General features: G+C 49.0%; 1 protein-coding gene across 4 annotated transcripts; it reads left to right on the top strand.

Annotated features, from left to right (window-relative positions):
* Positions 1-27,758: 27,758 nt before the first annotated feature.
* GALNT15 (polypeptide N-acetylgalactosaminyltransferase 15) lies at positions 27,759-53,785 on the top strand. Of its 4 annotated transcripts, XM_004603937.2 has the most exons (10): positions 27,788-29,224; positions 34,619-34,785; positions 37,404-37,608; positions 38,257-38,424; positions 39,575-39,692; positions 41,524-41,718; positions 42,505-42,636; positions 43,434-43,538; positions 47,287-47,430; positions 51,973-53,785. In XM_004603937.2, the coding sequence occupies exons 1-10, from the start codon at positions 28,584-28,586 to the stop codon at positions 52,117-52,119; spliced, it is 2,022 nt and encodes a 673-aa protein (XP_004603994.2). In that variant the 5' UTR covers positions 27,788-28,583; the 3' UTR covers positions 52,120-53,785. The 4 variants fall into 4 exon arrangements, 3 of the variants coding, with proteins under 3 accessions (XP_054992828.1, XP_054992829.1, XP_004603994.2); XR_008629840.1 differs by lacking the exon at positions 51,973-53,785 and having other exon boundaries at positions 27,759-29,224; positions 42,446-42,641; positions 47,287-47,423; XM_055136853.1 differs by lacking the exon at positions 51,973-53,785 and having other exon boundaries at positions 27,765-29,224; positions 42,446-42,636; positions 47,287-47,423.
* The last annotated feature ends 11,550 nt before the right edge of the window (positions 53,786-65,335 follow it).

Consider the following 65,335-nt stretch of genomic DNA (forward strand, 5'->3'; position numbering starts at 1 on the left):
CCACTCCCACAGTGCTGCTGCCCAGTTAGAAAATTTAACTCCAGCCAGACTGCCTGTTAATAATTCTGGATTTTCTGGAGCACCAGCTGTATTTATAGTGGCACGACATCTCCAATATCTACAACGCTGACATCCCAGTGGTAAATAGATGGGATGTATCAATCAACCACTCTCAACTAATTAAAACACTAGCACAGAAGGTTAACTTGCAACAATAGCTTAGTAAAACTTCAGACAAGGAGTTAATGTCTCCATGGTGAGACACAACAATTTTCACAAATTTACCTCTACGGAAACCTTTTTTTCTTTTTAAAAACCATTCTATTAGCCCTTTAGTGGTATCACTGTATCACTGTCATCCCATTGCTCATTGATTTGCTTGAGTGGGCAAGTAACGTCTCCATTGTGAGACTTGTTGTTACTGTTTTTGGCATATCGAATACACCACGGGTAGCTTGCCAGGCTCTGCCATGCGGGTGGGATACTCCTGGTAGCTTGCCAGGCTCTCCGAGAGACATTTAGTGGTAAAACAAGCAATATAAAGTAAATTATTGTCACCCTGCTTTGGGGGCAGGCTTAAAAGGTGGTTGGAGAAATGGAGACAAGGGTGGAGGGAAGGTGACCGTGGCTGTGGGAGTGTGTTGGAGTATTCAACGCCTTTAACAAATCATCATGAACAGTTTTTGTAAGCCATGGTTTCTAAATAAAGTGGGAAAAATTAAATTAATTTTCACAGGGAAAGAGAAGAGGCAAAGTCGCAAGAAGTTTTGACATAGAATATTTTCAATTAAAAACCAAAACAAAAGCTGTTTGCATAAATTCACTGATGTTCTAGAAAAGGTAAACATGTGGCATGCATATGCCTATCTTCTCTTCTGTGTCCTTAGCAGACGTCGTTAATCAATCTGCACTGCTTTTCCCTGAGTCCCGTTCTGGAGTCAGTGATATGCTGGAACCATCTGGTACTAGCTCATAAGATCCAATCATTAAATTTCACTATTAAAGAATGGATTACTCCTTATTAAAAATGGGATGGGATAGAAGGTTACACTTAAAGGAATCATATTAAAAGAAACCATAATTGACACTCAATATTTATTTCTTCCTATTTTACAATATTTTATTATTATGCTACTGAGCTTATTTACATATTTGGTATCTGCAATTATCATATACTTTTGCATGTGATGGGGAGTTGAGCCAGACCCAGCAATGCTCAGGGGCTATTTCTGGCTTTGTGCTCAGGAGTGACTCCCAGCAGTGCTCAGAGGATCATATACCGTGTTGGGGATATGACTGGTCAACCACGTGCCAGGCAAATGCCTTAACTCCTGAACTATCGCTCCACCTCTGTAATTACTACATAATGGTGAGTGACAGCATAGTTCTTCTCAACTCTTTGTTGACTGAGAAGATCTAGGAAGACAGTGACAGTATTTCCATCACAGAAATGGGCAAGTGTTCAAGTCAATCCTCCCTGCTCTCCTGGAAAAGACAGTTATTAAACACCTACCTGCACACCATCAGCAAATGTCAACCTCAGATGTTATGTAACCCCAGAGAGGAGCAGACTGTGCCCACCAAATTCCAGCTGCCTCCAATAAGGGGAAGCAGTATTGGATACCATGCCTTTCTTTGGTCATGAAAAGATGCAGCTCTGGGCACTCACAAGGTGAATCAAAACAAAGAGATGGAGAGAAAGTCTCTGAACCCAGCCATGCTTGGAGGTAGCCTCCTATACTCGCTCCTAAAATGAGACTTAGCTAAGGGAACAATTTTCTCTCACACACAAAGACTCTTGGTTCAGAAAGGGAGAGGTAATGTTTGCCCTGGAGTTCTCTATGAAGGTCCCTGAAGGAATCAATCAAGAACCTTGGGGTCAAGGTCAGTCAAAATCAGAAGCAAGCATGGTGTAATGCTGAAGGCCCAAATAAATATATGAGAATTTGAGCATAACGTTGACCAATTCCAAAGAAAGCATTCAAAGGAGCAGTGACCAAAGACATAGATTTGATATTGTTTGAAGAAAGATTGGTTTGGTGAATGGAACCAGCTGAGCAGGCTGAACCCTTCAAGCAAACGGAACCAGCAGTGGGGCTAATTCTGGCACCAGGGACAGTGCTAGTTCTGGTACAGTAATAGCACCAGGACCTTGTCAGAAGAACACACACACACACACACACACACACACACACCATACAGAGCAAGGGCATAACTAAGAACCTTGAGAAGGATTGGGGGAGGGGAGATGCCATACAGGGCATGCAGACAGGAAGAGCGAATCCACTAATGTCCCCACTTTTTTTTCTTTCTGGGTCACACCTGGCAATGCACAGGGGTTATTCCTGGCTTTGCACTCAGGAATTACTCCTGGCGATGCTCGGGACCATATGGGATGCTGGGAATCAAACCCAGATCGGTCGCATGCAAGGCAAACACCCTACCTGCTGTGCTATTGCTCCAGCCCCAATGTCCCCACTTTCTTCTTGGGAGTTGTCTGGTCATCACAGCTCGAAGGACTAGGATGGTCTTTTCTAAAAGGCAGGCAGAAAGTGTGTGTGTGTGTGTGTGTGTGTGTGTGTGTGTATGTGTGTGGTGGTGGTGGTGGTGGTAGTGATGGTTGTGGTGGCGGGGGGAGGGAGATAATCAGTGTCCTTCATACTCCTCACACATGGAGTGTTGAAGCTGGAGGATCTGGGCCAAGAGACTTGAGAAGGAGACAGACAGGCAGGGGACATGAGACTCCAGAGCTGGTTGTGTTGGGGGGAGGGGAGGGAGGGCACAGGGGGATATAACAAGGAGGCATTTGACTTGTCTAGGCAACGTGACCTGGCTGCAGAGGAGAACAGTGGCTGAAAGATGGGCAGAGATCAGGCCAGGACTCAAGAACTTGTTCATTTACAGGAATTGTGGAGAACTTTTCTCTTCATTTTAGACTTGCAGAGGTGAAAAGTTCCCACAGTAGGAGACCATCCAGGAACTGCAGCCTGAGCCAGGTGACCTAAGTTCAGAAGCCTGGGCCAGGCTCCAAGTGGTTCCCACAGTGCCTAGTTTCTTGCCTTTCTACTGCTTTGTTTGGACTTTAAAAGCAATTTCTGCTCTAAAATACTGGGTTTTAAATCATCTACGTTCATCTGCGCCAGGCCTCAGGATCGCCCAGGCCCCTCTCCTGCAGTTCAGTGTGCCCACTGGACACTTGATTGAGAGGTTCTGGTCAGAGGCCCAGGAATCGGTCAAGTTGTGAGTCCTAGATCTAACAAATATCTCCATTTAAATATTGCCTTTCTTCTCATCATGGCTCCGCTGGCAAAGAGCAGAAGTCAATTTGTTGAGGGTAGCAGGAAGGGGAGAGAGTCAACCTCAGGCTGGGGGTGTGAGGAGGCAGTATTGGCTGCTTAACTCGAAGGGCTTGGTATAAACTGAAAGTGCAGTGCTTCCTGTTCAAACGTGAAGAAGGAGGTTGGGCAACAGTTCAAGTGGGAGAGTGCATGCTTGAGATGGGCAGGGCCCCGAGTTTGCTCATGGGTACCACATAACTCTCTGAGCACTTCTGAGTGAAGCCTGAGTACTACTGGCTAGACCCCCCACACTGCCAGGCCCAGGCCCACACTGAGGCTGGGCTGTGATGGGAGTACCCTGGGACTTCAGGCTCTGGGGTTGGCCCCTGTAAAAATTATGATGGGTGTAAGAATTGGGGTATTTCCAGACCCTGAGCACAGAACCTTAAACTATGAACAGGCTCTACTGATCGTGAGACTCCCTGTGAGTATCCAGTAGTCTCTGAGGATCCTGAGGTGAGGTATGAAGGCCTGTATCCTCACTCTGGAGGCAAGTCATGGTCTTCATGGATTGTTAGGGTTCGGGTGAAGCTACTTCCAATGTCCTGTGTCTCCAGAGCCTTAATGCCTTAGTAGAATCTCTAATGAACATGAAATGTCTCAAAGAGAAGAACTGAGGTAGACAGGGAGGATCCTGCTCTTCGCAGCCGTGGCTGACCAGATGAACGTCTCCTGGGAGCTCTATCCTGCTCTGCTTCAGAGCCAGCGCCATGTGTCAGGTCACTTTGTCCTCTCACTGATCCTGTCTTGGGAAGAAGCCATCATCCTAGTTTGCTGGGACTTCACTCATTTTTAGCAATGGAATTTCTATAACCTTGGGTAAACATAGGTAGACCAGAAGCATTGTTTGGCTGACATAAACCAAAACTGACAAGTGAATTCTGGGTACCCCTTCTGAAGGGACACATTTCTAGGGGCAGGTGTCCTCTCATCAGCTGAGGCCAGAGGATAACACCTTCCATATCCCCAACCCCTTGTTCACTCAACACTACAAGGAGCCACTGTGGGTGAGGAGAACAGTTGCTGTGGGTATTCCCCCACCTGTGTTGTGGGGCCACAATCCCAGTGTTGGTGACCCATTAAAGTTCCCTGGAGAACCAGACTTGTAATCACTTATAATCCCGTTAATCTTCTATTTGTGGGCGCCAGTAATGTCTCCATTCATCCCTGTCACGTGCTAGTGTAGCCCAGTGATATCTGCTCGCTCCAGAAACACAAAGAGCCTCAAACAATTCATTCAGGGTTTTGATGAAGAAGTCTGACCATCTCATTGGTGGGCGACTACGCGGTCTTTTGACATCCCATGGTATCCAGTTGGTAACAGCTCTAGTCCAGCGGTCATCTCTGAATCGCATTACGTGTCCGGCCCATCTGATTTTTGACGACTTGGCAAACGAGACAGCATCCCTGATTCTTGACTGTCGATGGAGGTTGGTACTCTGGATTCCTTCTCTCACGTAAGTGAAACGTGATACTCCTAGCATAGCTCTTTTGATTCCTCTTTGGGATACCTGAATAGCATTCTCATTCTGTTTCATCGGGCCCAGGTCTCTGAGGCATATGTTAGTGCAGGAAGAATGGTGGAATCGAAAAGATGTGCCCGGAGTCAGAGGTTCTTGGTCCTCTTAAGCACTTCTTTAATGCTCGCGTGGCTCTCTGCGCAGTTCTGGCACCAAGTTGTTCCTCATGTTGAGTTCCCGACCCAGGTACACATAGCTGCTGCATTCAGAGATGCTCATCCTATTGAGAGCAAATGGAATGTCAGGGACTAGTTCATTTTTCATGAACATCGTTTTGCTGAGATTCAGCTGCAGTCCAACCTTTCCACACTAGCAGTCGAAGTCGACCAGCATTTGTGCCACTTGGCTAATGTTTGGTGTTATGAGAACAATATCATCAGCGAAGCAAAGGTGGTATAGTTGCCGACCATCTATCTTCACTCCCATACCTTCCCATTCCAGTCATCGCATGACATTCTCGAGGGTGGTACTGAAGAGTTTCGGTGAAATGGTAACACCCTGCCAAACCCTTCTCTTTACGTCAATGATCACTTCCTTGTAGAATGGTGAGATCCTGGTGGTGAATACATAATACAGCTTGTGGAGGATCTTGATGTACTGAGTTTTTTTTTTTTTTTGCTTTTTGGGTCACACCTGGCGGTGCACAGGGGTTACTCCTGGCTCTGCACTCAGGAATTACCCCTGGCTGTGCTCAGGGGACCATATGGGATGCTGGGATTTGAACCCGGGTCGGCTGCGTGCAAGGCAAACGCCCTACCCGCTGTGCTATCTCTCCAGCCCCGATGTACTGAGTTTTAATGCCCTGTTTGGCTAGAGCTTTGATGACCGCTTCAGTCTCAACAGAATCGAAGGCCTTCTTTAAGTCGATGAACGTTAGACAGAGTGGCATCTTGAACTCTCACGAAACTTCAATGAGCTTGGTCACTGTGTGGATATGGTTGATTGTGCTGAATCCTTTTCGTAACCCAGCTTGCTTGCATGGTTGTCCATCGTCTAGTGTTCTGCCTATTCTATTCAGGATGACTCGAGTGAACAACTTGTAGACGACGGACAACAGGAAGATTGGGCAATAGTTGCTGATGTCTTGGATGTCTCCTTTCTTGTACAACAGAATGGTCCTGCTGGTTTCCATTGGGATGGAACCTTGCATATAGACAGGTAGCGTGTGAAGAGCTAAGCCAGCGTATTGATGAGTACTGGCAGCAGATTCTTCAGGTGTTCAGGTCTGACCTTTTCTGGACCGGGTGTTGTATGTGTCTTTACCGAAGAAATGGCATGTCAGATTTCGGAAGGGAGAACGTTAGGAACGACATACCCATCCTGCGGAATTTGGTATGTGGGCAGGTGGACTTGGCTGTCGAAGAGATCGGAGTAGAAGTTGTGGGTGACCTTTTCCATTGCCCTTCTAGAAGATGTGATAGATCCATCAGGACATCAGAGGACAGTCATCTTGGTCTTGTAGTTGGCAAAGAACAGGCGAGCATTGTGAATACTTTTCCTGGCTTCTGCCGCATCGGCCAACACTGCCGCTCTTCTCTCTATGAGGCCTTCCTTCCTTGCTTCTCTGCACAGCCTCGAGAGCTCGGATGTTAGCTTGTGGTTGCCTGAGGCTCATGAGAGTTTCCAAAGACAGGTGTCTGTGTAGGTCAAAGAACCCAGGTCATTCTGAGACATGGCTAAGGTCAAGGGCCACAGCATAAAGGCCTAAAACATTGAGCTCTTGATTGTGTCTTTGTCCACAATCATTTTCTAAGGAAAATCTGCTCGCTTCTCAGGGTCTTCAGCCGTGCGCCTCAGCACAGGCATAAAGCTGCGTGAGGCACTGAGGTGTTGATTTTCTTCCACACCAAATATAGTAGAAGTCTTACATTTCTTCATTGTCAAAGCAGGAGGTACTGCCCTGACAAATCAGTTCACACATGTTCTCTCCTGGTACTTGTTATTTAAAGATGAAAGCCCTAGATTCCAAGAAGGTCTGTTGAGGGTCTAATTGGAATGTTCTTGTTCTACAGGTGCTATGAATCTGATAACTAATCTTGTTCCCTTCTTTATCTAGGCTTCTAAGAAGCTCAGAGTAACTCTATATGGCTTCTGGCAGCTATGTAGACTTTCTTACATGGTTTATGAGCCAACTTGACCACTGGCTGCATCTTATTCCTTAAGTTATTTGGTCTTTCATCCAGTGTCCTCAACTATCTATTATACCCATTGCATGGAAAGGGCATGCAAGCTGTCACAAATGCACAAATTCAGAAAGAAGAAAGGCGTAATACATAAACAAATGGAATGCAAAGGGTAATGGTGGTAATGGCTATGTTTAGAGAGAAGCAGAACCCAGACAATAATGGACAGACTGACAAAACAGATGCTGCGGCTTCTCATTATGCAAGGGTTTCTCGTCTTTGATGCCAAGTTCCCTCCTCAGAGTGCAGCGCTCTGACCCTGGACTCAGGCAGAAGACTCAGGGCCCAAACACCCAGCTAGGTAGAGCCCTTCTGCCTCGCTGAACCTGTCACTACTTTCTTTAAAGAAGGAGACAGTTGCTTTCAACAGCCTACTGATTCTTCCCAATCAAGGACACAATTATCTTGATTGGCTGCCCAGTTTAACTCTGTGCTCAACAGTGATTGCATTGCTGGCTCCGGGGTCTACCACTGCCAGTTGGTCTAATGAATTTGCTTGAGTTACTTAGACTTGCTGAAAGGGCCTTTTGAAATCTATATGCAAATGTCATTTAAAACAAATCAATATTTTGATTCAAGAGCCAGGGCACTTTTAATGGGACTTCGGGGTAATGTTAAACACCTGGAATTATAGCTGATGGTTGGAGTTCCTGCTGACAAAGTTCCAAAACCAACTGGACTGGTTAAACTGCAAGAACGCTCCCAGGATCCGGTCAGGGTTGATGGAGTGGTGCCAGGGGGACTGACATTTCCCACAAATTAGTATATATTAATGATTGGCAGTTACCGGTGGCCAGATCTGGAATGTGAGATGTTGACACCTATAGAATCTAGAGAAATAATTGATTGGTAATAATGGAATCTAGATAAATAACTGATTGCCCAAGTATGCAGGAACCCGTGGCTGAGATCTCCAAACCCACTCGGATCAGGACTGGGCCTCCTCCCCCCAACTCCCCAGTTTTCCAGGAGCTTGGCAGTCACACCCACTCACTGCCGCCTGGCACCATGTAATCTCATCAATGTCCAAGACCCAGAGACTATAAACTAAAGCTCCCGGAAGAGAGCACCACAGAATGTCTTGACCCCACGCCAGGTTGTCTTCACTAGAGTACCTCGGAAGGGGGTGGGTTGAGTTTCCCTCCCCACCCCAAGCAGAACCCCAGCAGTCAAAAACTTCCAGAACCCAACCACTGCCATGCTCAAGGCCACTCTCCACATGCTTGATGATCCTCACCCAAGAAGGGATGAGCCTCACCCAAGAGGGGATGAACCTCACTCAAGAGCAGATCAGCAGAAAAACCCAGGTATGCGGGAACCCGTGACTGAGATCTCCAAGCCCACTCAGATTGGGACTGGGCTTTCTCCTCCCAGCTCTCCAGTTTTCCAGTAGCTTGGCAGTCACACCCACAAACTGCCCCCAGCACCATGTAATCTCATCAACGGCCAAGAAACAGAGACTATAAACTAACGCTCCCAGAAGAGACTGACGCAGAATTTCCTGGAGTGCGCAGCCACATTCGCGGCCGTGTGACCTCTTATATTCTGTCTCACTTACTTAGCAAAAGTAGCACACATTTGTTTGGTTTTAGCACACTTGCTTGCATTCTCTTATATTTGGGCTTAAATGGTTCCAGAATTAAATATAACAACTTTCACAAACTTCCTCTTATTGTGGTGGGAAGGTGCTCGGTGGTGGGATTGGTGTTTTAATATTATCTGCAATGAACCATTGTGAGCTACTTTTATAAAAATAAAATATATATAAAAACAAAATTCAAAATAATGGTGGTGGGAAGGTGTGATGGTGGTGGGACTGGTGTTGAAATATTGGATATAATCCATTATGTAGACAACTTTGTGGAAATAAATTTCAAAAATAAATAAATAAACAGAAAGAATAACTGATTGGCAATGGTGCAATGTGAAATGCTGATAATCTTGGAACCTAGACAAATAATTTTATTTCTGCTTATACCAATATTTTCCCCATGTAATTATTAATCTAACCTTTCAACTCCCATTTACCACCTGCCCTCACCCCCCATGTTGCATTGTTTGCCCCTATATAATCACTATCTGTTCATCCAAAATAAAATTGTCTACTGTGTCATCAGCCTGTAGTTTATGTCTATTGACCATCAGTCATAGACTGCATTGGAATCAGCTCCATCATGTACCTAGGTCACCAGATACTGCCAGACAGTATCAGCTGATGACTCGGTCCTCCACAGAGTGCTATTCAGAGATGCACTTGGCTGTTTTGAGAGCCGCAAGAGCTCTCTTCTTCAGAAAGCAGGGAGATCTTCTGGCCTGTCCAAGATTTCCTCACTTCCCCCAGCCACCTGCCCTTTCGACGAGTACCCATAATCACTTTTAGAATGCATGTCCAGCTTCAAGCATAGATCCTTGCTTCTGAGAAATCTCCAGGGAGCATCTCATCCAGTTTCTTTCCTTTTGCAAATAGACAAAATCAGCTAGACTACGGGTTTCAAAGTTTGGACAGGGGTGGGGCTGGTCAGGTGAGGGTTCTAATCTTCTCCACACCTCTAAGACATATAAAGTCATGCATATAAACCTCAATTCTCCCTCCTATCGGCTTTCAAAGATTTTCCTCCAAACTCTACCTCCAACAGACTCTGCCCATTTCTGGTCTATGCATTTCTGACATCCTTCTTCCAAGTGGAGGGGAGTTGCCTGGGGCAGAGAGGAGGGGTGTCTATGTTCCAACTGTCTGAATCTACAGCCTCTAGAACAACAGCCCTACAAGGAGACCCCCACAGGTCACCACAGTTCTCTGTCTGGAACCCAGCCCTGCTTTCTGCCCTAAGGCCAGCCTGCCATACTCTTTCTTATTAATAACAACCACTTTTCTCAAGAAACATTTCCAGAGCAGCACACAAGCGAAACTCGGAACCCAGCAGCTTTTGGCAGAAATGCGTCCAGACTTTGCATTAGGCGCCAGGCCACCCCAGGTGGGAAAAGGTGCTGTCCCTCGCCCATTTCCCTGGTGGCTCGGTGGCCGCCATCTTCCAGAGGCCATTGGACAGTCAGGTATGGGCCAACAGTGCCGAGACATGCGGGGCCTCACGGGATGGGGGTGGAGCCGGCTCTTGTCCTCCCCTGCCCCAACAAGACCCCAAATCACGGCCCACGAATGGTCCTTCCGGCTACTCATCAAGTTGCTTAACAGCCATGACACCAGAGACACACAAGCAAAACTCAGAACCCAGCGGCTTTGGGCAGAAATCACTCCAGATTTAATTATTAAAATTTCAGAATTCCAAAATCGTGTGGCTGCTATTGCGGCTGTGTGACATCATATGCTATTCATAATCAGCAATAGAAACAAGCTGTCTAATTTTGCCTTTTCAGCAGGTCTGAGTGTTGGGGGAAAATCCCAAATAATTATGGTGGGTCTGGTGTCAAAATATTGGATATAATCAAAGTAGAGAGAGAATAATGTGGAAATCATCTGTCACACAGGTGGGGGGAGGGTGTGGGATGGGGGTATACTGGAGTTTTTGGTGGTGGAAAATGTGCACTGGTGAAGGGATGGGTGTTTTATTATTGTATGACCGAGACTTAAACCCAAAAGCTTTGTAACTGTTCACACGGTGATTCAATAGATAAATAATTTTATTTAAAAAAAGAGAGAGAGAGAGACATCTCCAGCCTGGACTCTCTATCTCCAGGACCACTCCATCTTTCAAAAGAGATTACACAAGGGTTTCAAACATGCCACTGTAGATAAAGTTAGAGCCTTGCAAATGGGACAATACAAAGCAAATCCAAGGAGTAAAGAAAGCTTAACCACAACCCTCAGCTCCTCATCACCCTGCATCTTGGGGATAGTTGTTTTTGTCCTCCTGTCCCTGAATGTCCTACAGTATCCCTTACCTCCCATGTGTTGTGATTTGTTTAGGGGGAGTTGGTGTTGAACTGATAGCGTTTGGGTCCTATCAGATCTGTAAATGTCAGGCTAAACATATTGTCTAGTCTTTGCCTGAAGCCTAAGCTCATAAATTCACTTCCCCCAAGTCCACTTGGATTTTATACTGTAAGTGTTCAGCGATGAGCTTATCCCAATACCTTCCCATCTTGAATAGCAGATAAGAGCAGAAAGCTCTCACACTCAGCCAAGCAGCCCAGAAGTCACGAGCTGTGGCGTGTGACCCATTGTTTGGGTCTTTGAGATTATAGTAACACAGGCTGGAGTTTATTTCACACATCCACCCCGCAGTCTCCGGCTCTGATCCAGCCTACAGAAGGGAGAGAGCAGCTCTAAAAAAGAAATGATGATAAACAATGAGGTCACAGCCCAGAACAGTCAGTCCTCCAGGTTCCAGCCAAGAAAAAACCCATCTCGGTGGCTCCAGAAGTCCTCTGGCTGACAATGAGTCAAGGAATCACAGCTGGTGGGACCCACCAGGAAGATTCCTATGGGGAAGATCCCAAGTTAAGAGCATTAACTTGGATTTGAAGAACCTAACCAGTACCAAATTGTCTTCTATCCTAGGACCTAATCCCTGGCAATTAACAGAGTTGGATCCTGGCCAATGATAGTTGCCTTCCCCAAATGGTTGTTATCTCAGAGTCCAATACAGCACCTGGCATATAACAAATAGTCAATAAATTTTGGCTAAATAATAATAGCATTTGTTATGAATAATCAAATGGATAGCCATATAGAAGTAAATAAGAAAATAAGTAAATAAGAAGGACAGATAGATCAGAAGATGGATGTTATTAAATTTTTGCCTTCAATTGACAAGTTGAGGAACCAGAGAGGTAATACAGTGGGTAAGGCTCTTATCTTGCATGCAGCTGACCCTTGTTAGATTCCTGGCGATTTAGCTGAGCATCACCAGGAGTGGTTCCTGAGTGCAGAGCCAGGAGTTAACCCCTCAGCATTGCCAGGTGTGGCCCAATAATTAAAAACAAATTCACAAGTCTGTTGGAATATTTCCCCTTTTCCAGCTGCCTTCTGGAGTTTTGTCACAGAAACCTTTTGTCACAGAAATCTAGCTGATCTTTGACCCCCGCAGATCTAAGGTGCTAGCCAGGCTTGATTTGACATTGTAGATTCCAGGCTGCAGCCCAGCCTGGTCTTTGGGATGTAAATCCGAGTGCTTTCAGCCCAAAGAAGGCTTCGGTTTTGGTTTTGTATCTTCTTTCCGGGGGGGGGGGGGGGGGGCCTAGATTAATGGCCTGCAGATACAAGAGAATTATGTTGCCTCAACATTCTTCCTGTAAGATCTTTTGGTGCCTTTGGTGACGTCAATGTATTGCGCCCTTTGGAAGGGCCATGATCAATAAAAGGGGTTCGGAGAGAAGGTGAGGGGGCGGAAAGTGTATGGGGGGTGGAAAGTGGATAGAGTCGGAAAGTGTATAGAGGGCGGAAAGGTGTAGAGAGGTCAGGGAGAGTATGTATAGAGAGAAGATTGGAATAAACTGCAAGTGAGACCAACCATCATGGCTCCGTTCCTTCCTTCGCCTGCCACATCTTCGCCATCAACCTCCCCGGGGTGGGGGAAGTGGCCGGAGGCTACCGAACTCGGGTGGCGGGAGAGACAGCTGCTGCCCTAGGCCCTGTGCCTGGCTCGGTGCAGTGAGGCGTCCCTTCCCTCGCCCGCGCCTTTTCTTTTTATTTTTATACACAAGTCAAGAGAGATAGTGCAAGAGTTAAGGTATTTGTTGTCCATGTGGCTAACCCAGGTTCAATCCCTGACATCACATATGGTTCCCCCAAGCACCACTGAGTACAGGGGATATAGGGCTCTTGCCTCGCATGTGGCTGACCCCAATTTGATTCTCAGCTTGGCATATGTCCCTGCCCCACCCAATCCACCAGCACTGCCAGATATGGCCCTAAAGCAAAACCTTGATAAGTCAGAGGTGGAGACCTCGGTAGCTCAACGGCTCAGCCCATGCTTTCACTGTGGATGGTTTCCTGCGCACAGCCTGGAGTGCCGTCTGAGCACAGAGCTAGGAGTAGCTCTGAATATTGCTGGGTGTGGCCCCCAATAAAAAACACAAATAGATGAGTAAAAAAAATTAAGCTTAGCCCTACAAAACAGAATTCCTTTGGTTGTTGAACCTCACCCAATTGATTGGGGTTTTGCTTTTTAAAAAAATATTGGAGAGTTATCTCTGGTAATGCTCAGGGGTCACTCCTGGCTCTGTGCTCAGAATAATTCCTGGTGGTGTGTGGGGAGACCCTATGGAGTGCTAGGGACAAAACCCAGACCAGCTGCGTGCAAGGCAGACGCCCTACCTGCTGTACTATCTGTCCAGCTCCCTAATTGTTAGGGACCTTTAAAACCTTTAAAAGCCATAATCCAGGGTTCTGGGACTGGAGTAGCCAGGTACAAAAGTCCAGTGAGAAGAGACTAAGTTTTAGACATAGCTAGCGAACTGTGCACATCACTGCCCTTATCATGGTCGTCCATCAAATCCCCAACATCCGGGAATTCCCAGAAGGAAAGCTAGAGCTTTCCCACTATTGTCATGGCAGCAGACAAAACCCCAGGGGAGCCCTGGAAAGCTGAGGGAAGCTGCAGACACACTCACACATGTTAGTGCTGGCCTCGCTTGCCGGCTCATGGGTAGGAAGGGGTCACTGACCCCGTAACTGTACTCCCTTTTCCTGAACCCATCCTTGGCTTCTCCCTCCTATTTTCGACCCAAATATTTGTCTCTGTGTCAGAGGGCCCTGAGTTCTTCAGCCCAGCCCCCACCCCCACTACCACCACCCATGTCAGAGGCAACACATATGGATGTGGGTTTTTTTTTCTTTATTCCTTTTTTGGGTCACACCCGGCGATACACAGGGGTTACTCCTGGCTGATGCACTCAGGAATTACTCCTGGCGATGCTCAGGGGACCATATGGGACGCTGGGAATCGAACCCAGGTCGTTGTGCTATCATTCCAGCCCCTGGAGGTGGGTCTTGATTCATCCTTGTGGGGCCCCAGCTTGTCCTTAATCTCTTCTCTTTGATTCTCTCTTTTCTTCCTACTGGCCTGGGCTGTGTATGTCAAGTACCAATATCAGGTGTGAAGGGAACAGCTTTACCGAGACCTCTATGGCCACAATCATCTAAGGCCACAATTTCCTAATAAAGCCCTTAACAATGTAGCTCATGTGCTTGTGTGTCTAGAGATGGACACACCCCTTGCCTCAAGAGTCTCCTTCTTCCGCTGCCCCTGACCAATGATGACGAGGTGTCCTGACGTTCCCTGACTTCACAGCCGCTGATCTCTGCCTCTCTCTGTGTCGCAGAAACACCCAGCTGGTGACCAATTGATTCTCTAGGTGCCACTTCCGCAAGGGCTGCCACTCAACTGGCAAGCTCTTCTGACAGCCTTTATTCTGCGTGCAGGTGGAGGGCTGGCCAGGCAGCCCCGTTCTGAGCCAGGGAGTGGGCCGACCAACTGTGCAACGCCACATACCAGATGAACAGCACAGCAGGCTAAGTTGTTTGTCTCTCCCCACACCCCCCACCCTTCCCGACACCCGCCACAGGAGGAAAAATGCCAGCACAGTATCAAGAAATCCCCGGAGATCAGCACTGGCCAGAGTGAGCAGTGGTCCTTAGTCACGGAAGAAGTGTCAAGGCCGGACACAAACAGGAGAGGAGTTTAAGGGATGACTTGCCACATGCTACCAGGGCAGATGTTGTCGCATCCATCCCTGAGCACCCCTACAATGCCTGTGGGGTGCACACAAGGCAAAAGTACATTTTCTCGGAACTCACCCCCAACAGGTAGGGTTCTGTGTATCTTCGACCAGAGAGGCTGCAAACTGGCAGTGTGTGGGCTGAAGCTGGCCTGCTAGCTTGTTGTGTTTGGCATCACTGGTGTTTTTCAAAACATTTCTGACTCTTTGCCAGCTTTTGACAAATTGGGGGTTTCACGGTTTGGGTTGTTGCTGTTGTTGCTTTTCAATCTGAATTTTCCACTTTTGTGAACAGGCAGAAGATTGGGCAAGAACAGGCCTGTTTTCTTGCACGGCCAAACATCGGTCATGGTCGAGCGGGAGCAGCTCCTGGTAGAACGTCAAGTCGAACAGGACGCGCATGCGCACCCTGTTCCTCCCAGCCCACTATTAGGGGGTGTTACCCTCCCTGCGCCCTGCTTCTGATTTCCGGGGGCCTCGACCTGTTCGTCCCACCTGTCGTGATTCACTTTCTGTCCCGCCATGGAAGAAAACAGGCTGACCTTTAACTACCAGCATCCCGCCTCCGTCAGCTCTTTCTCCTGCATCCAGGACTCCTGTCTGTCTGCTCCCCAGCATGCCCCACTGTCTCCTCCCAGCAGTTCCTAACAGAAGCGATGCACAAATCCCCAGCTTCCTCCCGTCAGGAAGTCCTCTGAGAATACGTGCTCTGCTCTACCTACCCCTCCCCCCAGGTATGTGGGGGCTACATGATGAAACCCCCTTTTGAGCAGTGTTTCTCAACGGCGCAGTATGGCTCCCTAGGGGCCCCAGCCTATTCCAAGGGGGGAGAGTAGATGAAAACCATGTAAATGGGGGGCACGGTATGAAACTGAAGAGTCACCCAGTGGGATAGGGGGTCCAAGTATGGAAGGGGACCATAATTGGGAAAGATTGGGAAACACCCGCTAGAGGATGCCTTTCTCCCGCACAGTTCCTCCCTTCCAGGGTCCTCTTAACTCCTTGAATGATCTGTTTGTCTAGTATCAAGAAGTCATAGGATTTCTGATCTATAGAGTTGCCGTGAACACTGAGTTAGTGAGCATAGAGCCACAGGTCCAGGGGAAATGGAGCATTAGGTTCCTGGTCTTCTGGTCTTCTATCCACTAAAGGAAGGGCTTTTTTTTTTTTAATCCACTACTCAAGATACTACTTCCTTATATGAGTCTTTATTCAAAGAAACCTTATTGAATAGGGACTGTTGAGTCACAACTTGGTGAGTTTTGGGTTTTGTTTTAGGTAGTACCAGGGATCAAACCAAAGGCCTCATTCAGGCAAGGCATGAACTTGACACTGAGCTACATCTCTGGCCTGATTCATAATGTCAAACATCACTCTTACACAGATCTGGGTGAAGCCTCTCTCCCTAAGGCGCACCACAGCCTTCTAAGACCTAGGACCAATACACAGCCCTTTAGACACAGAAAAACCACCTTCAGAAAGCATCAAAGTACAGGGATGCACTTCAGTACAAGAAAGAAATTGCAGGTTTCTAACATAAGTGAAGATAATAATATACAGAAAGTGAGTCAGGGGGAGCACTCTGCCGGCTGGAGCACATGCTGGCGTGCACAGCGTCCTGGGTTTAATCCTTGGCACCCCATAATCTCCTGAGCACTGTTGGGTATGGCCTGTTGCCCTGCAGTACCTCTGGGGAGGGGACACACCCCAAAGAAAAGAACATCCTGGCTCAGTAGTAAAATGCTTGCTCTCCATTTGTAAGGACCCAGTTCAATTCCCAACACTGTAAAATATATATATATATATATTTATTTTATATTATGATACATATAGCACTGTCTTCCCATTGTTCATTGATTTGCTCGAGCGGGCACCAGTAACGTCTCCATTGTGAGTCTTGTTGTTACTGTTTTTGGCATATCGAACATGCCCCGGGTAGCTTGCCAGACTCTGCCATGTGGGCGGGATACTCTTGGTAGCTTGCCAGGCTCTCCAAGAGGGGCGGAGGAATTAAAACTGGGTCGACTGCATGCAAGGCAAACAGCCTACCTGCCGTGTTATATCTCAGTAGTTACTTTGTGATATAATACATATATATGTCCAAAATCTAAGAAACAAAATCTAAGAAGACTGAGAGCCATCACCTTGTTTGACTTCAGCTGGGACTCTGTCTGTGTCAGGAGGTCACCCTGTTCAAGTCCACCAGTGACTGATGTGCCATGAAACTGGATGGTCAGTAACACGGAAATTGTAGTGGAGAGGTGAGCTGACAGATACACGTACCACAGGACTTCCCTAGACTTCAAATAAGATCATCAACCTAGAAATGTTTTCTTCCTCCCATAATTTAAGGGTGTCTAAGAACCTGGGTAAGACACAAACGTGTGAACTTTAGACATTGGCCAACCGGTAGCACAGGTCTCCTGAGAGATGGGGAGCCCAATGAGGCGGGTCCTCTGATTCCCCAGTATGTTACCTGGAAACCGTTTCCAGGCTGCGGTGCAGGAAGGAAGCATCCAGAATCCCAGGAGGGAGGCACTGTGAGGTGAAGAGTTGGAGCCAGGAAACACGAGGCCATGGTGGTGCTTAAAGCCCTGCAGAATTGAGAACTAAGAGTTCCAGAGACGTGCAAGGATCTCCTGAGACATCATACAAGTTCTGGTCAGAACATTTGCCTGAGGAAGCAGCCCAAGGCCAGGAAAAGTCTCTGTTTGAGGACCAGAAGTTCATCCCATCAAGGCTAAGAGCAGTTAGATTTCCTGACTGCCGAGTGGAATGCTTTATCCCTCTCAGCATCACCAGACAGAAGTGGAGGGAATATGACCCTCAGCAAAAGACTGTTCCAGTATTCAAGCTGTTTCCAAGTAAGCATACAATCTTCCGGGGGGGGCATGGTGGGGGAGAAGGTTCAACAAGATTGATGGAGATACAAAAATTATCTGGGGCTAGAGCATAACTCAATGGGCTAAGTGCAGGCTTTGCATGCAGAAGGCCCTGGGTGGATTCCCCAGCATCACACGAATCCCTGGTCACTGGGAGTGATCCTCAAGCACCATCAGGTGTGGCCCTCCAATCAGAAAAAAAAAGAAATACAAAAATACTCAACACCACACGTGACAAAATTAACCACACTATATGGTAAATGAAAAATGAGAAATGGAAAATGAGTAGACTTACAAAGAACCAGGAATTTTTTTTTTCTTTTTGGGTCACACCCAGTGATGCACAGGGGTTACTCCTGGCTCTGCACTCAGGAATTATTTCTGGTGGTGCTCGGGGGACCATATGGGATGCAGGGAACCGAACCTGGGTCGGTCGCGTGCAAGGCAAATGCCCTACCCGCTATGCTATCGCTCCAGCCCAGAACCAGGAAAATTTTACCTAAAATATTGGGAAGAAAAAAAGTAGCAGCAGACGAGGGGATGGCAGTGTGGGAAGATAAGATCATGGAACCAGGAGCGTAACTATTTTGGAGGTGGAAAGGTCTGGCATATTCTGAAGAGAGAAGGAAGGTGAAAAAGGGTCCAAACAGAACTCTCAAAGATAAAAATGAGAATGTCTGGAATGAGAAACCAAAAGGAGACGGGAGGGGACTAGATTGGATGCTATGATTAGATTAGATGTTGTGAAGGAGATGACTAAACTGAAGACAGAGCTATAGATACTAGAAATGGAAAAATGTAATAAAAACACAAAGAATAGGGTGAGTCAGAGATGAGATTGAGCCTGATTTGTATTTGCAGATCATTTGAGGTCTGACTCTGGAGTCGGGCTGGCCTATGGGGCCTCGTAGCACTTGGGAGGACCCAGACGGGGAGTCTGAACTTGAGGTCAAGTTCCTCAACAGACTGTCGGGAGGGAGTGCTTGTGTCTACTTGTCTGTTCTCCCGTGAGCCCTCTCTGCCCACTCACAGGGGCTTCCTTCCAACATCCCAGCTTTCTCCTTGCAGGCTTAGCGCTTTGGTGGGTAAATGCCTCTTCCTTCTCTACCTTTCAGGCATTAATTTTTTCTCCTCAGGAAAAGTGACAGTTTTTCTGTCACTTTTGGAGTTCCCTGAAGCTAAACCTGCTTTTTTACAGGCATTTTCTGTTTGAAGACTTGCTTCATGACAACTGGGCCGAGGACCAGAATCCCCAAACGAAAATTAAAAAATAAGCCTCCAGAAATCAGATCAAGTTTCCATCAATTTTCTTTCTTAGGGTCATTAATGATAAAACTGGAAATGAGCTTTTTGTTTTTTTAAGTCACATCCGGTGATGCTCAGGGGTTGCTTCTGGCTCTCAGTAACTGAGTAATTACTTAGAGCCAGAAGTAATGGCTCTAACTCCTGAGGAATTACTCTAGGTGGTGCTCGGGGGACCATCTAGGATGCTAGGATGGAACCTGGGTCCAATGCATGTAAGGCAGACGCCCTACCCACTGTACTGTCACTCCGGCCCCTGTTTTGTTTTGTTTTGGTTTTTAATCTTTCAGCAGGCATCTCTGACCTCTTTTTAAACTTGTCCCTGACAGATGTTGGGGTGCTGCAGAGATCAAAACTCCAGTCTTGACAAGGCAGCAGGGAGACGCTCTGAGTTAGGACCCATCTCTAAAGTCATCGAGGACAATGTCATCGATACCTATGTATTTACATCCCGATTTCTAAATTCGAGATCTGTCTAATTGACATCCTTTTCAACCTTAACTATTTTCATTAATATTTTCAGTTATAGATGAGCAGACATCCTTCCCCTCTCTCTTTCCCTTCGCTGCAATATTCCTCTCCATGGGTTTTAATTTTTCTTTTGAGTGTTGTTGGTGTTTTGCCATATATACTTTTTGTCTAATAGCATTTTGGACAATTTGAAAGACTTTGTATAAGCATCACACTATCCTTTTACAATGATTTTTTTTTGCTTTTTTTGGGTCACACCCGGCAATGCACAGGGGTTACTCCTGGCTCATGCACTCAGGAATTACTCCTGGTGGTGCTTGGGGGACCATATGGGATGCTGGGAATCAAACCCGGGTCGGCTGCATGCAAGGCAAACGCCCTATTCACTGTGCTATTGCTCCAGCCCCTACAATGCATTTTTAAACTGAATTTATGTTTTAGACATTTGTGTCAATTTAAGTAGTTTTAGTTCACTCATTCTGACTGCTTGTATTTATGGTTATGTGATATTTAAGCCATTTATCGAATTTTTAAGTTTTTTTTTTTATCAAACACAAGTTGTATCATTTTATTTTTTTTTAGTATTGGGGGCCATACCTGAGCAGTGCTCAGGACCTACTCCTGGCTCTGGATTCAGGAGTGACCTCTGCCTGTGCTCAAGGACCATATGTGACATTGGTTATTCAAATAAGGGTCAGCCACATGCAAGGCAAGTGCCTTATCTCCTTTACTGTCTCTCCAGCCTGGTTAAGTTATTGCTTATATTTTGCTCTTATAGAATTAGTGAATTTTCTTGTAAAGTTGGTGAACATATACCAAGGTTTTCCCCAGCAGGGCATGCTAGAGTATGGCAGTCACCGGAAACTGTGAGCCATCTACCTCACAGCCCGCCGGAAAGGAGCTGATCAGATGTTTTTTATTCCCTCTCTTTAGCTCCATTGATTATCTCCCTTCTTGCATCAACAGCACAGTATTCTAATTATTATGGTTTGTATAAATCCAAGCCTTTGGAGAGCAGGATTTCCCTCCTGATGCTTCCTAACTCCATTCTCTCTGCTTGGCTCTTTCCTGTTCGCTAACACTTGCTCACTTGGATTTTGAATTGCATGAATTTAGAGACAGATGTGGAGAGGGCTGACAGCTATATGATACTGAGTCTTTTCTCCCAATATCATGCTCTAGCCCTCCAGGTTTACTTTTATACCTTCGATAAAGTTTAGTTTTCCCCCATAAAATTTGTGAGATTTATTACTAGGTACCTTGGCATTTTTGTGGCTATGATACTACTTTTCATTTATCAAAAAGGCAAAGACCAAAAAAGGTTAATAATACGCTATACTTGTAAAATTATGGGGAACATGAATTTCTGTATTTTTTTGGTGCCTCAATAAATTAGTACAACCGTTTTGGAGTGCAATTTTCCCTTGCCTACATTATTTTTTGTCCATTTATTTGCCCATGAATTCTTCTTCCATAAGTTCACATATGTACATATGTGTGTGTATATATGTGAGATTGTGTGTAAACATATTTAAATCAGCATTTTTTTTTGCTTTTTGGGTCACACCCAGCGATGCACAGGGGTTACTCCTGGTTCTACACTCAGGATTCACTCCTGGCGGTGCTCAGGGGACCATATGGGATGCTGGGATTCGAACTCGGGTCGGCCGCGTGCAAGGCAAACGCCCTACCAGCTGTGCTATCGCTCCAGCCCCATAAATCAGCATTTTTATAAGAACAAAAGTTGGGAACAACTTATATAGCTTCGAAAATTAGAGAAGTCAACCACCGAAAAGCTCACCCATTTCATGAACTGCTTTATGATAATTAAGTGGAAAGAGACAGTTTTAAAAATTCTTACCTGGAAAAATGTCCAAGATTTTTGTCCTGTTTGCTTTAGGTTTTATTTATCTTTCTCTTCTCTGTGTTTTGGGGCAGAAAGTTAGGCCATCAATTTGAAATTTTAATTCTTTTTATAATACAGTGATTGGCTGCTATAAATCACCTCACAATTGCTTTAGCCATACCCTACATATTTGTTATCTTGAAGCATGATAGCTATACAGCAATTTAAAAGTATTTTCTAAGTTCTCTTACAATTTCTTTTTTAAGAGATGTACTGTTTAATTTTTAAATCTTAATGAATTTCTCAAATACTTTTTTTCTCAATGATTTCTATTTTTATTCAATTTTGGTTGAAGAACATACTTTGTAATGTTTCAACCCTTTTAATTAGTGGAGGCTTTCCTTATGGTTTAGCATATGGTCGACCATGTAGTAATTCCATGTGCCTTTGAGAAAAGCATGTATTTCACTCTTCATGGGTAAAAGACAACTCTTCCTCTTAAAAAAATCTTTTTTTCCTGCAGTTATTTCAAGCACTTAACCTACCTCAAACTTAAGCTCTTTCATTCGTGTGCCCAGTCCAAAGAGCTTTCCTTCATTTCCTCTTCTTTCTCTGTTCTCGTTTCCTTGTTATTGATCAACTTTGCTTCTCTGAGAGTGACTTTCTCTTCCTGCTGCTCCTTCTCCTCCATTCCCATTTCCCCCTTTTTATTCTCCACTTTCCCCATCATTCAGTTCTCCCAGAACAAAAGAGAACCAAGAAGTGACCCAAGTACAGGATTTCGCTCCCTATTCCTGTGCCCCTTCAGTTCTGTCTCTATTCAATTTTCCTGAATTCTCGTTGCAGAAATCCCAGGAACCAGATACACCAGGCTAAAACTCCCCACGATGTCAGAACATTGGGGTTAGAAGGAGCTGGTGAAAACAGTCAATTTTAAATTTTTTTTTAAATTTTATTGAATCACCGTGAGATAGTTACAAGCTCTCATGTTTGGGTTACAATCTCACAATGATCAAACACCCATCCCTCCACCAGTGCACATTCCCCACCACCAATATCCCGGGTATACCCCCCTTTCCCACCCTCCCTCTGCCTCTAAGGCAGACAATATTCCCCATACTCTCTCTTTACTTTTGGGCATTATGGCTTGCAACACAGACACTAAGACGTCATCGTGTTTGGTCCATTATCTACTTTCGGCATGCATTTCCCATCCCAACTGGTTCCTCCAGCCATCATTTTCTTAGTGATCCCTTCTCTATTCTATCTGCTTTCTCCCCTCTGCTCAGGAAGCAGTCTTCCAGCTATGGGGAAATCCCCCTGGCCATTGTATCTACCGTCCTTGGGTGTCAGCCTCATGTGATGCTACCCCACATTCCACAAATGAGTGCAGTCCCTCTATGGAAAACAGACAATTTTCTGTTGGCGTGGATGTGGGGAAAAAGGGACACTCCTTCACTGTTGGTGGGAATGCCTACTGGTCCAGCCTTTCTGAAAAACAATATGGACAGTCCTTCAAAAACTAGAAATTGAGCTACCATATGACCCTGTAATACCACTTCTGAGAATATATCCTGAGGCTGCAAAAAAGCATAGTAGAAATGACATCTATATCTATATATTCATTGCAGCACTGTTCACAATAGCCAAAATATGGAAACAACCTGAGTGCCCTAAAACAGATGACTGGTTAAAGAAACTTTGGTACATCTACACAATGGAATACTATGCAGCTGTTAGGAGAGATGAAGTCATGAAATTTGCTTATAAATAAATAAACATGGAGAGTATTATGCTAAGTGAAATGAGCCAGAAAGAGAGGGACAGACATAGAGGGACTGCACTCATTTGTGGAGTATAAAATAATATCACATGAGGCTGACACCCAAGGACAGTAGATATAAAGGGCCAGAGGGATTGCCACATAGCTGGAAGACTGCTTCATGAGCAGAGGGGAGAAGGCAGATGGAATAGAGAAGGGATCACTATGAAATTATGGCTGGAGGAACCAGTTGGGATGGGAGATGCATGCCGAAAGTAGATAATGGACCAAACACGATGACCTCTCAGTGTCTGTGTTGCAAGCCATAATGCCCAAAAGTAGAGAGAGAGAGTATGGGGAATATTGTCTGCCTTAGAGGCAGAGGGAGGGTGGGAAAGGGGGGTATGCCGGGGATCTTGGTGGTGGGGAATGTGCACTGGTGGAGGGATGGGTGTTTGATCATTGTGAGATTGTAACCCAAACATGAGAGCTTGTAACTATCTCACGGTGATTCAATAAAATTTAAATATTTTTAATAAGAAAAGAAAACAGACAGTTTTCCTCCTGGATGCATGCACCAGAGACCCAGCAGGGAAATCTCTGTAAATAGAGACTGTATTAGCCATGGCAGAGTTATCTTCCTCCCCAGAGTCACTGAAACGTCCTTCTTAGCTCTCTCAATGTGCAGCAAAATCAAATGGAAAGTGGCCTCCAAGTTGGAATCGAGCGTACTTTAACTTACTATCAACACATAACTAAAAATCACTTTTGAAATTTCAACACAGATACCAAGAAAGCAAGTTTTCCTGAGCTACATTAGCTCTTCCAGACTGGGGGCGGGGGGAGAAAGGAAATGGCCTTTTTGCAGCTCCTTTCCAGGCTGGGAGAGACAGACTGGGTTCTGCTTTCTTCATACTTTCTCCAGTATTAACTTGTCTTTACTTCTATCATCATTCTCCGAACATAGTTTTGATTATTTATAGACCCATCTTACCGGCCACATCTTATTCATCATTTTGACCTCCAAGCCCAGTCCCATGCCTGGCACATAGAGAGTCAATAATATTTTAAGATTACATGCAGATAGCACAATATTAATACCCTCATCTGGGCTTCAGTATTCTTTTCCTAAGGGGTATTTATTAGATATTGCAAACCTAATATATTGGTCACATAATTCATTTCTGTCCTCAAACCTCCTCCAAGCCTTGGGTAATTCATCTTCCAGATACTAGCTATAGTGTTTGCTAGCCTCCTCAACACCTTCCGCGCCATAGCCAGTCAATGCAATTATCTGCAAGGTCAGTTTCAACTGTATACTTGCCAACATTCATGCACACGTGCATGTGCACAAGCACACACACACACACACACACATACATACATGGGGGTGGGGTGGAGAGAGAGAGAGAAAGAGGAGAGAGAGAATGGTGTATTCACTTTGCTTTCTTTACCAGGGCAGAAATGGACCGCTGTTCTCAGAAGTTGAGGAATAAAGAAAAGGAGAAACTTTCAAAGCCCCCTGAGTTCCAAGGGCAGGCTAAGATGTTTGAGGTTCTAACTGATGTGTCTGGTTCTGCCTGAGGTCTTCTGTGCCCTGGCACAGAAGCAAGGGCATGCATTCCCATTGCTCAGAGAAAGGATGGCATGACCCGATGCCCATTCTATGGACTCAACAGCTTGGCTTAGGGGGTTCAAGAGACTGAAATGCTACAAAACCCAAGACCTGAGCAGAACAGCTGGAGAGGGTGTGCAAAGGCCCTGTTGCACAAAGGAGCCAAGGGTTCCCAGGAGGGCAAAGTTGATTGAGAATGTGATGTCGTGCAGTGCTCAGGATGCCCCCTCTCCTCACTCCCCTTCCCTTCCTGCCCCCCAGGCACGCGCACCTGGCCAGCGCAATATTGCTGAAAGAATTCTGGTTGAACTTCAGGACAGGAGAAACTCGGGACTAAAACAGTGGAAGAAGCCAAGCTAGACCTGCTGGTGTGACCTCCACATGTAGTGGAAATGCATACCCCACCCCCCAGGTATTTTTTGGGACAGGAGTGATCAAACAACTTTGTGCAACACCAGGGCCTGCCCTCCAGGACCCCTGTCTGGATGTAACCACAGGAGACGAGTTTGTCCCTGCAGCCTTCTGAGCCTGTCACTGTCACTGTCATCCCGTTTATCATCGATTTGATCGAGCAGGCCCAGTAACGTCTCCATTCATCTTAGCCCTGAGACTTTAGCAGCCTCTCTTTGTATACAGCAGCAATGATGGGTCTCTCCTGAACCTAAAGGCCGTTATCTGAAAATGTTTGTCCTTAGAAGAAAAGGCTACCCTGTGAAAGAACAGGCAGCTGGAAAGCTGAATGAAGCCCCTGCAAGAAAGTCCCAGGGCCACTTGACTCAGCTCCTCTCCGACATCCTGCTCCCAGGTTCAGTGAATGACGCCAGTGTCTTTGGGGATGCTAGTTGGGGTCCTCCCCACTAACTGGAGCTGCCACCAGAGATGGAACCCCACGCCAGAGCCAGGCCAGATCCTTCAAAGAGTCCCTGACACGGACGGTCAGCTCATGACCCCGGACTAAACGGCTCATATATTTGTAGCTGTGGTGCTTGTCGGGGGTTGCACAGTCAGCCGCTGTGCTCCCCAGGGTTTGCACCCAGTTTGTTGTGGTGCTTGCAAACACCTCGAAGGTGTGAGCCCAAAAACTCAGCACCGGGAGTCACACAGCAGAGCTGCCAAGCTCACTTGGCACATACAGGACATGGAGGATAAGAACTCGTGACCAGAGTCTTGCATTCTGGCCGTTGGCTGCAGATGTATGAGCACCACAGCCAGGCATGTGTGTGTGGCGCCTGGTCATCACCGCAAAGGTCTCACCATGGCAACGCGAAGGAGAGAGAATGTTTGAACTAACCCAGACTGGAGAGTCAGGGAGATTCAGGGAAGGGGAGTGAGGGAGATGGAAGGACAAGGGGAAGGAGAGCTGAGGGCAAGAAAGAGGAGGGAGGAGGAAGACTGGAAAAGGAACTGTTTCCTTTCCTGAGGTCTAGTAATAAAGACCCACATTAAGTTGGCTCCCTGGGGGTCTGGGAAGGAGGGACTGCACGAAGTCCCTGCTTCTGCTGGGCTGCTGACAACCCCCACCCCCACCATCGTGTGTGTGTGTGTGTGTGTGTGTGTGTGTGTGTGTCTGTTTGAGCCCAGATGCCTCCTTTTTCTAAGGATAAGGGAATTACTGAATTAGGCTCGCCCAAGTGACCTCATCTCATCTTGATCAGCTACAAAGACGGCTTTGCCAAGAAAGGTCACATTCACAGGGACGGGGGTTAGGATGTGAACAGTTTCAGTGGGGGCCACAACTTACCCCATAACAGATGAGAAGAGGGGGGAGCCAGAGATGGGGAAAGGACCTTAAACAGGTGTCCTGTCCTGCTGGGTAGAGGTTTGGGGTGTCCCTAAGGGACATCCCATGGCCGAGGCTGAGGGGACCAGGATGGGAGGGAAAGGACTCGAGTGCTGGATGTGGGGGCCCACAGGTTGTCTTGGTTTTGTTTCTGAGAAGACAGAGAGGAGATGTTGGAGAGAAGGTCACATGGCTGATGCCTGGGACATCAGGTTTATGCACGTCAGAGTCACAGCTGCCAGCCAGAGGTGGGGACAGGCCAGAGCAGCATGTGGTGGTGTCCCCTGGAGCCCCAGAATGGGTGCCTCTGAACAGCCTGAGTATGGGTGAGAGAGACTAGTCTTAAGATCTGCGAGCAGTTCAGGCAGCTTAGCAGATGGGAGCTCATGCTTCACAGGTGAGAGGCCTGAGTTCCATCCTCAGTACTGCACAGTCCTGAGCACTGAGCTGAGAGTACCCCTGCGTTCCCCAGGTGTGGTCCCCAAACAGAGAAATAAATTCATTTGATGGAACAATCAAACCCAAGGGTTTGCTGCGATAGCACAGCAGGTATGGTGTTTGCCTTGCATGCACCAGAATAGGGTTCGATCCCAGGCACTCCATATAGTCCCCTGATCCTACCAGGAGAGATCCCTGGGCTCAGAGCCAGGAGGAAGCCCTGAGCACGGCCCAAAAACTGAAAGGAAAGAAACAAGTCAAACTCCAGGGTCTCTCCTCTGGCCCTGACCTCAGTAGAACCTGATCTTGCTCAGGCAAAGCTGCAGCCTGCAGCCTGCAAGACCTCCCTCCACTGACCACCCCCCCTCCCCCGCTCTCCCCTCCCCCACCTCAGCCCTCTGCCCTCTTAGCCCTGTTGTCCCATAGCGGTTGGTCTTCACGGGGCAGGCTCTGTGCCAGCCACAGTCAACCTCTCTGTTCCTCACCTCCAACGTCCTTAGACCAATGCCTCCCTTCTGGGAAACCCTCCCCCGTGTTCAGGGTCCAGGTCAACCTCAGAGCTGGGACCCTGTCCTTTTTCCTGCTGACCCTATCTCCTCAGCCACCTTCTGACTCTGGTGATTAAAAGAGATCTGCCTCTTCGCCAGGAACGAGTGCTCCGAGGTCTGGATTTGGCTCTGTGGGTTGGTTCCTGAACCGTTCTCTGTCACATGCTTGGCTCCTGATTAATTGTTGCGGAAGCAAATTGGAACAATCAGAGCGACAGAGAGAGTCGCTTTCCCCTGGACGGGCCAAGGTGCGCGCACAGTAGATGTTGGATGCTCTCGTGCGCTGGTGGGGTTTTCAGGAACACCCCGCTCTGCCGGACCTCTGCAGGACCAGCGCCGCTGCTGTTCTCAGGAGGGAGCGGCCAGGCTAGTGCTCAGAGTCCCCGGGGTGGACGGGGAGGCAGGGCGCGCATCAGCCGGGCTCCCCGGGTCCTTTCCGGAAACCAGGAGGCAGGACGCTGTCCCCCCACCCCCACCCCCTTGGGTTTGGCTCCTAGGTTTTTCCGCGCCCTGATTCGCATCTGAACTCGGGGGATGTTCCTGTTTGGGTTTGCTGCCTGCAGTGACGCCTTTGATTTGCCCCCGGGGAGCTGGGTTGCGTGGGGTGGTGCCAAGCCTGGGAACAGTGGGGGCATTAGGACCAGGAGCGAGAGGCGGCTTGGCGGCACTTGGCAGAAGGGCCGCGGGCTGAGTGGGGAGCGATGTGCGAGTGGAAATGAGGCTCTGCCTGCGGCTGCACATCTGTTGATCTGACCTGCCTGGCGGCCTCTCGGGCTCTGGCGCGGGGGGAAGCCGAGGACCCGCGGGCTCCGGGGGGAGACCTCTCCTCGCCGCACCTGACCGCGCGTGCGACAGCCGGGGACCAACCGCCGGGGGACCCAGCACCTGGGCAGATTGGAATAACTCTCCCCCGCCATATCCACCGGATAAATAGGAGGGTTGGGGCGCGGATTGGGGGGGGGGTGAGCAAGCGGGTAGCGCCGCGACGCCCAGTAGTTGGAAGCTCCGCGCGCGCAGGGGGGGGTTTCAGAAGAAGACCACCGACTCGCGCGGGCTCTGGGCTCGCCAGGCGGGTCCGGCGGCTCCCCGAGTGCCCGTCAAGCTGGCCCAAGTGCGCTGGGGTGCGGGGTGGGGGCCCGGCTCCTCTGCAGCCCCGAGGCGGGCGCGCCGGGACATGACCTGTTGCATCGCGCCCGCCGCCGCCGCCGCCGCACCATCATGCTGCTGAGGAAGCGCGGCCGGCGCGGCCCGTGCGGCCCGCAGCTGCTGCTGCTCTTCCTGACGCTAGGGGGCGCGCTGCTGCTGGTGGCCGTGCGGCACGCGCCCGAGCCCCGGCCCGGCCCGCGCGGCCCCGCCGCCAGCGCCCGCCCCGACGCCGGGGCGCCGCAGCCGTGGGTGCTGGAGGCCGAGGAGGAGGAGGAAGAGGAGAAGCAGGAGCAGCAGGAGCAGCAGCAGCAGGAGGAGGAGGAGGAGGAGGAGGAGGAGGAGGAAGAGGAGGAGGAGCAGGAGGAGGGGGAGGAGGGTCCGGAGTACGGCCCCCTGGAGGGCCTGCCGCCCTTCATCTCACTGCGGGAGGACCAGCTCCTGGTGGTCGTAGCATCCCCCCGCGCCCGGAGGAACCAGAGCCAGGGCAGGGGAGCGGGCAGCTACCGGCTCCTCCGGCAGCCCGGCCGCAGGCGGGCCGAGGAGGAGGCCCCCGACGGGGACTGGGCAGCCGAGCAGGAGCAGGAGCAGGAGCAGGAGCAGGAGGTGGCAGGGGAGGTGTCGCAGGAAGAGGCGCTGACCCCGCTCCGCCTGGAGGAGGCGCTCAGCGCCCGCATCCCCCTGCACCGGGCGCCGCCCGAGGGCCGGCATCCGCTGTAAGTAAGGCGCCGGCTTCCCCTTCCCTGGGCCCCCGGGGCGCCCCCAGCAGCGCGGGGGACACACGGGCTGCTTTTGCACTCTGCTCCCACGGCCTGGCGTGTCGGGACCACCCGCCGCCGCCGCCGCCGCAGTTGGGGTTTGTTGGACATGCAGACCCCTGCTGAGTCGGAGCCCACCCTCCCTTCCACCCACCGGCACCCTGGGTGGGGTCCAGGCACTTGTATTCAACCAACCCCCCAACCAGGTGAAAACCGTGTCCTAGAGACAGTAAGAGAGCGGCACCCATCTGCTCCTTCTCCCTCCGTCCCGGCGCCCCCTGTCCCCGCCCCCTACGCTGGGATGCTGGGATCCTGGTCGGTGTTTGCTTCCTTCAGGAGGGGTACTTTGCCGGCGGTGCCTGCACCCGACTTTATTCTAAGACCCCTTCGTGATCCGCTCTGGAAGCCACCGAACTAGGTTGCGCTGGTGTGGATGTTACTATGCCACCTGTTGTTTTATCTGGAAAAAAAGATAAGGCCCGAGACAGACGCCAAGGAACTTCCCAACGTCATGCAGCTAGGAGACGCAGAGTAGTGGCTAGATGCCCGAATCACCACTCTCAGACCCTTTCTGGGCCAGACCAGGGGACAATTCAGTGCCCAAGAGCTCAGCTGTGCGTAGGGGTGGGTTCCCCTACCCACTTTCTGAGAGCCGGGAGGTGTGATGGTAGTGTGCCGGCTGTTTTCCCCGGGGCTATGGTGGCTCATTGGCGGTCCACAGAGGAGGCTGCTCCCAGCATGCAGGGGCCACGGGACCAGGATGCCATCTGGCCAATCCACTGTTCCTGCCTGTGCATCCAGTACCTGGAAGCAAACGCCCCCAGCCCCCAGTGCCAGGGCAGCTGATGGGAGCAGGACCACAGATTCCTGCTCCCTGCTGGCTTCCTCTGCACTGACAGCTCATCCCTCCCCAGCCCCTGGGGGGTGCCACCTTCTTAGAGTTTGTGCCTGGAGTGGGGGGTCTCCTAGTCCCAGCCCTGCTGCTTTCCCTCTGGCTTTTGGCGTTCAGAGCTCTTTTCAGGAAGCTGCCAGACCCGCACGTGTAGTTTTGCGCTCTCTGGCGTTTCCATTCAGAACCCTCCGTACCGCCGAAGCCAAATGGCCCCTGGTGCCGGAGCTCACTCACTGCCTGCTTCCCAGCCCTGTCAGGGACTCCCCACAGGGGAGAGGACCCTTGTTTTGCCAGGAAGAAACCTAACCTCCAACCGCCTCACCTTCCTGGTGCCAAATTGACTGACAGTTTGCGAGTGCAGGGATAATGTGGGCATGCTTGGCTGTGAGTTCCCTGCACACATGTGTGTGTGCGCTCTGTGCACCTGTTGATGTATGTGCATGTGGGTGGTGTGTAGTATGTGTGTGCAGTGTGTGGATGGTGCAGGAGCACGATGTGATGTGAATGTGTGGTTGGCTGTCATGTGTCGTGGGCGCATTGAAATTCATGTGTGTCGGTATGCACGCGTGTGTGCATGTGCGCACGTGCATCAAGGTGTATGTGGTTTGGCATGCACTGTGCACGTGTGTTGAGCTGTAGTGTTTGCTGTACATGTGTGGGCTGACTGTGTTGATGTGCTCTGGTGTATTGTGGAGCGTATCACATGTGTTACATGGTTGCTTTGGAAATGTGATGTGTGACATGTGTGCACAGTGTTCATGACAGATATGGTGTGACGTGACGGGTGTATGCATTGGACCTGTAGACACATATGTTCTTGGGTGTGCTGTGATTGGCCTGTGTGTGGCAGCTGTACACTGTGTGTGCTGTATGCCCGTGCTGGTTGATCTGCAAGTGTGTTGTGGATGTTGTGTTTGAAGTGCATGCTGTGTGTTGTGCACGTGTGTGCGGACCACACCAGAGGCTGAGTCACTCCCTGGGTGGTAGCCAGCTCCTCGGTTGGCCTGGGACTTTCTTGATTTTAGTGGTGAAAGCACCCACAAGTCGGGACACTGGGGCACGTGGTCTTCCTGTCAGCGGGAATGGTGGGGCTGACGTGAGTGGCGAGGTGTGAGGCGCCCTCTGCTGGCGTGTGACGCCCACTGCTGTTCCAAGTCACTGCAGTCACAGTACTTCCACCCCGCTCCAGACTCCCTCTGACACCCCAACAACAGGCACTGGGCCTCTCCCCGGCCCTCCATGACACAAAGGGTTCTCTACAGAGCTAGGGAACAACTCCCCCCTCCTAGCCCGGTGTGCCACGCACCCTCACCAGCTTTTGGTCCTCCCAGTCTTGACTCTAGGCCCGAATAAGACCCCACTGGCCCTGATTCCTACATGCAGCCCCCCCCCCCCCCAAACCAGTCCGAGTCTTTCCCTGCCCTTCCATCCCTTATCCAGGCCACAGGTATTTTCTGGGTACTTTTAGAGTCATTTCTGGAGGTCATTTTATAAAAAAACAAAAGGGTCTGCCAGGAAAATGATCAATAATGCAAGAACAAAATAGGAAAGAATAAGAAAAAAGCGATAAAAAAGAGATGATGTTAAATATGCTTGAAAGCTTGAAGTGAAGGGCCGGGCCTGCCAGGGAGCCGCAGGCTGGGGATCAGGGTGATTCCACTCCCAGAGCTGCGGGCAGAGAGGGCAGTGGGAAGTGCCCAGAAGCCCTCCGTTCAGGACCAGAGACTGGCAGCTGAGAAAGTGCTTTGCGCTGCCCAGCAGGGGCCCCTGCTTTCATGCCTGGTGTGGTTTGCAGACCTCTAGAGGGCTGTTAAAAGCAGCTTCCACAAACCCTTGCTCACGGTGGTAAGGGGCCCAAGAATTTCATTTCTGCTCCCCACTCCCTCCCCCACCCCGGGAGGCTGATTCTGATCTAAAAGGAGGCCCTGTCTTCCAATTAGGCTGACCCTTTCTGGCATCTCAAATTCTGACGTTGCCTGCAAATCTCCTGGCATCTCGTTAAGATGAAACCTCTGGGGGCTGGAGAGACAGTACAGTGGGTAAACTTCTTGTTTTTTGTTTTGTTTTGTTTTTAAGTTATCTAGGTATTTGGTGTTTGGGGGGCCACACCTGGCAGTGCTCAGGGCTTAGCCCTGGTTCTGTGCTCAGGGATCACTCCTGGCAATGCTCGAGGGACCAATGCTGTGGGATAGCGGGGATTGAACCGGGGTCAGCTGCGTGCAAAGCAAATGCCCTCCCCACTGTGCTACTGCTCTGGCCCCCGAAGCACTTGTTTTGCAGGAAGTCAGCCCTGGCTCAATATCTGGCACCACATATGGTCCCCTGAGCACAGAGCCAAGAGTAAGCCCTGAGCACTGGCCTGTGTGGCACAAAAACAAAATAAAATTTGTTTAAAAATGAATTGTTCACGATTTATTAGTGAATATTTGATTTGCAGACCAATTTTATGTATCTGTATACCAGGGGTGGTGTAAAAAGTTCTTGGATGAGAAGAGGTCAAGAGTAGAAAAGGTTTGGTCCTGGGAATCAATGAGCCGACCCGCAGGCCAGCTCAAAAAAAAAAAAAAAAAAAAAAAGAAGGAAAAGGAAAAAAAACAGACACATTTCTAACGTGGCCGAGAGGGGGCTCCAACACACCTGAGGGGTCTGACCCACATGTGTTTTACTCAGGCTCTCTTAGTTCCAGTTGCATCATCTTTATAGTGCAATGGCACAATGCAATTTAACACATCACCCCCAATTTTAGAGACTTAAGAGATAATCACAGTCCCCACCCCCCAAATTCTGCCAAGGCTCTCTCTGATGGCGGTGACTTTGATGCAGAATTAATTACTCGGTTTTATTTGACTTCCAGGCAGCTCAGTGTCAGAATGTAAATCCATTCTAAAAATACCGAGATCGTTCCAACCTCTAGATTTATGTCCTGTCTCCAAATGTTGGGTTTTGGCAGTCTCCTCTCTCTATTTCCCGACTCCGGACTTTCCATTCTTATTTTTATTTTACTATTATTTTGTGGTACCTATTTCTCATGAAGACTTCAAATCCCTTATGAAAAGGAAGCCGGTACCAAAGTTGGTCAGACTCATGGCCAAGCTAACCAGGAGGTGTTTCTGTGCCTTCTGTAAAATTTTCTAGTATTTTCTAGTATTGTATTGTTAGTACATTATCAAGTGCTCCTTTATCATTGTCTTACCACGGGAGTCGAGATGCACTGAGTTTTGGTGTGGGAAGGACTCTTTCTGGGTCTAGGGTTGTTCGGTCATTGGGTGTGGATCAATACTATTTCTGGTGGTATTTCCGGTGATGGCCTTGATGTGGCTGTCACCATCCCAGAGCAGGGGTTGAACTTTGGAGTCTTAGAATCAAGCGACCACCAAGGACACTGCTTTGGGAAGGCAGCTGTGCTAGGAGGAAGGCTTGGAAAACATTTGGGAAAGTGGATTTTTCATCAGCGTGCACTTGCCACACCCAGGCATTTCCATCCTTCATTCCACTGGGGACTCTGTCAGTGGCTCAGCACACCCAGAGCAAAGGGACTCTGGAGCACTTTCCTCAGGGGAGAGGGAGTCAGCTAACCTGCCGCTGGCTGAGGCGGCATCCTGTACCATCTGTCCTTCAGGAGCCAAACAAGTGGAAAGGACATGATCGCTTTGGAGGTGAAATGTGCCTCCTCTATGAGCCTCAGCTTCCTTATCTGTAAAATGGGTGTAAGGTGCCTAACCCACATATTTATTCTAAAGTAAACATACTGTGATGTGTGTAGAGGGTCTAGCTCAGTGCTGGTGTGTCACTGGCACTCAGAAATGCTCCCTTCTTCAGCAATAATAGTAAAAACAAGGAGAAGTGACAGGTATTCTGTGCCAGAAACTGCATTAGGTAGTAGAAACAGAGACTGAAAGAAAACAGGGGTGCTAGAAGTAGCTCAAAATTCTGAGCACCTGCTTTGCGTGTGAAAAGCCCAGCTTCCATCTCCGCACCAGCATCCCCCAAAACCACCAGGAGCGACCCCTAAGCTGTGAGCTGAGTGTAACCCCTGACTTCCACTGGGTGGGCCTCAAACTGGTCCCCCCCGAAAAATAGAGGGGGAAAATAGTGCCCCTGCTTTTAAACAGGTGCCAGTTTGCTTTCCGAGTGCACTTAGGAGATGCCTTCACCTGCCTGTCTCCAACAACCCTGAGGGTGGGTGTGTCCTTGGTCCCCCTTCACAGATGAGGACTGTTGTTGGCAGGGAAGCCATGGGACAAGCCTGGATGAAACAGGGTGAGAAGCATGTGGGATAGTCCAGGTGCGCGACACGGGGCGCCCCAGGCATAGGCTCTCTAATCAGAAACCCTCGGGGACCCGGGGGGCAGCCCCGGGCATGGTAGTAGCCGCTGCCCCCGAGGCCTGGGGTGGGCTAGCGGACACGGCGTTTCTGGCGCTTTCCCCACCCCCCCACAGCTCTGTTCTCTTGCCGGCAGGTGTCTGCAGCAGCGCCTGGCGGACAGTCTGCCCACCGCCAGCGTCATCCTCTGCTTCCACGACGAGGCCTGGTCCACCCTGCTGAGAACCGTGCACAGCATCCTGGACACGGCGCCCCGGGCCTTCCTGAAGGAGATCGTCCTCGTGGACGACCTCAGCCGGCAAGGTGGCTGCCGCTTCCTGCAGGCTCACTGGGGGGGGGGGGGGCGTGGGCTAGATCCTGGGGTGGGGATGTTGAGGGGGAGGGTGTTCCCCTGTGAAGACTAGGGCTCAGACCTGTCTTAGGTAAGGTTCCCAGAAACACACCCATTCCACCTATTCAGGATCCCAGGGCAGGGAGCATGTCACACGGCAGCCGGGGAGACGGGGAATGAGAAGAAGGGAGAGAGCAATAGGGGGAGGGTCTCAGGAGCTCAGCTCCAACCTGATTCTGTGGGGCCCACCCCCACCCCCGACCCCCACACATTCTGTTTCTCTTGAGACCCCCCCCCCATGCCGCCTCCAAGGCCTGCTGCCTCCTCGACACAGGCAAAGCAGCAGGTAGGAGAGCACCTGCGTCTAGCCCGGCCCCTCCTTCAGCAGAAGAGGACACTGAGGCCCAGAGAAGAGAACTGGCCTCCACTGGGCCTGGCCCAGAAGCCAGAGCTGCAGCCACCCCCTTGGCCATCTCCAGGGACAGGAAACTCTCCTGCCGGGTGGCCGGGCTCCCAGAGGCTGGGGATGGAATCGCTGAGCCTGACTTCTAGGCTCTCACAGGGACACGGGCATGTGGCGTGGAGATGCTGATTGTGGGGTACACGCCCAACACGGCCAAGGGGCGCTTTCCTGGCCAGCTGCCTCTGGCCGCACACTCACACCACGGCTCTTGGTGGTGGCTACTGCCTGAGCCGGTGAAGCACTACCTAAGGAGAATGACAGGTGGCCCGGTGGCTGTTAGTTGTTTCTAAGGTCCTCATGGCAGGGCTCTGCCCAGGGCTGGCCAGAGGCTCTAGGGCGAGGGGGGCTGCCGAGACACAGGCGGTATCAATGGGGCGGGTGGTGAGCAGGTCCTGGGCTGGGCTGCTTTGGCTGGTGACATAGCAGCCTTGGACTCTCCAAATCCCTTGGTGGGGGCATAGATCTCCAAAGAGGACTCCTATGGTCCCTCATCCATCACTAAAGAACTGTCCTGACGGTTACCCTTAATGGCTCTTCCTCTTCTTACAAGAGTGAGTTGGCCCTGGGATTCAGGCTACTTCCAATATCCTCGGGTCCTGTTTTCCAACTGAGCTCGGCATGGAGTATGGTTGTGAGTCTCATATTCACAATCAGACTGCTCTACCACCAGACATAATCGCATCCACATTTCAGGCAGGAAGAGGGTGAAAAGCAGAGTGGTCAACCCCAGTTAAGTTTATCCTTTTAGGGGGGGAAAAACCAATACCTGTAATTTATCCAGATCCTCTAACTTGGTATATTTCTAGCAAAACTGGATCCGAAGGCCACGCCACTGGCTGCAGACTGTCACAGTCAGTGAGGGGTTTTAGAGGCCAGAACCACATCAAGGTTCTCCCAGTCAGGTGGAAAGGGAAAAGGAAGCTTGGCAAAGATGACCATCAGTCCAGTCACCACAGGCTAGATATCCAAGTTTGGAAACTGTCACAGGGTCACACTCCGTGGCTCACCTCCAGGGAATGGGTCAGTGAGATTCTGTATAAAGCAATAAAGCAGCGGTGGGGAATTCCTCTGTCTACCCCCTCAGGACAGTTTTCCTGCAGAAAAACCTCTCTGAGAGTCCCAGGTTACTCAGAAACAACTTCTCTGGGAGTCTGGGGGCTCCCCTAAATCATCCTTTCCACTGTAGGGACCCAAGAAAGCAACCAGGCCCTGTATCTCTCCATCAGGACCGCCTGGGGCTGTGGCGCTGGGCAAACCCTTTCTCTTAGTCTCTGGTTCAGCACACAAGCGCTGCATGCCTGGGGCAATCCAACATTTGGGGGGACTGCGTCAGTGGGGGAAGGGCAGGAGCAACCGCCATGCATGAGACACACTGAAAAGAGCTTGGCCCAGTGCACTGGCCTCTGCTTCCAAGATTTCCTCATGAATCCTTCCTCGAGGGAAGCACATCATTCCCGCCCAGCCCTCTTGGTGTGAGCGTGCATGTGAGGGTCTGAAACCTGGGGCTGTGTACCTCAGAGGAGCCTGGTAGGGAAATGCAGGGGGCAGGGGAGGCAGAGGAAGTCGCTGAACCGAGAGGTGGATTCAACTGCTGCTCCCCTGGGGTGCTCTGCAGTGAAGAGGGAACTTGAGGATTGTTCTGGTGTGGTACCAGGGAGCAGGCCTGCCCCCATTCCTCTCCCGTGGGTGGGTGCCATCTTTTTGCAGTGGCATCGGGCAGGGATCTCTGGATACTAACTAGCAGGAGAGGCAGTTCCCGTCCCTAGTACAATGTCAGCAAACAGAGCGGGATGCAGCTGGGACAAGCCAGCCCAACCCACCCAGCAGCAGGCGTCCCGGGGCATCTGGGCAGGGCACCGACACCAACGGCTGTGGCCTCACTGCTGCAGTTAGAGGAGATGCCCATGTCTGTCCCTCCTGGTTTCACCTGAGAGAATCCAGACCCACCTGCCCACAATCAGTGAGACGATGTGCATCTTAGGCACAGCCCTGCAGTGCAATCCCGGGTCCTCGTGAGCTCAGCACAGTTCCCGGGAGAGAACAGTGATGGTGAATTGGGGATGGTCATCACCGTCTCACTGGCTGTGGCCTCTCTGCTCCCGCTGACCACAATCCTGTTGGTTCCAGGACAGCTCAAGTCCGCGCTCAGTGAGTATGTGGCCCGGCTGGAGCGGGTGAAGCTGCTGAGGAGCAACAAGAGGCTAGGGAGCAGTGGGGCCCGGATGCTGGGGGCCGCCAGGGCCACCGGGGACGTGTTGGTCTTCATGGACTCGCACTGCGAGTGCCACCCGGGCTGGCTGGAGCCCCTCCTCAGCAGGATAGCTGGTGACAGGTAACTCAGCCCCTGGGGCCTGGAGAGCAGGAGGTGGGCCTGGGGTGGGGGTGGTGTTTACAGGCTAGTGGGAGACGGGGGCAGCATTTCCAATGCACAAGTGCCTTTGCGTCTCCCCGCCTTGGAGAACCCTGTTTTCCTCTGGGCTCTCAGTGGCTCGCATCCTGGGAAGGAGCAGAGTTGGGAGGGAGGTTCAAGGCTCTCCAGTGCCTCTCCTCTGTTTTAGAGACACACAAACTAATGCCTCGAGTGGCAGAGTGTCCCCACCCCGCATACACCCGGAATGGGTAATGCTTTGCCTCGTTCTCTCTCCCTCCAGCGAAAGATCCGCTTAACCCAGGACTGGGCCATACATTGTGGGAGGAAAGCCTCCAGTCTCTGTGAGGGCCGAGAGTCCTAGAGAAAGCATGAGAATCCGATGGCTAAAACTCCACGGAGAACTCGCATTCCTTGATTCTTTGTGTAAAGGATCTCTAACGTTCCAAGGCCGGTCCTTGGGTTACGGAGTCAGGCACGGACTTAGTCAGGCCCTAATCTCTTAGCCAGCCGGGCATGACATGTGGCTTACAGCCACCATCCAGGGAGAGTAGCCGTCAACCCGTCCCAAGCCAACGGGCTCCAACTCATACGGGGTGATGTTCCCTCCAGGAGCCGCGTGGTGTCCCCAGTCCTGGATGTGATCGACTGGAAGACTTTCCGCTATTCGCCCTCCGAGGCCTTGAAGCGCGGCGTGCTGGACTGGAAGCTGGATTTCCACTGGGAGGCCCTGCCCGAGCACGAAAGGAAGAAGCTGGCGTCGCCCATCAGCCCCGTCAGGTGAGTCCCCCCCCCACACACACACCCAGCTGCCCTGGTTCCTGGGCTCATTCCTGCCTCGGTGCCTTGGTCTCCTCACCAGGAAGTGGGGACCTGAGCCGCCGCCCTTATGAGGCCGTGAAGAGGGAAGGAGTCCCGTAGGGGGAGTGGCAAGAGAGGGCCAGGCCTGCAGCTACGGGGTCCCACGGTCTTGTTAAATGAATGCGGCAGGGACCGAAGCAGAGTAGCCCCAACTCACTTCCGACATCGAGGTCGTTTCTTGGTTGATCCTGTTTCTGTTGAATGGCTAAAACAACAACAACAGCAACAGCAACCACTACTTCTGGGCAAACGCGACATCTAGGAAGCACTTTGTCACCTCCTGTTCAGATCTTTTCATCCCGGGTGAGCAGAGCCCCTGGGTGAGTCATCTTAGGACTGGGAGGCGGTGAGGAGCTTTGAAGGGTGCGGAAGCTGATAGGCCCAGAGCCTGTCTGTCTCTTAATTTAAATTTATTTACTTTTATTGAATCACCGTGGGGTAGAGTTACAGACTTACATACTTTCGTGATTACGTTTCAGTTATACAATGATGGAGCACCCATCCCTCCATGGGTGCTCATTCTCCACCACCAAAATTCCCAGTATCCCTCCCGCCACCCCCCTACACCCCCATCACTACCCCACCTCTGTGGCAGGCACATTCCCTTTCACTCTCTCTCCTTTTCGGTGTATGGTTTGCAATACAGGTACTAAGTGGCCATAATGTTTGGTCCACAGTCTACTTTCAGCATGTCTCTCATCCCGAGCGAGCCCTTCAAGCATCACTTACTTAGTGGTTCCTACTTGCCTGTCTCTTGGCTCCAGACCTCATTGCCTGCTCAGGCTGTCTCATTTGAACCCAGGCCTCTTCCGCAGGGGCCCTCCTGAGGAGAGCCAGAGAGCAGGGGAGTGGCTAGTGAAGCCCCAGGTCTCCCTAGAGGCTCAGCATTTGTGGAGGGCGTAGAAAGGGGCCCCTGAGGCTCTTTTCTTAGAACCTGTGACCTGCTTGCCCCGCCTCAGGTCCATCTGAGCCACCAACCAGCTCTCTGTCCCTGGATCCCGGTCCCTCACCCCTATCCTGACCTTGTCCTCTGGTTTCCATTCCCAACCGTCCTGTCTCTTCTCGCCAGGACCCCCGTGGTACCCGGTGGAGTGGTGGCCGTGGACAGACACCACTTCCTGAACACGGGGGCATATGACCCTCTCCTGTCTCTGCGGGGCTCTGAAAACCTGGAACTGTCTCTCAAGGTAGGGAGGCCCAGCTGAGGCCCTGCTTTCACCTCAATTCCCCCCTCCCACCCCCAGGCAGACACCCTCAGGAAGGTGGGCTGTCCCTCCCCTGTACTGAGGGCAGTGGCTCCTCCCCCACCACATTCTCCACCCACCCCTCAGACTCTCAGGTGCTCTCCTGGCACCCGGAGACCAACCGATGATCACACTCTGCCCGGTGGGTAGACTGGTGGCAGCCCATTAATAAGTCCCCATCCTGACAACATCACCACTGTTGAGCACCCCACAACTGCACACACTTGGGATGGGACTGGGAGATCCCCCATCAGCCTCCTGGCCTGTTTCCAGGTGATTTAATGGGGCATCATCATTTGAACTGGAGACATAGCACAGCAGGTAGGGTGTTTGCCTTGCACGTGGCTGACCCAGGTTCGATTCCTCCGCCCCTCTCGGAGAGCCCGGCAAGCTACCAAGAGTATCTTGCCTGCACGGCACAGCCTGACAAACTCCCCATGGCGTATTCAATATGCCAAAAACAGTAACAGCAAGTCTCACAATGGAGACATTACTGGTGCCCGCTCGAGCAAATCGATGAACAACGGGACAACAGTGCTATAGTGCATCATTTGGATTCTTGGATGGAGCAAGATGCGGGGACCTGAGGTCGGCATCAGGAATCCCCTGCAGTGTCAGAATATCCAACTGCTGCCACTGTGATTCTCTGGGTGATTTCAACTATCTCCTAGGGCCCCATAGACCCCCCCCCAGGGCCTTGACACACTGTGTGAGAACCCCGACTTTGGGGAAAGGGGGTGTTCATGCAGATGACCGCATCTCTAGTTTTTATGTTTGTTTCTGGTGCCCAGAATTGAACCCAGGACCTGACACACAATACTCTACCATCAAGCCACATCCCCGGGGCCCATATGGGCACGTCTCTAGTATTGCTAAATCTGTGCCTGGTTACAGGAAGGTGGCACATTCATGGCTAAATGGTGCAACCCCCGTGCCCATCCGGAGCGTGGACAGCCGTACCCCTGCTTCCCGTTCCGTCATTTCTCTGCCCAGGCACCCAGATCTAAAAATGCTCTTTCACCTCATGGGCAACTCACAATCCCTCCCTCCTCTCCCTCTCTCCCTCCCTCCCTCCCTCCCTCCCTCCCTCCCTCCTTCCTTCCTTCCTTCCTTCCTTCCTTCCTTCCTTCCTTCCTTCCTTCCTTCCTTCCTTTTCTTTCTTTTTCTTTCTCTTTCTTTCTTTCTTTCTTTCTTTCTTTCTTTCTTTCTTTCTTTCTTTCTTTCTTTCTTTCTTTCTTTCTTTCTTCCTTTTTTTTGTTATTCTTAAACTTTTATTTTTATTCATTTATTTTTTAATTGAATCACCAAGAAATACATAGTTAAAAAGTTGTTCATGGTATGATTTCAGTTATACAATGTTCCTACACTGCACATTTCCCACCACCAATGTCCCCAGTTTCTCTCCTGCCACACTTCCACCCCAGCCTTTTTTCTGTGTCAAGCATGTTCCTTCTCTCCTCTGTCTCTGTCTCTGTCTCTGTCTCTCTTCTCACAATCTTAAGTGTTTCACCAGCCCTTCCAGGCTCCACCCTTGTTCTTTTCACTTATTTATTTATTGGTTTGGGGGCCACACCCGGCAGTGCTCAGGACTTCCTCCTGGCTCTGCACTCAAGGATCACGCCTAGCAGGGTTGGGGACCCGATTGAGTGCCTGGGATCTAACAGAAGTTGGTCCCACGGGAGCCATGCGCCTTAACCTCTGCACTTATCTCTCGGGCCCTCGGGCCCCCTTCTGGCACCCGGGGGCAGAAAGTTTGCATGCTCCTTTCTCACAGGCTTGGCTCTGTGGCGGCTCCGTGGAAATCCTCCCCTGTTCACGGGTGGGGCACATCTACCGAAGCCAGGAGGCCCACTCCCCGCTGGACCAGAAGGCCGACCTGAAGAGCAAAGTCCGCATGGCGGAGGCTTGGCTGGGCTCCTTCAAAGACACCTTCTACACTCACAGCCCCGAGGCCCTGTCCTTGAGGAAGGTAAGGGGGAGCCTGCCTGGCACCCTGGATTTCTCTCAACCCGCCTGCATCAGTTCATGGCTTCACACTAACGGGTTCCTGGACCTCCATCCTAGAACTCTTGTCTTCTAGGGGGCCAGAGCAATTGTATAGTGGGTAGGGCATTTGCCTTGCACGTGGCAAACCCGGGTTCAATTCCCAGCATCCCATATGTTCCCTGAGCACCACCAACAGTAATTCCTGAAGCATCATCAGATGTGGCCCCCAAACAAAATAAAAACAAAAACAAAAACAAAAAAAAAGAAGAAGGCTCTTTGGGGTATAGAAGCTCAGCGGATGACTCACTAATGGGAGAGTTGGGTGCCCCATGGGGAAGAAAGATAAACGTTCCTTGCCTCGTCCTAGCAGACCCACCATTTCCCAGCTGCCTTTGGCCACCTCACAACTTCCTGAGGGGTTTCACTGTGGACTAGGACCAGGGCACCCTCGGTGCAAAGCCGGCCGCACTGCGACCTTCCACATCAGTGCTGCTAACTGGGTTTGAGGGGCCATGGGCAGAGACTGACCCCACCTACTGGGCAGCTGCTTCCACAGCTCTGTCGAGGGCAGACCCTTCTCCTCCTGCCCCTCCTAGGCTCCTCTATCCCTGTGCATCCTCCGCCCCATCTGCAACCCCGGGTACCGTAGACTCGCTCCGTGGCAGGTTCTGTCTCAGCCCCTGAGCGTCCATCCCCGCCTCGTCTCCCAGCCAGAGGAAAGCAGGTTTCCTGGCCCTCGCGCTCACCGCCTGCCCCTGCCTCTCTCCAGGCCGACAGGCCCGACTGCACCGCGCGCCTGCAGCTGCAGAGGAGGCTGGGCTGCCGCACATTCCACTGGTTTCTGGCCAACGTCCACCCAGAGCTGTTCCCATCTGAACGTCGGCCCCAGTTCTCCGGAAAGGCAAGGCAGGACCTAGGGAAGAGGAGACAGGGGTGGGGTGGGGTGGGGTGGGGTGGGGTGGGGTGGGGTGCATGTACCACGTCTGGAACTGGAGGTCCAGGTGCTCTTCCAGACCATGAGCAAATAGGCCTGAATTCAGTACAGGGCTCCCGGCCTGGCCGAGGGAGGTGACTAGGCTACCCCTGGGCCATCCCATGGCCTCTCCCAGTACAATCTGGCTCCTCAGGAGGCCCGAGTCTACAGAGCAGAGGGTCCTGCTGGACTCACTCCTTTTTGTGGCCCAAACCTGCCCCCTGAGTTCCATGCCAAAGAGGGACAGGAAGGAGCAAATCTGGGGGCCAGAGAGATAGGACAGTGGGTAGGGCGTTTGCCTTGCACGCGGCCGGCTGGGTTCAGTGTCTGGTACCCCATAAGGTCCCTCTGAGCATTGCCGGACATAGTGATTCCTGAGTGCAGAGCCAGGAGAAACCCCCGAACATCACCAGGTGTGGCCAAGAAAGAAAGAGAGAGACAGGAGGGGAGAGAGAGAGAGAGAGAGAGAGAGAGAGAGAGAGAGAGAGAGAGAGAGAGAGAGAGAGAGAGAGAGAGAGAGAGAAGGAGGGAGAGAGGGAGGAGGGAGAGAGGGAGGGAGGGACAAAAGAGAGAGGAGACAGAGAGAAAGAGAGAGAGGGAGAGAGAAAGAGAGAGAGAGAGAGAGAGAGAGAGAGAGAGAGAGAGAGAGAGAGAGGGGAGGGGGCATGTGTGACAGAGATCCTGTTGGGCCGTGGGCCTCACTTCCATGTACACGTCCATTTCAGCTCCACAACACCGGCCTGGGCTTCTGTGCTGACTGCGGGGCAGACGGGGCCCTCCCAGGCTGTGGCCTGATGCTGGCTCCCTGCAGCGACAGCCGGATGTCACAGGTGAGTGGACAGAATGCTTCGTCTGGCCCAAGGAGACCTGAGAGGGGTCTTTCCCAGCATGCTCCGACCTTCCCTTTGGGGCATCACCTTCTCAGGAGCCCGTGTCCCTTGAGTGCCCAGGGCTCCCTCACCATGATGACCCCCACGGCCAGCACAGACAGGGACCACGGCCAGTGAATGAGAGTGTCAGAGCGTGGCTTAGCCCTTGCTTGTGTGGGACACACAAGGCGGCTGAGGCCTGGAAGGGACAGTACGGGCTGGCAGTGCAGAGATGGTCAGGGTTTGGGCGGGTCAGGGGTCCAGTTCTGGGGTGGGTGGGGAGACCATCTCACAGGGCAGCTGGGCCCGCCCCACCCCTCAATAAGTACCTGTCATCTTGTCTGAAAGTGGAACCAGTGTTGTGAGAGCACCCAGGGACCAAAAAGCCACTAGAAACCAGATGGGAAAGTTCCCCATATAAACGGCAAAAAACAAAACCAAAAACCAATCAAAAAATGAAACAAACAAATGCAAAATCGCAAAATCGGAGCCCAGAGAAGGCCTGTGTGCTGGGAAGTGCTACAAGGGAGCCATTCTGAAACACCAAGACCACCCAGAGACCCTGAGTCAATGGGGAAGGTGGGACCCCCAGCGGGGGTACTAAGGGAGTGAGGGGAACCCTCCCACCCCAAATGCTCCTTATTTGCAAAACCCGAAACCCCTGACCCGAGCCTGTGCTATGAGTCTCAGTTTACTGACACTAAATCCTCCCCGAGACTCTGCAGCCTGGACGGTCACTCGGGACGGCTCTGGGGTCCAGCCTTCAGTGAAGTCTGGCCTGACCCGGCCTGGGCTTCTGGCAGAAGGCCCTGGACCTGGAGGACACAGTGGGCAGCAGAGGATTAGGGTCCATTTGAGTTCTCTTTCATTTGTTTATTATTTGTGGGGGGTTGAGGGGTTCATACCCAGCGGTGCTCAGGACTTACTCATGGCTCAGTGCTCAGGGATCACTCCTGGCAGGGTTGGGGGACCATATGGGATGCTGGGGCTCAAACCCGAGCCCACTGCATGTAAGGTGACTGCTCTCCCCACTATACTATCATTCAAGCCCTCCTTCAAGTTCTCTCTCTCTCTCTCTCTCTCTCTCTCTCTCTCTCTCTCTCTTTATTTTTTGTTTGTTTTTTTGTAACACCCAGAGATGCTGAGGGGTTACTCCTGGCTCTGCACTCAGGCATTACCCCTGGCAGTGCACAGGGACCATATGGGATGCTGGAGATTGAACCTAGGTCGGCTGTATGCAAGTCAAACTCCCTGCCTGCTGTGCTATGGCTCCGGCCCCTTGTTTGAGTTCTCTTTTTTTTTTTTTTTTTTGCTTTTTGGGTCACACCCGGCGATGCACAGGAGTTACTCCTGACTCTTTACTCAGGAATTACCCCTGGCGGTGCTCAGGAGACCATATGGGATGCTGGGATTCGAACCCGGGTCGGCCGCATGCAAGGCAAACGCCCTACCTGCTGTGCTATCACTCCAGCCCCTGTTTGAGTTCTCTTGACCTGGCTATTTACCTGGACCCAGAATGACCCTTCTGCACTCAGGCCAGGCAGAAGGGAAGGGGCACGGGTGGGAGGGGCTGGTGAGGAGGCACTGGGCACTGCTGGGACAGCCCCTCTCTCTGGACAGGCCCTGGACTCTCAGCCTGCTCTTCTGTCACGCAGGGAGATGCATTCTCCCTTTAAGCTGAATGGTTGCTATGGCAGGTGGGCGGGGGGGTCAAGAAGGGAGGATTAGCAAGGACTTCTTGATCCAGAGAAATGGGAAATTAAAGAATCTAAAAGCTCTTCCCCCAAGAGTACAGAGATAGGCTGGATTTGAAATGGAAGGAGAAGGAACACCCTCTCCCAAGCCTAAATAAATTTCTGACAGAGACATCTGCAAGGCCACGTCTGGAGGCAGCTTAGCGTGAGCCCGTGTTAACAGCCTTCACTGTCCTAGGCTGAGGGGACAGATCCCAGCCCAGCGTCCCCTCCCACACACCCATCCCCATCTGGAGTTCCGGTTTCCAAGGAGGAGGCAAGGAGAGAGGCGTGAGAGATCAGAAACAAGAAGGCCAGAGGGCACCCGCTTAGCCTTGACTTAGGAGAGAAACTGACAGCTCCAAATGGAGAAGTCTGACTCGAAGAATGCACCCGAGGTCTCCAGCAAATGAAAAGAAAACTTTCCCATGCCTATGGGCTTTTGAATAGAAAAAAAATACAAACACCTCTCTCCTGAGAACATGTCATCACAATCATGCACCTAACGGGGTGCAGGATTCAGAAGTCCACGAAGCATGTGGCCTGGGAATCTTCCAGTGAAGGACCCACTTAATGTGAGGGTAGGTCGATACGAAATAGGAAAAAATAGAGGGTGGTGCCATATGAAATTCCAGCGCAATATGAAAATATAGGGTAGCTTATTCAGCTGCTCTTTTGGGGATTTTGAGCACTGACAGAGCCTGGTATATCAAACCAAGAATATGTATCCCCATTCTTGGCAGCAGTCCCCACCCAATTCTAGAATATGGGTTACATGCTCGATCCCCAGGCCAAAAATGAGCAAAAAAAAAAAAAAGTTCAGAGTGCAATGAGCAGGATGAGACAGGAAATGTGTTTGTGAGGGATAGTAGGGAGGAGAATGGCTTGGTGGTCCGGGCAGCCATGCCAGCGGCAGGAGTGTAGTTTCAGGGGTGGCTGAGACCAGTTCCTGCCAGGCCATCTTGCTACCCCTCCAGTGGGATCCACCAAACCTTTACTCCCCCTCCCCCACCACACACACATTTTCTTTTTTTTTTTTTTTTGCTTTTTGGGTCACACCCGGCGATGCACAGGGGTTACTCCTGGCTCTGCACTCAGGAATTACCCCTGGCGGTGCTCAGGGGACCATATGGGATGCTGGGAATCGAACCCGGGTTGACCGCATGCAAGGCAAATACCCTTCCCACTGTGCTATTGTTACAGCCCCACACACATTTTCTGGATTGGCCACGGGTTTACAGCATCATAACGTTTAGGGGTGCCGCTTCCTGCCTCTGCCTGTTTCTAAGTGCCCCCATGCCCAACACCCGACTATTCTGAAGTCACCCTGTTATCAAAATGACCCCCACTAAGCATTCCTCTTCCCCTCCATTCCCTTTCCCACTACTCACCACCATCCTTTTCAGTCCAGGGATAATTTCCATTTTTTTTTTCCTGGTCATTTCTTTTTTGCTTTGGTTATTTCTATTGCGTCTGAATGGAAACCCCCAGCTCTTCTCTTTCACTTCCTCACACATTTCTCCAAACTTCACCACCACTGTTTCCAACCAGGTTGCGAACAGAGGCCTGATTTCATCTTTATTTTTCTTTCTTCTCTTTTCAATAACCATCTAGCGTTTTATCGAGGCTATAGACCTCAGCTTCCTCACCCAGTCATGGCGCTCGGCCCTGAGGCAGATCCCGTCTTTTCAGTCTTGAATACACAGTCTTCTTCACCTATGATGTAGTCAGCAGAACAAAGGAATGTTCTAGAATATGTAAATAGGAATGGGAGAGCCACTGGGAGGTGGAAGTCTCGGAGGCCCTGGGCTAGTCAAAGTAGCATCATTTTGGGCTCGACCTGGGATACAGTCCTGCGTCTGTGTCTGTGCGGTAGCATCTGAGGGTAGCCCCAGGCCTCTGTCCTCGTGGGCCTTCTCCTTGGCCCTTCTCCAGCACCTCCTCCCGCAGTGCTAACAACCGTTCCCTCTGCCCAGCGCCTGGAGCACACGGGCAGGAAGGAAATCCGAGTTGCCGGCCCCCAGCACCTGTGCTTGGACGTCCAGCAGGAGCGGGTGATTCTGGAGAACTGTACGAAGGGGAGCCCCGCCGACCACCGGCAGTGCTGGGATTTCCAGGAGGTGAGAATTCCAGGGTGGTGGGTGGGTGCTGAGATGCAGGTTCGCCCTCGAGGCCTCTCTCCTCCTCTAGCCTGGCCTGGGTCCCTGTGGGTTGAACCCACTGCTCTGGCAAAATACACATGCACACACACACACACACACACACACACACACATAGCCAGTCCCCTGAGCAATAAAAGGCCGATTTCACTGGAAAGCTGGCAGGCCATGGGCATCTAAAGAGGTGACAATGGTCATGGAAAGCTCTGACTTGGCTGGTGGCAGCAAAAGGAGATGCCTCCTTTTGAGTTTTATTAGTTCAGATTATAGGAAGATTGTGGAGCATGATGGTGTGGGTTCAGGAGTAACAGAAAGGCCTTCTCCTCCACTTCAAAAAATTATATATATACATATATATAATATACGCTGTCATGTGTGTGTATATATATGTATATATATGTATGTATAATTTTTTGAAGTCGAGGAGAAGGACTAGAGCGATAAGCATAGCGGGTAGGGCATTTGTGGGTAGGGCATTTACCGAGAGTATCCTGCCTGCACAGCAGAACCTGGCAAGCTACCCGTGGCATATTCGATATGCCAAAAAACAGTAACAAGTCTCACAATGGAGATGTTACTGGTGCCCGCTCGAGCAAATCAATGAACAATGGGACGACAGTGCATACATACATACATACATATAATCAAGATAGAGATACATGCACTTTCTTCCTTTACAAATTCTACTAGAGCAATTCATCATTTTAAATACTTTGTTTCTTGGTATTTCAGGGGAGTAAGAAAGAGGCTAGACCCTTTCCAATAAATATGCATCTAGACAGAAGAAACAGAAGGAACGCTGGCACTTAAGGAGACTGAGTCTGGTGCAGATACCGGGTTATATAGCAAGATGGCAGCATCCACAATGAGTCCAGACCCAGGTTTTTTTTTCCTTTTTGGGTCACACCCGGTGATGCTCATGCACTCGGGAATTACTCCTGGTGGTGCTGGGGAGACCATATGGGATGCCGGAGATCGAACCCAGGTTGGCCGCGTGCAAAGCAAACGCCCTACCCACTGTGCTATCGCTCCAGCCCCCAGATCCAGTTTTTGATCCTGCTCATATTCTTATGAAACAAGTTAGGGTAAACATATACAAATGCATAGACAAGTTCAGAAGGAGTCACAGTTGGAAAAAGTTTGAGAAACACTGGTGTATTATTAATTTGGAGAGATGAAGATGTTTTGTAACAATGTAAGTAGAGTTAATGGTACCAAAATTTGCACTTAAAAAGGGTTAAGGCCATAAATGTTATGTTAGATGGGGCTGGAGTGGTAGCATAACGGGTAGGGCATTTACATAGCATGCAGCTGACCCAGGTTCAATTCCCAGCATCCCATATGGTCCCCTGAGGTAATTACCCCAGGGGTAATTCCTGAGTGCGGAGTCAGGAGTGACCCCTGTGCATCTCCGGGTGTGACCCAAAAAGCCAAAAAAAAAGTTATGTTTTATATTTTACCACAATTTAAAATAAATTAAGGTACTATTTTGTGCCACAACATAAATGAGCTTTGAAATGATACAAAGTAAGAGACATTAGGGCCAGAGATCCAGCATAGGGTTAAGGAGCTTAACTGGCATGTGACTGATCCTGGATTAGTCCTCAGCATCACATATGATCCCCCATGTACCACCAGGAATGACTCCTTGAGTACAGATCCAGGAGTAGATCCAGAGCACTGTCAGGTGAGCAGCTAACCTCTGCCCCTCCCACCCCACCCCACAAAGCAAGAGAACTCGGTTATAAAAGGTCAGATATATGTATTTTATTGTTCAGATATTTTTTGATTGCACAAAATAACTGAATTTTTATTAAAATAACTGTATTATTGATCAGGAAAATGTAAAAAATTATTAAAGCTTGCAAAATATAAAGAATTCAGGGGGCGGAGAGATAGCACAGTGAGTAAGGCATTTGCCTTGAATATTGCTGACCCAGGTTCAATCCCTGGCTTCTCACTGGTCCCCCAAGCATCATCAGGAGTTATCCCAGAGCACAGAGCCAGGAGTAAGCCCTGAAAACTACCAGCTATGCCCCTCCCGCAAAAAAAAATAAACCTAATAAAGCACAAACATAAAGGATTCATTTAAATCAGGGAGAAAAGAACATAAAAGTAGAAAAATTAGTCGCATAAAAAACTAAGAAAATAAAATTAAAAGAACAGAGAAATTACCAACATAGTCTTTTAAATTCAAGCTAACTGTAGTAAACTTAATATACATTATAATAATGTGACATTATTTTTAAATATTTGTATTGACCTGCTGAATGAAGTATAAACTAGAGCAGTACTTTTGGAGAGCAACCTGGAAATATGTCAATCCAAAATACCTATTAATTGAAACAATAGTATTAGGAGTCTTGGCAAGAGAGGTCAGACAAGCCACGTATTATATGATTTCATTCATATGGAATGTCCATCACAAGAAAATCCATTAAGATTCTACTTAGATGGAATGTTCCTAATAGTCAAGTCTGTGAAAGTAGTTTAGTGGTTCCCAGTGGTAAGGAGGAGAGAATAGTGACTGCTAATGTGTCACGAGTTTCTGTTCACAGTGATGCATTGTTCTGGTACTAGATAGTGATCATTCTTGTAGAAGTTTTTTTTTTTTTGAATATCATGAAAACCCCCAATTCGTATACTTTAAAAACCACTTATTGTAAAATAGTGGAAACAATCTGTGATGGCTGGGATGTGGTGACAAAATGAACTCTCATCCATTGCTGGTGGGAATATTGTCTGGTACAACCCCTGTGGGAAACAGTATGGTGAGTTCTCAGTAAACTTAGAATTGACCTGCCATATGACCCAGCAATTCCACCGTTGGACATCTACCCCCAGGACATAAAAACACTCTCTCAAAAGGACATATGCACACTATTACTCATTGCTGCACTCAGTACAATGGCTAAGATAGGAATCAACCTAGGGATCTGATGACCGATGAGCAGATTATGAAAATGTGGTATGTATAATACACGATGGAATATTGTGCAGCTGCCAGGAACAATAAAATCATGCAATTTGCTGAAATGTGGTTAGAACTGGAAGATATCATGTTGAGTGAAATGGAAAGTAATGGGTGAACAGGCATGAGGAGTTCAGTGATACTGGTGATATGGGTGAGTGATAGAGCCATGTTTCCAAAACACAGACTCAACAACACTGAAAATGTGAGAGCTAAGCTGGAACCAGTGGAACTTTGTAATGTGCCTGTCAAGTTGACAGGTGGGGATGGGATGAAGTGTAGGGTGGGAAGGGAATATGGGAACACTGGTAGAGAGAAGTTGACACTGGTGGTGGGATTGGTGTTGAAATACTATATGCCTAAAACTCAACTGTCAATAACTGTAAATCACAGTTCTTAATAAAAAAATTAAGTAGTATGTGAATTATATCTAGAAACAACATTATCAGCATCACTGACTAAAGTTGTTTAATGTTTCGTAAAGAAACCATATATCCCTTGAAAGGGCAACAGTCAGACTCAATATTAATACTGGTGGCTTTGGGGCAGGGAAACAACCAACCCCCTGACAAACATGACTGACTTAAGCCTTCAGTGTTTTTGAGATTTTACTCTTTGCTTCAGACTGGTGGTAACAGTAAAAATTGCGATATGGGGCCGGAGCGATAGCACAGCGGGTAAGGCATTTGCCTTGCACTCGGCTGACCCGGGTTCGATCCCCAGCATCCCATATGGTCCCCCAAGCACCGCCAGGAGTAATTCCTGAGTGCAAAGCCAGGAGTAACCCCTGAGCATCGCTGGGTGTGACCCAAAAAGAAAAAAAATTGCAAGATAAACAGTGATGAAGAGCATTTTTTTAATGCGCCTTTTGGCCATTCATATTTCTTCCTTGAGAAAGTTTCTGTTCATTTCTTTGCCCCATTTTCTGATGGGGTTGGATGTCAAACATGAAAATTTTGTAAAAGGGCAGAGATTAAGTTAGGTTCATTAGAAAGTAGACATTGGCAAGTACAACAATAACAATAAATAACAGCATGATAAAAGAATAAACATTTTCTGTCCACACTAGCATTCTGCTAACCAGAACTCTCTGAGAAATCACACAATTGTGCAACTACAATAGACATAACTGAATTAATGCCCCCAAGAGTCTAAATATACAAATTCCAGGCTACCTAAAATACATTTTACATTAGCCGAAAATACTAGAATTCATAGGTCAGTTCACATTGCTCCTATTATTCCCATTAGAAGTAAACCTCAGACAGGGGCCAGAGAGATAGTACAGTGGGTAGGGTTCTTGTCTTGAATGTGGCCAATGCGGATTTGATCCTTGGTATCCCATCTGGTATTCTGAGCACCATCAAGAATAGCTCCTGAGTCCAGAGCCAGGAGTAACCTCTGACCATCACTGGGTGTAGCCCCCAAACAAACACACAAAAAAGGAATAAACCCTAGACATAGCCATGTCTGCTGACTGATCACAGGGGACTGACTGGTTTTCACGTTGGTTCTTCTACTTCTCTCTTCAGAATGGAATGATCGTCCACATTCTCTCTGGGAAATGCATGGAAGCAATGACTCAGGAAAACAACAAAGATCTGTACTTGCGCCAGTGTGATGGGAAAGTCAGCCAGCTGTGGCAGTTTGATGTCGTCAACCCAGTGGATCAACGATGAATCTTCCTAGGAAGGCAAAGAGGATGTTGGTGCTCATACTTCCACCCCTGGCGGACTAAAGAGCTTGACGGTCTCTCACGTCAACTCTGCTGTGTGTGTGTGTTGCTGGAGAGAGCAGAGAAGGGAGCTCCGTGAAGGAATAGAGAGAGTCTCCCATTCCTGTCTCTTAATTCATTGCGAGCTGGTGGGGTTGTTGTTTATTTTTTTAAAAATGAACCTTCCCCCAAATAGTCAATATGTCATCGCCTTTATCATTTGCCAGTGATAAATGGTAGATGAACAGAGAGTACAGAAGACACTTGGTGTTGTTTTTTTTTATTGAGCACTGCATGGGGCCGACCCGGGTTCGATTCCTCCGTCCCTCTCGGAGAGCCTGGCAAGCTACCGAGAGTATCCTGCCCGCACGGCAGAACCTGACAAGCTCCCTGTGGCGTATTTGATATGCCAAAAACAGTAACAACAAGTCTCACAATGGAGACGTTACTTTTGCCCGCAAAAATCAATGATCAACGGGATGACAGTGCTACAGTGCTATTGAACACTTGGCAGTGGTTTCTATTTCTGACTACAGAAGCATAAACATTCTCCAGAAGCACCTCCAGGATCCGCAGCTGATCCATCCTATGGTCTTCACTTGGATGTGAGTAGACAGTGATGAAACTTGAAGTGCAAGGAGGACTCCAAAATCTTTGCATCCGGCTTATTTGGACAAATGTCCTGTTCAGAAGTTGAGCTGTGGCTCAGAAGGACAGAAAACTACTGGAAGAAGAGAAAAGTTGGAGTCAAGAGGGAAGAGAACATTGACCCAGTTCTCCAGTCCAGCCTAGAAGTGATGGGTCTACTTGGCCTGTAGTAAGATACTTTAATGAGAAACTTCCTCAGGATTTTCTACCTCCATTTACCCAGCCCTGACCCTTCTCTAGCTTAATTAAGCACAAGGTTCTCACGTAATCTACTTCTCTTGAGTTGGTGGCATGGGGGAGGGTCAGCTCAGACTAAGTTCAACAGTGGACTAATTTCTCTTACAGGGATTGCATTAATTGGGTCCGAGATCGCATCGATGGCACAAAAGCCAAACTCTCCATGGGAAAATGCCAGACACTGAGTCAAAATCCTCCCAGCGAGGAATTGAAGTTGGGTGTTAATATTCATAAAGGCTGACAAAGCTGTCTGAGTCCAGATGAGCTGTCTGGACCCCCAGATGTGCCACAGGTAGAACATTTGGAACCAGAGTAGAACAGTACTAGGGAAGAGCTAAATGGTCCTCTTGGCTCTGACCTGTCCTACTTAACTTGGGCATCAGAGTTGCTGGGAAAGGCTGACTGAGCTATTATGGAGACACCATTCATGCTTAATTCTCCTTCAGATGAAGTTTTCTCCCCACCTCAGCAGCTTAGAAATCTCTCTTCAAAGATGCTGATCTTTTTTTTTGGGGGGGGGGTTTCCAGAACACAGTGTATTTCAAATGAGAAGAATTAGGTAGGAAATATAAGTTTCCAAACCACCATTCACGATTATGTATTCCTTTGCCTCCAGTATAATTCAGTGGCCTCATACACTTCTTCTGCTGAACTCTTTTGATGCAAGTGTCTAATAGTAGTCATGAGCCATTGGTGGGTGACGATTTAACCCAAAATTCATTAAAATTAAATGTAAATAAAATCAGCTCCTCCTTTGTACCAGTCATATTTCAAGTGCTCAGTCGTCACACATGGCTAGTGTCTACTAATTTGGAAAGCACAGCTAGAGAGTATTCTATCTGCAAATAGTTCACTGGACAGTGCTTGTCTAGATAGACTTATCATCCCATAGAAGAGATTTCAGCTATCACCTTCTTTGTTCGTGTCAATTTAAAACAAATTCCTCTACTATAAAGAGGCTGGAACAACTACAAATTTTCAGATGACAACCTGGCAAAGTTTATTAAGTGGTTCAAATTCTTAAACAAGACCTCTATTTTTTTAAGTAAACTTTATTATTGGCATTATGGGTATTTGAAGTTGATGAAATAAATTAATATAATTAAATAAAAGGCTGAATTCAATGGTATAAGTTGTGTTCTACAGTAATTAACAAAAGGACCCAGATGGCTGATTGCTTAATTGGTGGAACAAAGCAAGAATGTGGTATTTCTTGCTTCCTTAAACATCCCCATGATTTATTAGTTTATTACAGAAGTAGCTGTCAACTTAGTCCCTGGCTGGTACTTACAGACCCTTAATTTAAACAAAACAGATGCCTTCATTTAGTTCTAAAGGAAATTCAACCTTCTCACAGTGTAACCAAGTGCTCAAATTCCCTTCTCTAGGGGCTCAGCTATGATTTTATCCACAGTGATCAATTTCAAAGTAGAGAAACGTTGGAAGTTTTGATCCCCACAATTTGAGCTTCACTTGTGCCCCCATCCCTGAATTTTATGATTGAACTTTGTTGCTTGGGTTTTAAAACAGTATCATCCCCCACGAAGTTCTCCATTATGACAAAATATTCCTTAGGGAGTGGGTAGAGAAAATTATGTACTCAGTAGTCTAGAGCTGTTTTACAGGATTTGTGCCATCTCACAACATAAAATGCCATCCCTAGATGGGACCCGTTGACTTCCTCCTTGGTTTCAGTGCCACAGATCCCATTGGCTAACTCAGAATTCCAACTCCCCTAGACATCAGTCTCCCAGATGCACGGGAAAAGATATATCACCACCCACAAATTTGACATTATTAGAGCTTGTGTTTTTGTGCTAACCTTGGTGTGCGTGCGTGCATGCGTGCGTGTGTGTGTGTGTGTGTGTGTGTGTGTGTGTGTGTGTGTTGTCTTAAAGTCATAAGGAAGGAGCTGGCACAATAGTATAGCTGGTAGAGCATCATTTGCCTTGCCAGTGGCCACCCAGGTTCCATTTCTGGCAACTCATATGGTCCCCTGAGCCCACCAGCAGTGAACCTTGAGCACATGGCCAGGAATAAACCCTGAGCATTGCCAGGTGTGGCCCCCAAACAAACAAACCAACGAAAAGTAACAAAGGGGGCCAGAGCAATAATACAGCAGGTCAGATACTTGCCTTGTATAGTTAACCCAGGCTTCTTCTTGGGAGTGAATTCCAAAGTATGTCTGTTTCCCCACGTCCTTTGGCCTTGGGGAAGAGCAAAGCAAATGCAAACATTTGGGAGCTCTCCCGAGGTACACTGGAGGTGTTAGGCCAGAGGAATATGGGCATGACAGAACATTCTGCTACAAATTCAGGTGATGCTGAAAAAAAAAACTTGTCACCCCTTTCTCTGTGGGGGTCTCCCAGGGAAGGAATGTAGCACCTTCCCCAGGTCATACTTAAATGAAAAGCTGAGAAACAGGGAACCCAAGTTGGCTCCACCCTCTTCAGGAGAAAGAGCCAATCTGGGTTAGTATTTGGCATGTTGGGTGACTATGAACAGTTTGGAAATTGTTGGGAACAGTCTGGGAATTGCTGGGAACATTTCAAACATAAATCAGGTCTTTGGGATTGTCAAACTATCACACTTGGGTTTTGCTAGAGAGATTTTGTTTCTGAAAGTGAATTTAGACCTCCATAGAAAATTGTCTCACTTATTTTCATCCCCTCAAACTTGTAGTCAAGAATTCTGTACTTGTATTATCGTGTTGCTGAAGGAGAATCCAGGCAGGGCTGAGCTTCCTATTTGGGACAGACACGGGAAAGCCTGGCCTTAGCAGGCTGAACAGAGATTAGTGAGATCTGGGACCTTGTGGGAGCAGATTAATATTGGTTAATATGAAGATTAATATGGAGAAGAATTCACCTAAATTCTTGCCATACACTTACTACCCCCACATACACACAGACACACACACACACACACACACACAATCAGGATAGATAAACTTAGGTAAGGTCATTTTAAAGCTATATTACACTGTGGACCATAACGGGCTGGAAATTTTTTTTCTGCAAGGAGAGAACTTTAAAAAAAATTTTTTTTATTAGGAGCTGGAGTGATAGCACAGCGGGTAGGGCGTTTGCCTTGCACGCGGCCGACCTGGGTTCGATTCCCAGCATCCCATATGCTCCCCTGAGCACCGCCAGGGATGATTCCTGAGTGCAGAGCCAGGAGTAACCCCTGTACATCGCCGGGTGTGACCCAAAAAGCAAAAAAAAAAATTATTAGAGAATCACTGTGATGTACAGTTACAAACCTATGAGCTTTTGTGTTTGCATTTCACTCATATAGTGATCGGTTACCCATCCCTCCACCAGTGCCCATGCACCTCCACCAATGATCCCAGTATCCCTCTCACCACCCCCACCCCATCCCCCACCACCCCACCCTGCCTCTGCGGCAGGGCATTCCCTTTTTAGAGAACATTTTTTTGACTGTTGCTAGTTCTTTGGTCATACTGACTCAGATCTGCCATTGTTGCACGAAAGCCGCTTAGGGCTGTCACAAACAAAGGAGTAAAGCTGAGCGCCAACAAAACTTTATTGAACCAAGCAGGGGGCTCACTGCAGCCTTGGTTTGTGACACTCCCCACCCCCCTGCCCAGGTTAGAATCTTTGAACCAACTGTAACAAATCACAGGTTGTTAGAAAAAGCACAGAATTGTGAGTAAACTTGAAAAACAAAATCAAGTCATTTCTGTATTACAAATAACCAAAAAAGCAAAGAACAAAAGAGGGAAACAAGATACAGAATATGATTTCATTGCAAAAGAAACTCAAGTTCTCTCTAGAAAGAAACAAGCAAACACAACATCTTTACAATAAAAAAAAAATTGTCACCAAAGACCTTTGCCTTCATTCTTTGGAGTTGTGCATAATACAAAGACTTTACTGGCACAGAGATTGGCAGAATAAGTTTCTTCATGAACCTACAGGTTGGAATATAAGAGAAGAATGGATGGGAGGGTTGCTAAGAAGCAAAAGTAATTATCAATATTAAAAAATATTTTTATTTAATTAAAGAACCGTGATTTACAAAGTTATTGATAGTTGATTTTTAGGCGTGTAATATTTCCACACCAATCCCGCCACTAGTGTCAACTTCTTTTCACCAGTTTTCCCATACTCTATCCCCACCACCATCCACCCAGAAAACCCACCTGCCAGCTTGACAGGAACATTACAAATTTCTAGTGGTTGCAGGTTAGGTCTCACGTTTTCAGTGTTGTTGGGTCGGTATTTTGGATATGTGGCTACACCACTCTCCCACGTCCCCAGTATAAGTGAAGCTCTGACCCCTGTTCATCCATTTCTTCCCTTTCTCTCCTTCTTCCATCCCCCCTTGATTTCTTTCCTACAGCCAAATGGCACAAAAGAATAGAACTGGACCCTTTACCTGTAACCATGTTTAGTGATGATGTTTGTGAAGGGTAATGCACGCTGCTACCCCCTCTCCCCACATGTACACGCAAAACTTCCTTGTCATGTGGATGGGAGGACAATCAGAAACAAGCTCTTGTGGGGAGCAAGAACGCAGGTGGACTTAGAGACATTCTGACCCCTGGTCTCTAAATTCTGCAGATTTCAAAACACCAACCGTAGGAGTCAAGCCACGTCATGAGATTTCCAATAGCCAAGACTTGAGTCCAGAGCTGTCCAAGGCCAACAAAGGTTAGAATCTTTGAACCAACTGTAAAAAATCACAGGTTGTTAGAAAAAGCACAGAATTGTGAGTAAACTTGAAAAACAAAATCAAGTCGTTTCTGTATTACAAATAACCAAAACAGCAAAGAACAAAAGAGGGAAACAAGATACAGAATATGTTTTCATTGCAAAAGAAACTCTAGTTCTCTCTAGAAAGAAACAAGCAAACACACAGGCACACACAGACACACACACACACACACACACATACACACAGGCACACACAGACACACATCCCTAGATGGGCCAGTTCAACAAGCAGGCTAGAGAATATGGTGCTGCTTAGCCCCACCATGCTCCTTTGAGTGTTAGTGTGGTACGTCCAAGGCTGGTCCCCAAGAAAGCAATCCAGACACCTCCTGCTCCCCACATCATAGATGCTCCCAAAGCCATCCGGCCCCACCACTATTCTGGGTCCTATTGCTCAGCCTTTGGTCATGGGAGCCTTTGCTATGCACCAGGGACAGGAAGTTCCAAAAGTGCCCTGGTTGAGGCTTATTGATCTCTGTTTTGGAGAAATCTGTTTCCCTTTCCCTGTGGCGTAACAGAATGGAAGGTGGGAATCTCCTCTTCCTCCTGCTTCTGGATAATGTTGTTTTCTTCTTCACTCAACCCTCTGAAGATACACTTGGCCACTCTCCTTGAGTGGTCTCCTTGCAGGCCATCTTAGGCAAGAGCTGGTTTGCCTGGTGGTGGGTCACCCACTGTCTCCCAGAGGTTCCAGTCTTGCGTCCCCATCAGATTTGTCTGGGAAATGCTCCTCTTAGCCCATCAGGTCTCTAGCATCCTTCTAGAACCCACATGGCAATTCCGTATTAAAGTGTCCCTACCCAGTGGGTTCTAGCCTGGCACCAGGTTCCAGATGGAAATATCCTACTGGCTTTGCTTACGTGGCTCTTCTCCCCCACGCGCCATGCAGAATCATATTCCAGACTAACCAATGGGCTTTATTAGCCAAGAGCCCTGGACTATCCTTCATGTCATTTTTGCCAGCATGGAAGGCTGGGAAAAAAGACTTATCAAAATACCCCTGCACAGAGGAAGAACTGGGCACATGGAAGCCAGCACCTAAGTGGGCTTCTGTGAGCCAAGAAGATGGGAGGTAGAGTGGGGAATGGCCAGGAATGTCTGCATTGGGGGATGATTTTCTCTTGGACAAGGCTGGACTCCAATGCTGCCCTTTTCTTTCTTTCTTATTTTTCTTTTTTTTTTGCTTAGGTGGTGGGGTGTCTCCCAACAATTCTTAGTTAACTGGGAGCCAGTTCAACAAGCAGCCTAGAGAATATGGTGCTGCTTAGACCCTGCAATCCAGGGACAACCCAGGATACCCAGAAGTACTCGGGCCTCCAGCATTGACCCTGGTGGTGCTCAGGTGACCATGTGGTGCCAGGGATCAAAGTGGGATTGGGCATATGCAAGGCATGCACCTTGACCCTCGTACTATCTCTCCAGATTCCCTCTCCTTCATTACAAAAAGGAAAAAAAAATCACCATTCTGAGAGGAAAATGGCAGCCACTTAGACTGGGGCCTATGACAGTCTGTTCTCGACTCCTGGGCATTGCCCAACCAGCCCCTGACCTCTGCCCAAAGGCAGGAATCTTCAAGTGCCCCAGATCCCTCTCGGGTTCCTCATTCTGAGATATGGGGGAGGCAGTGGTGCCTGTCTCTCCAGACGCTGGCCCTCACCCTCCAGAGTTAGACAAACAAGAAATAAGGGGCTTTTCGCATGTGCAGCCATGCAATACCTCCAGATTTCATAGTACTATCAGCCCAGTCGAGCCCCATCAAATCTGATGGGAAAGTTGCCTAGACGACCACCAAGCTCAATGAGTCTGAACAACAACCAAGAAGGTTCAACTAGCACCAACCAACCCAGTGAATCCTCATTACTTTAATCCTGTGTTACTTTAGTAACATTGTTGTGAGATACAGCTGTCATCCTGTTGCCCATCGAGAGATATTACTGTCTCTCATTGAGAGACTTATTGTTACTGTTTTTGGCATATCCAATACGCACGGGTAGCTTGCCAGGCTCTGCAGCGGGGCCTCGATACTCTCAGTAGCTTCCTGGGCTCTCCGAGAGGGGCGGAGGAATCAAACTCGGGTCGGCCGCGTGAAAGGCGAAAGCCCAACCACTGTGCTATCACTCCAGCCCCATGAGATACAGCAATGATCACAAATTGAATTTCATCAATCTATATTTTGGGTAATTTCATTTGTCTTTGTGTTGCAACAAGCACTATAAAATAAAAAAAGAAAGAAAAGTGTTTTAAAAAAAATGGGTTACAATCACACAATGATCAAACACCCATCCTGTGAGATAGTTACAAGCTTTCATGTTTGGGTTACAATCACACAATTATCAAACACCCATCCCTCCACCAGTGCACATTGCCCACCACCAATATCCCCGGTATATCCCCCCTTTCCCACCCTCCCCCTGCAACCAATGGCAGACAATATACTCCCTCTCTACTTTTGGGCATTATGGCTTGCAACACAGACACGGAGAGGTCATCATGTTTAGTCCGTTATCTACTTTGGGCATACATCTCCCATCCTGACTGATTCCTCCAGCCATCAGTTTCTTAGCGATCCTTTCTCTATTCCATCTGCCTTCTCCCCTCCGCTCATGAAGCAGGCTTCCAGCTATGGGGCAATCCTCCTGGCCCTTGTATGTACTGTCCTTGGATATCTGCACTCATTTGTGGAATATAGAATAACATCACATGAGGCTGACACCCAAGGAAAGAAAGGGGTTTTGATCTCTTTCATGATATACCTTTGGGGTTGATGGGAAGGAAGGCTGCAGAGGTTTCACTAATAAGAGTCATTTGCTTTATTTCTGTGCTGGAGAGGCAGTTTCAATTTGCTGTTGGAAAGCAAGCAAGTGTGTGGCTGGTAAAAGGGAGAGAGGGTCTTCTCAAGGATTGGTGACGCTGTTCTTCCTTTACTGTGTAACAGACAGGAGTGTGTGACACATGAAGTCACCTGGAATTTTTGCTCCAGACTTTGGCCCATCTTTTCATGAGGGCAACGGGTCACCATAAGAACTGTTGGGGTCTTTTTGGAGTGATAGTACAGTGGGCAGGGCGTTCGCCTTGCACGTGGCCACCCGGGGTTTGATCCCTGGCATCCCATATGGTCCCCCAAGCACTGCCAGGAGTAATTTCTGAGTGCAGAGCCAGGAGTGACCCCTGAGTATTGCTGGGTGTGACCCAAAAAGAATAAAAAAGCCTTTATCTCCCTGCCCCAAGAAGAGCCCCGGCAGCTGAAAACCTCCAGAATCCAGCCACAGCCATGCTCAAGGTCACTCTCCACATGCTCGAACGAGCCTCACCCATGAAGGAACTGGCAGATAAACCCAGGTATGCGGGACCCGTGGCTGAGATCTCCAAGCCTGCTCGAATCGGGACTGGGCCTCCTCCACCCAGCTCCCCAGTTTTCCAGTAGCTTGGCAGTCACACCCACAAACTTCCCCCAGCGCCATGTAATCTCATCAATGGCCAAGATCCAGAGACTATAAAATAAAGCTCCTGGAAGAGAGCGGCACAGTATTTCCTGGAGTGCACCGCTGTATTTGCATCACATGACCTCTTATACTCTAGCCTACTAATGTACCTAAAGTACCTAAAGTAGCACATATTTGTTTGGTCTTAACATACTTGCTTGTATTCTCTTATATACAGACTTAAGTGGTTCCAGAATGAAATGCAACAACCTTCACATGGTTCCCTCTTATTGTGGTGGCAATATGCTCACTGGTGGGGTGGGTGTTTGAATATCATCTGAAATGAATTATGAAATGAACTATTGTGAACTACTTTATGAAAATAAAATGTATAAAAATTGCAAAAAAAAGAGAAAGAATTGTTGGGGTCTGGAATTTCTCAAGTCTTACCCCTAAGGCAGTGCCTAAGACAATGCCCTTCAACCCTCTCATTCTAATAATCTTTTGTCTAAGCAGTCAGTAACTCCAGGAGGTAGTAGCACCTGGGCAAGACCCACATTTCCCAGGCGGGCTCAGCTGGGAGAATGAAAATGTTTCTGTGCTCTGAAATTTCCATCGCTGCCGGGCTGCGGGCACTCAGCAACACTCGGAGCCAAACATCTGCCCGCTGTGTTTACTATTAGCAGCTAGACTAGAATGGTCTTCTGAGAGTAAATCCTAGACTCGGGGTCACTTCCCACATTGAAAAGCTATAAATACAACTTGAATATTATGTACCCGCGAGACTCTGATCTCTTAGCGTGGATGACCTTCGTGAGTCACCCATGAATCAGAAAATTGCAAAACATCATCTTCATGGCAGATTATGTCAGCCCAGACTCAGACAGAATTGGAGATGTACGCTCTGGTTTCTGGGAAGACAGAAACATTTCAAAAACAATTCCCGGAAAGGCAGACAAACGCGCCTTTTGATAGGCTTGCCAAGTGGGACACAATAGAAACCTAAATTTAAATAACAAGTAAATAACAAGTCTGCTTCCAAAATAATAACAAGCATATTTCCAAAACCTCAGTGAAGACTCGCCCAGCAATCAGTGACCCTTCAAACACTTGTTTGTGAAGAAACCACCTCAGTTCCCCTAAATTCCCACGTGCTACTCCAACCTCAGATGCTAGCACCTCAAGTCTCCACTAGAGGCCCCGACTTGAGTTGAACTCAAGCACCCAACCCCGAAACCTCTGGGTACAGCTCCCCGACACAGCCTGCTCAGGTGCTCCATCCTAACTCGTCTCCACCCTCTGGACTCAAACTTCCTGCCACTCAACACCCTGTTTTTTAACAGAATCCCCAGACCAACACTCATTCTTTTGTCCTGCTTTGGTTATGCTGCTCCCTCACCTAGAATGCCCTTCCCTCCTTCCATCAGCTCTTATCCACCAGGTAAGATTCAGTTCATGCATCTATTCTCCAGTCCCACCCCCCGAACCCCCACCATGTCCCCATGAGTCGGCAAATGACTAAGGATCCTGAACATGGAGTTCTGCCTGAGCACAGATTAAAAAATGATCATACACCCGCCCTCCGTTAAGCAAGTTTGATGATCTGTTTGTCTCCTGGATCTCTGAAACAATTTCTCTCTCTTGTAAGACATAGAATAATACATGCTTGTTAAATTTGAACAGTGTTCTTTTGTGTCCAGAGTCCAGGAGAATGAAAAAAAAAGAGAATTTAGAGAATTTGAATGTAGACACCCAAGAACTCTTAGAAACTGACTTTCTGCAGATCACTTTTCTGTCTGAACTCTGAGGAGACAGGGATAATCAAATTAGCACAAAAAGAAAGAAAGAAAGATGCACAGATCTAGTTCCAGTGCATGAGAGCAAAAGGATTTTTCCTTCCTTTTCTTTCTTTTGCAAAAGCAGAAGCTGTTTTTATTTCCTTGTTTGATTTGTGGCCACAGCTGGGGCCACAGCATGGATTATTCCTGGCTCTGTCCTCAGAGATCACTTTTTTTTAGTTTATTATTTTTTTTATTAGTGAATCACAGTTACAGATTTACACATTTTTGTGCTTGTGTTTCTGTCATACAATGTTCGAGAACCCATCCCTCCACCAGTGCCCATTCTCCACCACTGATGAACTCAGTATCCCTCCCACCTCACCCCGCCTCTGTGGCAGGGCATTCCCTTTTGTTCTCTCTCTCCTTTTGGGTGTTGTGGTTTGCGATAGGGGTACCGAATGGCCATCGTGTTCAATCTACAGTCTACTTTCAGCACGCATCTCCCTTCTCAAGCGGGTCCTCCAACCACATTTTACTTGATGTTCCCTTCTCTATCTCAGCTGCCTTTTTCCCAAGCATGTGAGGCCGGCTTTCAAGCCATGGAGCAAACCTCCTGATACTTATTTCTACTATTCTTGGGTGTTAGTTTCCCATTCAGAGATCACTTCTGATGGTGCTTCAGGGATCACTTATAGTGCCAGGGACTGACCCCTGGTTGGGCACATGCAAAGCAAGCACTGTATCCCCCTGTACTTTCTCTCCAGAAGCGTCATCATTGGTTTTTGGGAGGTGGGGGCACGGTGCAGTGTTCCCACACCCAGACATGCTTAGGGATTTCCTCTGACTCTGCACTCAGAGATCACGCCTGGTTGGGCTTGGGTGACAATATGGAGTGCGGGGGGATCAAACCTAGGTTGGCCGTGTGAAAGGCAAGAGCCTTACCTTGCTATATTATCCCCCCAAGTATTATCTTTTTTAAAAACAAAATTATTATTAAAAGGGCACAAATCAGATAAGGCAGGGTGTGCCAGCGAGGAATAGAGCTAAACAAGGAGACTAAAACAAAACTTCCCAAGTGCCTGGGTGAGAGGTAGTTGGATTAGAGTGAAGAGGACCAGAAGTAGCGACCACCACGCCCTGTAGCACTGCCAGGAGGCTGGGACTCCTCCCTGGAGTCTCTGGGGGTGAAGCCCATCAGGGCACTTGGGACCCAGTGAGGAGCCGGGTTTGAACCGGGAGGAGCAGTGGTTGCCATCTGAGCCATTCTACCATGACCCAGCAGGGAAGCTGGGTGGAGTTAGCCCTAAACGCAAATGCATTTACTATTTGGGCTGGAAAGAGCAGGGTGGCCAGAGCCAGCACCCAAATCATGCCCTCTGACGGGGCTGAGTTCCGGGGTCTGCACAAGCTGAGGTGTCAAAGGCAAGGCTGACTTCTAAGGCAACCCTGTCAACATATGTAAAAAGCATGAAGACAAATATATCAGTCAGTGAATACCGGGAAAGGAAGGATTCTAGGAGGAAATATCTTAGACAAAAGCTAGGGAATCATTGCTGAGAAATGGGTAATTGAAGTGTACTCTGAGGGTACCAGGAGGGATGGGGGGTGGTGTGGGGGAAGGAGACCTGGGGATAAAGGTGGAGGGTTTAAGCCATGCTGGTGGAACAACGCTACAGGAATCAGACAACAATATTGGTATCAGTGGTAATAAATAACCCAAAAGTGGAATAACTGAAACAGTATCCAAGGAGCTGTGTGGCCTATAGCTTGTAATTAATGATGTTAAGGAAGAAAAGAGAGGCGTATGAAATGAGTATCTGTATAGCATTTCCTTGTGATTGTTGCTGCTGTCTTTGTTTTGCCTCTGTGTACATAAGAACATTTGAGCAAGAATGAATTTGAATTTGGGGCTACGGGATGTGTCTTATTTTTAGCAGAGGTGTGTGCATGTGTGTGTGTGTGTGTGTGTGTGTGTGTGTGTGTGTGTGTGTGTGTGTGTGTGTGTGTGTGTGTGTGTGAGGCATGCTGCTGTATCTTTGAGCTGTCCTTACTAGCCCTGTGGAGAAACATGGATGAATTGATGTGAATGAAAGGAGGGGAGCAGGGCAGTGATTACAGATTACCATGTATGTGACGAGTCAGGCAGCAGAGAAGGTGCTTAGCTCATGTCATCTCATTGAATCCTCATAAACACCCTGCAAGTGGATTTTCGCCATTGACACAGGGGAAAGTCGCCTGCCCAGTGTCTAACAAAACTAACAAAGGATTCACATCCAGGAACGCCCACTGTCTCTTTCCCGGCTTTCTTCTGCACCGCACTGCTGCACCCTGAAAAGTGAGCTTTCGCCCTCTAG

Source organism: Sorex araneus, chromosome 4 (genome assembly GCF_027595985.1).
Source record: "Sorex araneus isolate mSorAra2 chromosome 4, mSorAra2.pri, whole genome shotgun sequence".
NCBI classification, from domain to species: Eukaryota; Metazoa; Chordata; class Mammalia; order Eulipotyphla; family Soricidae; genus Sorex; species Sorex araneus.

Coding starts and splice junctions, on each gene's coding strand:
- GALNT15 (XM_004603937.2), top strand. CDS start 28,584: ATGCTGCTGAGGAAGCGCGGCCGGCGCGGCCCGTGCGGCCCGCAGCTG. Junction 39,693..41,523: donor ACCTGGAACTGTCTCTCAAG/GTAGGGAGGCCC, acceptor CCTTTCTCACAG/GCTTGGCTCTGTGGCGGCTC. Junction 41,719..42,504: donor AGGCCCTGTCCTTGAGGAAG/GTAAGGGGGAGC, acceptor GCCTCTCTCCAG/GCCGACAGGCCCGACTGCAC.